At 33.8% G+C, this 72089-nt stretch overlaps 4 protein-coding genes across 4 annotated transcripts; 2 read left to right on the top strand and 2 right to left on the bottom strand.

Moving 5' to 3' along the window:
* Nucleotides 1-34957: 34957 nt before the first annotated feature.
* Nucleotides 34958-37102, top strand: LOC122305725 (protein SPEAR1-like). Its single transcript, XM_043118290.1, has 5 exons — nucleotides 34958-35408; nucleotides 35537-35644; nucleotides 36296-36366; nucleotides 36488-36578; nucleotides 36705-37102. Exons 1-5 carry the CDS (start codon nucleotides 35199-35201, stop codon nucleotides 36819-36821), a joined length of 597 nt encoding a protein of 198 aa, XP_042974224.1. The 5' UTR covers nucleotides 34958-35198; the 3' UTR covers nucleotides 36822-37102.
* A 3145-nt stretch (nucleotides 37103-40247) lies between these two features.
* On the top strand, nucleotides 40248-43363 carry LOC122305724 (aldehyde oxidase GLOX1-like). Its single transcript, XM_043118289.1, has 3 exons — nucleotides 40248-40820; nucleotides 40949-41109; nucleotides 41878-43363. Exons 1-3 carry the CDS (start codon nucleotides 40338-40340, stop codon nucleotides 43043-43045), a joined length of 1812 nt encoding a protein of 603 aa, XP_042974223.1. The 5' UTR covers nucleotides 40248-40337; the 3' UTR covers nucleotides 43046-43363.
* Nucleotides 43364-46855: 3492 nt separating this feature from the next.
* LOC122304800 (probable RNA methyltransferase At5g51130) lies at nucleotides 46856-52040 on the bottom strand. Its single transcript, XM_043117064.1, has 8 exons — nucleotides 51759-52040; nucleotides 51045-51159; nucleotides 50281-50328; nucleotides 49491-49761; nucleotides 48298-48385; nucleotides 48076-48141; nucleotides 47485-47553; nucleotides 46856-47280 (listed from the first exon to the last, which is right to left on the bottom strand). The coding sequence occupies exons 1-8, from the start codon at nucleotides 51897-51899 to the stop codon at nucleotides 47191-47193; spliced, it is 888 nt and encodes a 295-aa protein (XP_042972998.1). The 5' UTR covers nucleotides 51900-52040; the 3' UTR covers nucleotides 46856-47190.
* A 1502-nt stretch (nucleotides 52041-53542) lies between these two features.
* On the bottom strand, nucleotides 53543-60250 carry LOC122304799 (probable lactoylglutathione lyase, chloroplastic). The gene is made up of 9 exons (XM_043117063.1): nucleotides 59724-60250; nucleotides 58725-58929; nucleotides 58476-58600; nucleotides 58255-58319; nucleotides 57847-58059; nucleotides 57673-57720; nucleotides 56101-56208; nucleotides 55778-55918; nucleotides 53543-53828 (listed from the first exon to the last, which is right to left on the bottom strand). The coding sequence occupies exons 1-9, from the start codon at nucleotides 59854-59856 to the stop codon at nucleotides 53787-53789; spliced, it is 1080 nt and encodes a 359-aa protein (XP_042972997.1). The 5' UTR covers nucleotides 59857-60250; the 3' UTR covers nucleotides 53543-53786.
* Nucleotides 60251-72089: the final 11839 nt, after the last annotated feature.

The raw sequence follows: 72089 nt of genomic DNA, 5'->3' as shown, positions 1-72089 counted from the left end.
TCAGGTTAATCCATATAGACATTTTCTTCTAAATTCACATTCAAAAAATTAATTTTCACATCCATTTGGTGTAATTCCAAATCGAAATTGGCTACTAAAACCATAGTGATTCTAAGTGAGTCCTTCTTAGATACAAGAGAGAGGGTTTCTATATAATCAATGCATCCTTTCTCAGTAAAAAATTGTTGGCAACAAGTATGGTTTTATGTCGTTCAATGTTGCATTCAGGGTCATGCTTATCATATATACCTACTTACAGCCGATTGTTTCATATCATTCAAGCAACTCAACTAATTCTTAGACTTTTTTTTAGTCTAATGATCTCAACTCATCATTTATGACATCAATTTATTTATTAGAATTACTACTACCAATGACTTGTGAAAATAAAATTGAATATTTGCTCATCCTTATATCGTAATCAAATTCTTGTTAATAAACCACATAATCATCAGAAATAGCATATTTACCATCCCTTTGAGACTTCCTTAATGCTATTTCTTGTGGTTATTCCATAATCGGTTAATTGGTTATAACCTCATCATGGAGTGATTGATCATTAGTCTGTTGTTCAACATTGTCAGATGATTCTACAATTGTAGGAAAAACACCTTCTTTGGCAGTTATGGGTAGTGAGATTTGCACTTTAACTTATTGAACAAATATATTTCGTGATTGATCAATCCCACTAATTTCACCATTCTCAATGAATTTGCTATTGCTTGTTTTAACTATTTTCATACTATGAGTAGAACAATGAAACCTATATCCTTTGGATTTTTCTAGATAGCTAATAAAGTAAATGCTAACGGTTTTAAAATCAAGTTTCTTTTCATTTAGATTATAAATTATTGTCTTTGCTAGGCAACCGCAAACTTGAAGGGGACCTCAAACTTAGTTTTTCCTTTCTGTCCATAGTTCAAAAAGAGCCTTTGAAAGTGCTTTAGTATGAACCTGATTCAATAAATAAATAGAGGTTTTAAGGGCTTCCATCCACAATGAAATGGGTAGAAATGAGTTATTTAACATACTCCTAACCATATCCTTAATGTGCAATTACGCCTTTCAGCCACTCTGATCTGCTGAGGAATTTCTAGTATAGTGTATTCTGCACGTACGCCATGTTTTTCATGGAATTTAGCAAATGGATTAGGGTATTGGCCTAATCCATCATACATCCCATACTATACACCACTTCTATATGATCTGATTATTTTTACTTTTCTATCTAATTGTCTTTCAATTTCAACAATGTATACCTCTAGGGTTTCCACTGCTTAAGATGTAACAAATATATATAATAGTAATGTGGAAGATTATCAATGAAGGTGATAAAACACATTTTTCTTCCAAAAGATGGAGAATTGAAAGGTCTGCAAATGTTCATATGAACAATTTCTAGTAGTTCACCATTTATTGTAACACATTTCTTTGTGTTTTCTTCCTTTTTACTTAATAAATTCCATACACACATTAAGGTAAGTAAAATCTAGGTTTGGCAAAATCTCCATTATTTAGAGTTTTGGTAGTGAAATGGCTAAATTTCAGCTAAAATTTGACTAGAGCATTGGCATTGGATTAGTCAATTGCATTTTCATCTTCAAATTTCACAAATATTATCCACATTTGCTCCACATTGAATTAGCCATATTGTTTTCATCCAAAATATGAGCTACAATAAATTCATTCTTCTTCCCAAATATGATATACACTATAGTAAGTCTTTTTTTTTTTTTTCAGCACCTGATCTTCTTCTTCCCTCTTTCTCTCATAGTGTTTGAAAATAGCAAAAGGAGGGGGAGGTGAGACATTTGGCAAAACCACCAAACAACTAGAAACCAGAAAAATTAATAATAATGTCTATAAATATATATTATCTAAAATGTATTTTGAAAAATTTATGTTGTTTTCCAAATTCAGATTTTTCCAAAATTTTTACAAGCTTGCTCAACTTTTTTAGTTTGTGTCGACTTGTAGTTATTTGAAGTTATGTGCTTTGAAATAGTTTTGGGTGTTTTGCATTGATTTCAAACAACTAGTTTTGGATTCTCTCTCTCTCTCTCTCTCTCTCTCTCTCTCTCTCTCTCTCTCTCTCTCTCTCTCTCTCTCTCTCTCTCTCTCTCTCTCTCTCTCTCTCTCTCTCTCTCTCATAGCGGTTTGATATTGATTATGCTTTGATAATTTGAGCCCAAGTGCTCAGGGTGTGTTGGTTGGTTAAAACCTCCTTGGATGACGTTACATTGTTTGAGCCGAATCCTTCTCCCTTTGGGATTCAATATGTTCTTTCCAAGTCTGTATAGGATTGCCAAGGGTGAAAATGAGAATGAATATGATTGTTGAAGGTTGTTGAAGATTATGAAAATAAAATAAAATAAAGTAATTAATATTTAATTAAATAAATAAAAATAATAATATTTTATTATTATAGAGAATGTGAGGGTTTATTAATAAATCCAAGTACTTTGATTGTTACTATAGTATTCCTCTGCCACAAGTGAGGATTTATTAATAAATTCGGGTGGGGGTCACTAATGGACATGTGACTACCCTCTCTTTAATTTTTTTTTTTAAAAAAACATGAAATCTCTTATCACATAAATTTATCTCATATCATGCTCAAAATATTATTATTTCTATTGATTTGCATATATGCAAAATTTTTTTTTTTTGTATAGGTACAATGGGTCAAAAAAAAAGGCAAAGACTACCATACCACACTTGTGAAGACAATCTACAAGACTACAAGCTGCCCATAGTGAGACACAATCTGATAAGGCGGCCCATTCATTTCCCTCTGTCGATGGGCCACTCCTTTCCGTTAATAGGATGGTGGAGTCATCATGTGACGCCCCCAAATCTCCACGCACGGACACGGGAAAATCGAGACGTCCGGATGATGACCTCACGGGTCATCACCCTATCGACGTGTGCCAAGTGTGTGCAAAAGCAACAAAGTGCACGAGAAAAACGTAGCGAAAAGCAAGTCAATAACTAAGTACCAGAATTTTTGTTGTTTAATACAAAGCTATTCCAAAACGTGCATAAATAAAATATTACAAAACACGCATAGAATATAATATAATATCAAATACAAAGCATAACATCAGCAACCCAGCGGAGCCGCATCCTAGGGCTCAGCCTCCTCCTCCTCATCCTCGAACTCTGCATCAAAAGCTACGGAACCAAAAATAGTGCCGCGGGTAAGCAAAACCCAAACACCACCAGATAAAAACACATAGAACTCAAGCAACATGGATGCAAGAAAAGTCAATGCACATGTCCCGCAAAACCACATTTTTACCACACACGCCAAAAAACCCATTTGGCCCAATAAAAACATATCCTTAAAAACCACGCCTCGCCATTATCCCAGATAATGGCCCAAACCACCATTTTCCCAGAAAATGGATCAAAAGCCTCAAAACCAAAACTCGCCATTTTCCCAGAAAATGGCCCGTATCTGAAAACCATAAAAACATTCCGGTTATGCATGCACCATGATCTCCCCTAGGGATCATCCGCACACCCTGGCTCTGTGCCACACCACAGGTAACGACTACGCATGTGACACCTAAACGAGCGATGCCCAGACTCGCGCCGCGCACGTACCTGGCCAGGCCATCCTCTAGCCCTCGCTAGCGAAGGGCCACGGAGTCGGTGAGTAGAGCGATGCCCAGACTTGCGCCCCGCTCCCGTCGTCGCCCAGCGACAACTCAGGGGACGTCACTCAGTATTATCCACTCCCGAGTGACCAGAGGAGCTCCACCGAGATAATAACCCATCCCGGCTTGGGCTCGTGAGACACACGCACCCGAAAATCCATTCACGCCAGCAAAACAGGACTTCTCAAATAAAATAAAATACACGTGCATGCACCATGCAAATGCAATTATCAATGCACAAAACAAACAACCAACCATAAAACAATAAATCAAGCAACTCCGTCCTCCATCCATCTGACCCCCGAACTCCTCGGACTCAGTCCTGAATCAACCAACCAGCAGCAGTAAATAAATTGAATGAGCAATATATATTTAAATCTGAAAATAGGGTTTGGAAAATACTTACAGCGCTATACGGTAATTTTAGAAAACACCTGGCGTTGCAAACGGCAGAGAAAAAGCAACGTTACAGTGAAAAATCACTGTGGCCGTGGGTTGTGAAATACTCACTTTTGAACGGGGACAAACCAGGGCTTGGGATTGATAGGGAATGGTCTAGGGATGATTGTGAAGCTATTGGAAGTGGTGGTTGGCCGTGGGTGGCAACGAAAACGCCGGAGAGAGGCCGGATTTCCCAAAAAGGAAAGCTAGCTCGTGGGAGCTGTTCCGGTGGTTGTTGGAGGCCGGAAATAGGTGGGTTAGGACGGCAAGAGACCGGTGATGAAATGGTGAAGAAATGGTGACCGGAGGTGGAGCGACGGCGGCAAATCGGAGCAAAAACTGTGCAGGCTTTGAAGGGCTTTTCCGGCCAAAGGGCCGGCCGGATGGGGGTGGGTTTTGGTGGGGAGGTGCGCCGAAGGGAGGGGAGTCGACCGGTGGGCAGTGAGCCGCACGGTGGCCGGACGGCGGCGGGTCGAGGCTGAAAGGGGCTCCGGCGTGAGAGAGAGAGAGAGAGAGAGAGAGAGAGAGAGAGAGAGAGAGACGGGGGGGCGACGCGGGGAGGAGAGGAAAAAAGAAAAGAAAGAAAAAAGAGAAAAAGAAAGGAAAAAGAAAGAAGAAAAAAAAAAGAGAAAAAGGAAAAAAAGAAAAGGGAAAAAGAAAAGAGGTGCAGGGAAAGAAGATGAGGTCTAATCCTCATTCCGGGAAAACAACACTAAACCGCCGCAAAGATATTAAAAACTGTAAACAACTAAAAGAAATAAAACACAACATCAAATAAATTAAAAACTAATTTTAAAACGCAATAATTTAAAATAAATAAACTAATATATTAATTAAAATAAAAACAACCATTTCAGCGAAAAAAAAAACAAGCGAAAGCGGGTCATCACACATCACCTTCTATAGATTGTCCTTCACAGTCATCATTATCTTCACATCAAGAGACCCAACCTTCTACATCGAGTCAAATGGGAGGACAACTATCCACACATATAGAGATGAGGAGAGAGACTGAGCCATACACATCTGTAACAATAGCACCTAGTTCAGAAGCAGAACATGTCGACTCGTGTTCCAACATTGGAGATCGCTTTGTCGTCGTCGTAGGTATGTTTTTTTTTTCTTACTTATTATCTATTTAACTATGAATGAAGATTTACAAAATACTAACCATGTAACTAAATCTATTTTTGCAAATAATAATGGTAATCAAGTAAAGAGACTATTACACTCGATTCCTGACATTTGGCATCTTCCAAAAGGGAGCGAATTGAAATGGAGCTCAATCTTCTTGGTCAACCTATAAAAAAGCAAGACTCAAAGGTGGTAAGGTTTGGTGGTCTGATAGTGATAAGTAATAAGTTGGTTCTAATAATTTACAAAGATTGGAGGTCGGTGCCTAGAACCATGTAAGAGGAAGCGTGGGGTCTTATAAATGTATAATTTTTTTTTATAAAATCATATTAAAACATTATTTTGAAAAATTTTTTAGAAAGCTACTCACACACTTGTGTAAATTTATTTTGACTGTAGGGTAAGTTTAAAGTTCTTAATGACAAATTGGATGTATTCAAAAAATGGATACTAAAGGACTTGGGGAAGAAATGGAAAGAATACAAACATGAGTTGAAGAAAAAGTTACTTAATGAAAAAAACACATCTGCAGCACAAGTTATGGCAAGGGCAAGTCCCGATATGGTGGAGTTAGAGCAACTGGCAGAGTTGGCCAATCTTTGGTTCGATCCAGAATATATGGTAACAAAATGCACATTTTTGTTATAGATTTATAAAGTCAACCAATTAGTTATTTTCATAATTCTCATAATCTTTGTGATGTTAAAGTCAAAATGTAATAAAAACAATGAGTGTCATAAGAAGCAGGTGATTATTCATAGCGGAGGATCGAAAAGTTTAGCAAGATATGCCCATGATGTGATATTTATTTAATTAATATTTATTTATTGTTGAATATTTGTTAGTTCTTTGTTTTCGATGGATGTGTTTAATCTAAAATATTGGAAGCAAAAAAATTCAACTGGGGCATTGCAAAGTCAAGCCCAGTTGTTTGTCAAGACCCATAAGAAAAAGGATGACACACACTACAATGATGACACGAGAAAGAAAGTGGTATGTTTATTTTCAAATTTATTACTTTTTAATTTTAATGGATTTATAAGATGGAGAATAATGTGTATTTTTTATTGTCTATTACAGGTTGACATGGAGGAAATTTTAACACATGACACAAATCCTATAGAAATGGGGTCTAGAGGAACCATGACTTGGAAATCAAATGATATTTATTCGAAAATTATGAGCCTAAAACAGCCTGGATGTGACACCCCGTTTTTACGTGTATTTTTACTGAAGGAATATTTTAATTTAATTAATATAATAGTTCTTTTATTTTAAATTATCGAATTTTAATTGGATTTAAATTGCTGTTTAATTTATTTTAGTTTGTCTTTGGATTTAAAATTAAATAGTTTGTTTTTACTAGTTAATTATTATATTTTAGCTTTACGTTGTGTTTAAAATATTTTCTTAGTTTTATTACTTTTAAACTTATTTTCGTTGGATCAGTTATTAGACTCCAGAGGTGAGGATTGGACCTCATTTCATTTCTTTTCTTTTTTTTTCCCTTTTTCCTTTTCTTTTCTTCTTTTCTTTCTTTTCTTCTTTTTTTCTTCTTCTTTTTCTTCCCGTTTTCCCCCTCTCCCCGTGCGCAGCTCCTCTCTTTTCTCCTTCCCGTCGCCGCCACTTTGACCGCCCAGTTCTCTGCCGTCCGCCCACCGTTTAGTGTACCGCCACCACCATTCTCTTCCCCTTCTACTAGAGATCATCTCCACCAATTTTCAGAACCATCGGACCAGCCGTTAGCCTTCGAGAGCCGCCGGAAGTCGCTGCACCTGCTCTGTTTTTGCCCCTGTCGCCGGTTGCTTTCGCAGCCCAGAATCGCAGTTCTCTGGTGGTGTGGCCTACACCACCCACCCAGTTTTCTTCCCCTCTCACCGGTGAACATCCCCACCAAGTTTCACCTCCATCCGAGCCACCGTTAGCCGCCACGAGCTCCTCCAAGCCATAAGGTTTTTCATCGTTTTCGGCGCCGTCGCACCACCTCCGGCCACCATCTCTTCACAGCTTCTTCCCCTACCTCTTGCCGACCTAAACCACCCATTTCCGGCCTCGATCCGTTGCCGGAGCAGCTCCCACAAGCTCAACTCCGTTCAGCCCCTTTTTGGCCTTCGACCGCCATTTCCACCACCACCCACGGCCAAAACTCATTTCCCTTAGCTTCATAAATATCTCAATGTCATTCCCTATCAATCCCAAGCCTTGGTTTGTCCCCGTTCAAAAGTGGGTATTTTACAACCCACGGCCACAGTGTAAATTACACTATTACGTTGCTTTCCTTTCGCCGTTTGCAACGCCGCAAGCTTTCTAAAAATACCGTATAGCGCTGTAAGTATTTTCCAAACTCTACTTTTAGATTTAAATATATTTTGCTCTTACAATAAATTATTGCTGTTGGTTGGTTAATTCCGGACTAAGTCCAAGGAATTCGGGAGTCGGATGGATTGAGGACAGAGTGCTTGGTTTTGGTTGTTTGTGATTGCTTGATTTATTTGAGCCATGAGGCGTGAGTTGTATTTTGTATTTATATGCATATTGTTTTAATCGGGAAAATCCCGTTTTATAGGCGTAAATGGTTTTTGGGTGCGTGTGTCTAACGAGCCCAAGCCGGGATGGATTATTATCTCGGTGGAGCTGCTCTGGTCACTCGGGAGTGAATAAAATCATAAAACTGAGTGACATCCCCTGGGTTGTCGCAGGGCGACTACCGGATCGCACGATACGGTAACGCTGTTGTGTCGACTCCGTGGTCCCTAGAGTGGCGGGGACTAGAGGATGGCCTGGCCAGGTACGTGTGAGGCGCGAGTCTGGGCATCACTCGTTTAGGTGTCACATGCGTAGTCGTTACCTGCAGTGTGGCACAGAGCCAGGGTATGCGGGTGATCCCTAGGGGAGATCATGGTGCATGCATAACCAGATTGTTTATATGGTTTTCGAATGTGGGCCATTTTCTAGGAAAATGGCGATGCTTGGTTTCCGAGGTTTTTGATCCATTTTTTAGAAAAATGGTGGTTTGGACCATTATCTGGGATAATGGCGAGGCTCGGTTTTAAGGATATGTTTTTGTGGGCCAAATGGGTTTTTGGCGTGCGTGTAAAAAAATCATGTTTTATGGCGCATGTGCATTGGTTTTTATTTCATGCATATTGTTTGAGTTTTACATGTTTTTATCTAATGGTGTTTGGAGTTTACTTACCTGCGGCACCATTTTTGGTACCATAGATTTTGGTGCAGAGATCGAGGATGAGGAGGAGGAGGCTGAGCCCGAGGACGCGGCTCCGCCGGGGTGCTGATGTTATGCTTTGTATTTAGTTTAAAATTATATTTGTGTCTTGTAATATTTATTTATGTATGTTTTGAATAGCTTTGTATTAAACAAGAAAAATTCTGGTACTTAGTTATTGGCTGGCTTTTCGCTGCGTATTTTCTCGTGCACATTCGTCGCTTTTTCACACACTTGGCACTCGTTTTAGGGTGGTGACCCGGGTTGTCATCATCCGGACGTCTCGATTTCCCCGTGTCCGTGCGTGGGGATTTGGGGGCGTCACACTGGACGTGTGCACAGTTTGGGGTTTGGGCCAACCCCTACAAGACAAACTTGTCAACATTCACTACCAACTTCAAACCAGGAAGATGGTATATCAAAGGAAGAGTTTGATAAAATGCAGAACAAATTAACTGAATTGCAGAACTTGGTAAACACATCCGTGCATGCACAGGTGAGCACCCCACATATGTTTAGTTGATATCAGTCAACCTTATTTTGGAATTTGTGGACCCTCATTTGAATTTATATTGAGGTTTCAGGACAAAATAATAATGAGAATGAAGAGGAAGAGAAAGATGAAGAAAAGCAAAATGCTGAAGAGGAAGAAGATCAAGAGGAAGATCAAGAAGAGGAAGAGAACGATGAGGACGATGATTGAGGGTCAGGATTATAAGTTAGACTATAATTGAGACTATATTTATGGTATTTGTCATATATCGACGTTTGCTCTGTTTAATGGTATTTGCAACTTTTCTTAATTAAGATTATATTTATGGTTATGCCATATATTGACGTTTGCTCTATTTTGCTAAGTTGGAATTAGAATGGATTATAAAAGGATAAGTGTTAGATTATGCATTAGTTTTACTACTCTTTTTGGAAGTTGTAAATCTTAGTATAATGTTTAACATATTTTATTATAAAGTTCGCAAACACCATATTCTTTTTTAAAAAAGAATAAATATGAGATCCGTATTAAAATATTAAATTTTTAATAATAGACTCTTTTTTTCAAAATGAATATTGTATAACACTTGCACAATTTTTAAAAGGAATGCACAATACTTACGTTATTGTATTGTACATTACTTATTAAATATTAAAAGAAAGAAATTAAACGGCGTCACATTAAGATCTCAACGCACAAACTCTCTTCTTTAGTTCTATTGAACCTCCCTCCCTCCAAAACTGAAATGCAATATATGACATTTACAGGTAGGGCATCCTAAAAATTCAACTAAGATTTTGTGGGTATTTTCATATCACTTAAATAAGTTTTTTTATTATTTATTTTACTATCAATAAATTTATAATAGCCTTCACCACTGACGCTATGTATTATTATTGGCGTCACAACATATACTTCGGCGCATTTATCAATTACTGGCATTTCATTGATCAATTTTTAGCATTTGGTAAACGCTGCCAATGCTATATAATTATTATCTACATAACAATATAAACGCCGGAAAACTACTTATTTACCATCATAAAATTAATTAATGGCCAGCATTTGTTCAAACGATATAAATGCCGAAAAACTCAATATTTTATCGGCGTAAACTCTATCAATTGTGGGCGTTTTGTGAAACGCCGCTAATGCTATATATTATTACCGGCAGTATATTAAAAACTTCGACAAATACGGTTAATATAACGGCGTATAATTAATCAATTATTGGCATTTGTTTAAATGCCACCAAAAACATATATTATTACTGGCGTAACAATATAAATGCCGGGAAACTACTAGTTTCCCGGCGGATAATTGCTATCTTGTCGGTGTTTTTATAAATGCTGCCAAAGCTATATATTATTACCGGCGTAAAAATTTAAACGTCGGGAATCGCAATAATTTACCGGCGGAAACATTAAACGCCAGTAAATTTATATATCTACTGGCGCATAAACAAACGCCGCGTATATAAATGCCGCCAATTGTGACTTTTTTTGTAGTGAACATCAAATAAAATGAACGGTTCAAAATATCAAATAAAATTTACTTCACAAGAAAAACAAGCAAACAAACAATATGCATGATTCAAAATACATCATGACAATTAACCCAAAATATATTCCAAGATATACTAGTTTCTCTTAGTATAACTTGCAAGGATTTTCAATTGTTGTTGAAGATAGTATTCTTGTAACATTATAGACATGGCACTTGTATTAGTCGTCATAATTATTTATTTTTCGTTGTTTTCTTCACTCTACATTTTCTCCTACTTAACAAGCACATTATCTTATCAAGGAGCCAATTCGTCTTGCCTAAGATAAAGCATCCTCTTGTCATAATCATGTACTTCTTCAAAAAGTTTGATTTTATTCTTTATATCTTTCTTCATCTCATTTAGCATCATGAGGGAATAAAAATCAATTCTTTCTTCTCTCTTTCGTTTCTCTTTATCAGCTTTACAACCTATTGGTCAATCCAAATTTGTAGATGTTTCATGCAAATCCTCATCTTCACCTAAATTTACTAAATTAGAGTTGAAATATTTGAACTTGGTTGTGACTTTTTCTTTGACTTTACTATTTCCATATGTTCCACTCACTTTTAGTGGAATCTCACCACGCACCAAGAATGATCGAAGTGGAAAGCTTTATTCTCTAAATGTAGAAGCATGAACTTCGCTTTGTCAATATAAAAAATTCCAAATATAATTAGAACCTTATTTAGCATTGGAGAAAATAGTACAAAGAAATTAATGAAAATATATAATGAGAACATACATTGTCTTGATCATTAAAGCCACTTTGATGCATTCCTTCAACTTGTGCCAAGTGACGACAAAACTTATTTACTGCTTGTTGAATCGTTGACTATCGATTCATTAAAGATGTGTTGTTACATGTAGAATCAAATTTTCTTTTCCCTTAAAGTATTTATGAATTATTTTCCCTAAAATCGTGTGTTGTTGGTGTTTTCCTTACACAACATCTAAGGAAACTTCGAACCATCCCTCCACAAGCATCAAATCTTCCTCCACACTAAAATTTGTACATTGTTGTGATTTTTTTCCCAATAGGTTCAATGTCAATAATCTCAACTTGGGGGTGGAGACACTTGTTATTCATTTATCTCATTTGTAGATTCCATAAAAAGGTCATCATTATTTAGAAGATTTGTGAAGTAGACGTTTGGGTAAGTTCTTGAATCCATTCCTATTAGAAATGTGAAGTAGGCAAGTGGACATCAAACAAAACCTATATACATATACTAATTACTTTTACCCTTAACTACAACAATTATAAGGGACATCTAACTAAGTAAAATTCAATTCAACAAATTAACCAAAATTGCAAAAGCATAGAGTCTTCATGGTGCTGCTTTACCATCTCTATCTATTATGTTTAAAAGAAAAAGAATAGAAAATAAAATATATAATAAGATCATGTGTTCCATTGTAAGTTCTTTTATAAATTTATAGCTATCAATTTACACTACAAGAGATATGATTTTTTGAGACAAAAAATTTTGTCTCAAAAAATGAAAATTTCGTCCCTAAAAGTTTTGGGAGACAAAAAAATTTCGTCTCTATTTTGTCTCAAAAAGGCTGTCTCAGAAAGTTTTCGGAGATTTTCGTCTCCGAAAAGTATTTTTAGGGATGAAATTGGGCGGAACCGGTCGAAACCGTTCGAACGGGAAATTTTTTCTGAGACAAAAAAATGTCGTCTCAGAATCAAGTTCGAATGAAAATATTTTTGTTCGAACAACAGGAAATGTTAATTCGAATCAATAACCATATCTGACCAAGTCCGTTCGAACAAAAAAGTTCGTAAGCGACTTTAGTTCGAAGAAAAATATTAACTGTTCGAACAAATAATCTATTTACAGAAATCTTCTATTCGAACGGACTTTTAGAAATGAATTTATTCGAATGAGTATTTAGTTGTTCGAACGAACGCATGGATTGTATTTCCCGGTAAGTTCGAATGGGTATATTTTTGTTCGAATGAGAATTTTTTGGTTCGAATGGATATGTTTTTGTTCGAATGTATGCATAAATGGTAATTTACCATTCGAACGGCATTGATCAAACAAAATGAAATTGATACTAATACAAATTCTAATTTATATACATCAATTGTTCAAATGTTTACAAACATCATAAATATTAAAGGCAATTAAAAAAACCAAATGAATTATGATTGTGGTGGGATAGGGTTTTGGGACATCATTAATTGAAATTGTTCAAACATTTTTTGGTTATTTAATTGTAGCCTCTCTTCTAATCTTGCTTCTAAATCTGCTGCTTGATCTAATCGGGTCAGCAACTCTTTTTCCTTCGATCTCAATCGTTCTATCTCAAGTGCAGCTTCCTCTAATTTTTTAGTCTTGTCGTCATTCGATCTGACTTTAGAAGATGATGAAGATGTTGAGGATGGCTTCACGCAACGTCCTAAGCCCCTCAAATATCCAGAACGTGATCCAAGAACTTGAGAAAAGATTTGAGCATTATTGACAGATGATTCATCAGATGGATCCACAACAGTATTTTTAAGAGATATCATCTTGTCCTGGAAAAAGAAAAACATTAAAATTAGTATATGTAACAAAAATATATTTAGACAATGAAATTAAATAAACTTAAACTTACATAATTTGCCTCTGCCTCAGGATTGCTCCAAACACCGTCACTATTTTTATGTGCTTTAGCATACAATTGGGTCAGATCATAATCAGTAGGATTTTCTTCTTGCTGCAAAATGTAAAATTAATATCATAATTTATACAAAAAAAGTGTATATATTAAGATTTAATGGAGACAATAAGAACTAACCATTTTTTTTACAAGCGATGAGAAGATCGAGAACCCGCGTGATGGTATATCATTAAATTTGATCTATTTGTTTTGTTCACTATACTCCGTTTCTAAAAAAAAGTATTATAATTTTTATTTAATACATCTATTATATATTATTAAAAAAAAGATAGTAGCGAAATTACCTGATAAGCAGGATCTTCAAACAGATCACAAACTTTCTCCCATTCGTTTGGTGGCATTGCTTGGAATGGATTTTGACGCACCTCTATCGTAGTACTGAACTTCTGATAGTGTGCATGGCATCGACCTTTTGTACCTCCGGAATGCATTCGACATGAGTTCTTCAATCGTTAGTCGATCCTCCCGCCGACCAAAATTTAGTTCAAACTCGTCCTTCAAAGAATTATAAACAATTAGTATAATTTCAAACATTCGCATTTAAATAAAAATGTTATACAAAGTAACTTATTACCAGACAACAATTTTTTATGTGGTCTTTCACATCTTGGAGAACTTTAGCCCAGGATGATGTAGCCATCGGTGCATACGTGCGAGTAAGTGTACCAACATAAGAAACAAGTCAAGCTGCCGAATCCCCAGAGCCACCGGTGTGATCATCAGATATATCAACTTTAATTTTACCCACTTTCCTTACTTTTTCTATGCAGACACCCCTCGTAATGCCTCTAACTCGGCGCTGGTTTACAACAGCTATATATACAAAAAGTAAAGCATATATTTTAATTAAATTAATCTTATTTGAAAGATATACAGTGAAAAAATACCTTGTTCTGGTTCTGGTGACGATGGCCCACCATTGTTGGCAGGTGAAGTACACGGGAATTCGTTAAGTGGTGGGGATGGCTCATGTGTTCTTTTGTGTTTAGGAGGCATATCTGTTTGAAATTATAATAAATTATTATTCGAACAAAATACATGAAATATTTTTATAAGAATTTTACCTACACAAATATCTGTTTGAAAATCATTCGGTATCAGTATTGCTGGACCAATCGCTCTCATCCTCAGTAGACACTTCAGTTGATTCATGTTCTTCTGACATGTCACATTCAATTACTTCGGGTTGAACATCTTCTCTGCGCAATGGGACCATGTCATAATGGCTTAGATCAACAAATAGATTGATGCCTGATTCATCTTCTTGATATGCTTCTTCATGGTCTAGACTATCAACTTCTTCATGTGGTTTGTCTGCCTCTGGAATATAATCATACACATTTCTTGGCGCAAATTTCTCGACTATTCTCCATGGATTTCCGAACTCTGGATCATCTAAATAAAAAACTTGATTTGCTTGGCATGCGAGAACAAATGAGTCGTCCTCGTACCATTTGCGAGATGTATTGACACTTACAAAATATTCATCTTTACGCACTCCCAACCTAGGATTCGAGACATCCCACCAATTACATTTAAATAACCAGACCATATATCCTCCCACATACTTTAATGCTATGATATCCTCCACAATTCTGTAAAAATCAATATTTTCATCCCCATGGCTTCCTTCGACAACAACTCCACAATTTTGAGTTTTCCTATATCGTTCTCTATCTGCTGTGTGAAATCTATATCCACACACCAAACATCCTGAATATTGGATAGCCCGCTTAGACGGACCACATGCCAAAGCATATACTTCTGGTGAGATTTCAAATCCTAACCCTCGCTTCAATTTCTTCTCTTTATAAAAATTTTGAGGTACTACGTTATCCTCTGGCAGAGTCTCTTTAAATAATTCAAGCAGCATATCGATAGCCTTTGCAGAAATACGACAAATAGACTTTATATGGAGCAACCTGACAGTGAATGACAACTTGCTATGACGGGTGCGCCCTTCGTACAATTCTCGTTGTGCATCCTCCCACAATGATCCAAAGTCTTCATTTCCCTCAAATGACTGGGTAGATGTTCCTTCTCCAACCCTGGCACCAAATATGCCTACGCCAAGATCTCCTAACATTTCAGTCATATCTTCTCCATTATCATAACCATCATCAGAAATATCAACATTTATGTTCTCCGTGTCGATCTCGTTACATTCATCCATCTGGTTGAGATGACTGCCAAATCTAACTCCTTGGAAAATTGGTTCTCCATGTAAAACCCAATGTGAATATTTAGAATCAATTCCATTTACAAATAAATGATCCTCCACAGCTGTCATATTATAAGAACTAAGATTTTTGCACTTCTTACATGGGCATCTTATAAATCCTCGACTATCAACACTCCCACAAGCAAATTCTAAGAAAGACTTCACCCCTTGTGCATATTGCTTATAGTTTCGACTATATATACTCAGTCTAAAACTCGTATGTTAGTAAAAATTTCGGCAGCATTTCCCTACAATTCTCCAAGTATGCTAGTCACGATAAGCCGTCGACCCTATTCATGAGCCGAGAAATTTATGAACTACATACTCGAAGAATGTAGGAAAATGCTAAACCAGAATTTAAATTGACTAACACAGGAGTTATAACTAAGTATATATGCCATATAGATGATAGAATCCTAAACTGTCCACTTTAGACAATTCAAGAGTTATACCCAAATATTCTTTAAGAGAATATTTGGCCACAACTCTCGAACGGGTCTAAGGTTTAACTGCATGTAAAATAACTATAAAATCCAAACACTCAGTAGTAAACATAACAAGCATACATCACAAATACATGGGAAGATTACATTACAAGTATACATGATGGGCCATTAAAGATTTTGAAATATTTAATACTTGAGTACTTACTTATGTTCAAATATTTAATTATAATTTTTTAATTAAATATCTTATTATTCCTTTGGAGTATTAAGCTATTTAATTAGTGTGCTTAGATATAATTAATTATACATTATGTATTAATCATCTTATTACTTGAGTACTTAAATATCTTCAAATATTTAATTATAATTTTTTAATTAAATATCTTATTATTATATTTGGAGTATTAAGCTATTTAATTAGTGTGCTTAGATATAATTAATTATACATTATGTATTAATCATCTTATTACTTGAGTACTTAAATATCTTCAAATATTTAATTATAATTTTTTAATTAAATATCTTATTATTATATTTGGAGTATTAAGCTATTTAATTAGTGTGCTTAGATATAATTAATTATACATTATGTATTAATCATCTTATTACTTGAGTACTTAAATATCTTCACATATTTAATTATAATTTTTTAATTAAATATCTTATTATTATATTTGGAGTATTAAGCTATTTAATTAGTGTACTTAGATATAATTAATTATACATTATGTATTAATCATCTTATTACTTGAGTACTTAAATATCTTCACATATTTAATTATAATTTTTTAATTAAATATCTTATTATTATATTTGGAGTATTAAGATATTTAATTAAACTATATCATAGATATAATTAATTATACATTATGTATTAATCATCATAATTAATACTTGAGTACTTACTTATGTTCAAATATTTAATTATAATTTTTTAATTAACTATCTTATTATTATATTTGGAGTATTAACTGCTATTTAATTATCACTGCAAATAATAAGTATTTAGTTGATACTGTTCGAACAAACACTCTATAAGTTCGAATGGAACGCTGGTCGAGTTATATTCTGTTCGAACAAATAAAAATAAATTCGAACGGTATTCAGAGCATTCGAATTAAACCAACCCAGAAATCAGTCACGAAACAAAGCACAAAACTGAACCACAAAACACAATTTTCACATTCATGATGCCATATTTCAATACAACACATTGAAAACTATATGAATATCTCTAAATATGATTATTAAACAACTTAGAAAACTAATAAAACTTACCTCTTGTACTAGCAATTCAAATTTCAGTCAATCCACAATACCCATATATACATAAAACACATTAAACTGTTGTTCTATCCCAACAAATAAATGCAAAAACTCTATAGATATTTGTAAACGAAAATCGGAATGAAAAATACAAAAAAAAAAAACAACTTACCTCTTGTCCTTCTCCTTTCTCTCTCAAGAATCTCTTATCTCTCAATGCTTTCAAGCTCTCTCTCTCTCCACAACACTCTCTCACAGCCTCTGCCACGCTCTCTCTCATTTTCTCAATCTTCAATCCGAGTGAAAATGAAGTGAAAGGATCGGATTAATAATATGTGCATTTCAGTTCGAACTAAATTTTAATAAGTTCGAACGCGAAAATCCAAATACCGCTAATTTTTCCCACAATTTTTTCCCGTTCAAATTAATATTTTTCCAATTCGAACAGAAAAAATGAATATTCTCCAGCATATACCGATAACTTGGCGCGAATTTTCCCTCCAAACAAAAAAAATTCGTTCGAACATGAATTATCTCTATTCAAACTGACATTATATTAGTTCGAACAGATAATTAGAGAAATATATAACTATACACATAATACACCCAATATTATTATGTGTATATGTAAAAATTATATAGACTATATAATACTAAGTGTCACTAATATCATAATACTAAGTTTCTTATCAATCTATAATATTAAGTATTTAAAATAGTATAATATTTTATTTACAATCACTAATAGTGTTATACTTATAAGTTAGTATCACTATAAGTATAATACTAAGTATCACTAAGTATCATTCAAATGGAATTGAGCCAAACAGACATGGCTGAGTCGACTCAGTCCCGAATCTACAATTCTTGAATTCACCATAATCTAAGATTTTAATCAGTAGAAATGATTTAAGAGTGAAACCCCATCATTTATACCAATTACTTATGTGTCATTTGGCCCCAAAACAACAAAATTGGGTCGGATTGATTCAAAATCTAACCCCTTCAAAACCAATGGAAATTTTCAAAAAATAACAAACCCTTTAAGCAAGATGAGGACCCATACCTCTTGTGGCCGCAAACGGCAGAAGATTTGATTCGACTGTTCGAATGAAAGAGAGCATGAAATGAATGGAGAAGAAACTGTATTGTGACTTATGTAACATCATTTCGTTCGAATAGTAAGGGTATACGTTCAAACGAAAAGGGTATACGTTCGAATAGTAAGGGTTTTAGTTTGAATGAAATATATAATAATGAGAAAAAATATATATATAAGTACAACAGGTAAAAGAATACGTTTTATATTACTAATACTAGTATATAATACTAATATTATAACAATTTCTAGACTAGTATATATATAATATATATTAGATAACTATATTATATAGTATAGAGTATTTAATTAAAAACCTATATATATTATAAGTAACTAGTATATATATAATATACTATATATATTATGCATTAGATGAGTACAAAATAGTATTGTGTAAAACATTGCATTATAAAGTAATATACTTATATATAGTAAAACATTGCATTAAATATAAGTATAAAATACATATATTTAATATAATTAGTTGTATATTAGTAATAAACTAAGTACTTAGAATATATTATAAAGTATTATAGTACTATTAGTTTTCATGTATTTATGCTATTTGTACCATAATATCACTTAGTATTATACTATTAGTGATACTTAGTATTATACTATTAGTGATACTTAGTATTTTACTTATAGTGATACTAATTATAAGTATAACACTATTAGTGATACTAAATAAAATATTATACTATTAGTAATACTTAATATTATAGATTAATAAGAAACTTAGTATTGTACTATTAGTGACACTTAGTGTTATATAGTGTATATAGTTTTAACATATACTAATAATAATATTGGGTGTATTATGTGTATATTTATATATTGCTATAATTATCTGTTCGAACGAATATCAAAATAGTTCGAATAGAGATAAAGTCTATTCGAACTATTTTTTTTAAAGGGAAAATTCGCGCCAAATTATCGGTATGTGCTAGAGAATATTCTTTTTTTTGTTCGAACTCTAATATTATTAGTTCGAACGGAAAAATATTATGGAAAAAATTTGCTGTTTTTTTATTTTCGTGTTTGAACTTCTAAAAAATACGTTCGAACAAAAATTTACATATTATTTATCTAATCCTTTCACTTCATTTTCACTCAGATTGAAGTTTGTGAGAGAGAGAGAGAGAGAGAGAGAGAGAGAGAGAGAGAGAGAGAGCATGGCAGAAGACTTTGAGAGAGTGTTGTGGAGAGAGAGAGAGAGAGAGAGAGAGAGAGAGAGAGAGAGAGCTTGAAAGAAGTGAGAGAGAAAAGATTCTTGAGAGAGAAAAGAGGTACACAAGAGGTAATATGTTTTTCTTTATTTTTTTTATTCCAATTTTCATTTATACTTATCTTGATATTTGTTGCATTTATTCCTAAGATAGAACAGAGGCTTAATGTGTTTTATGCATATTTAGGTATTGTGGATTGATATTTTTATTGGATTGCAATAATTAGAGGTAAGTTTTTATAGTTTTCTAAATTATTTAATAATCATATTTATGGATAATCATATAATTTTCAATGTATTGTATTGAAATATGCCATTATGTATGTAAAAATTGGGTTTTGAGGTTCAGTTTTTTGCTCTGTTTCGAAACTAGTTTCTAGTTTGGTCCCATTCGAATACTCTGAATCCCATTCAAATTGAATTTACCCAGTTCAAACGGAATCTTACTCGAACAGAATTCGGTTCGAACATTTGGCTAATTTGTTCGAACAGAATCAAACCATTTAAGCACCCTAATTAAAGTGATTAAGACTTAAAATATACTTATAAAATATTTAATTAGATAATTATAATGTATAATTAAAAATATTTAAGTACTCTAATTAAATGATTACTACAAATATACTTATAAAATATTTAATTAAAAAATTATAATGTATAATTAAAAATATTTAAGCATTAATACTTAAATTAAACCTTATAAAATATTTATTTAAAAATTATAATGTATGATTAAGAAAATTTAAGTAATCTAATTAAAATGATTAATACTTAAAATATACTTATAAAATATTTATTTAAAGAATTATAATGTATAATTAAAAGTATTTAAGCATTAATACTTAAAATATACTTATAAAATATTTATTTAAAAATTTATAATATATAATTAAAAATATTTAAGTACTCTAATTAAAATGATTAACACTTAAAATATACTTGTAAAATATTTATTGAAAAAATTATAATGTATAATTAAAAATATTTAAGTATTATAAGAATGATTGTGTTCTCTTCTGTTCTCTTCTAGAAGCAATATGCAAAATTTGATTCATGTCCAGTGTGTCATGGGTCAAAATGGACATCAGATAAGCGTAATGTACCCCATAAAGTGTTAAGACATTTTATGTTGATTCCTCAACTTCAAAGATTATTTACTTCCCGAATGACTGCGACAGATATGACTTGGCATCACACAAAAAGAGTTCAAAATGATTAATTCCTCACGCATCCTGCAGATTTCTTACAATGGAAGAAATTTAAAGACAAGTATCCATGGTTTACCAGAGAACCTCGCAATGTACGTCTTGGTTTAGTAACCGATAGTTTTAATCTATTTGGCAACATGAGCACTTCTCATAGCACCTGGCCTGTCATATTAATGTCTTATAATTTGCCACCATGGAAGTGTATGAATGATCCTTATTTTATGATGACTTTATTGATCCCAGGGCCAAGGTCACTAAGAAATGAAATAGACGTATATTTGCAACCAATAATGATAGAGTTGAAAGAGTTGTAGGAACAGGGTGTCAATACATATGATGCGGCCTTGTCGTGTGAATTCAAAATCATTCTGCAGTACTTTGGACAATAAATGATTTTCCAGCATACTGGAACTTGTCTGGGTGGAGCACAAAAGGAAAAATGGCTTGTCCTGTTTGTAACAAAGATACACAATCTCAGTGGTTAACGAATGGCAAAAAATTATATTTCATGGGACACCATCGATATCTACCTCATGATCATAGATGGCGTTCAAATATAACAATATTTGATGGAAGGGTTGAGCGCAGGTCATCACCGCCAAAGTATTCTGCTGGTGATATTCTCACGTAATTGGAAGATGTTCCAGACAAACAAATTTGGGAAGGATACAAGATGTCGAAAGAGGAAATGACAAGCAGTGGAATTGAATTGGACAAAAAAAGTACTTTTGTTTTGAGTTGGCATACTGGTTTACCTTGACACTGCATCACAATCTAGACGTTATGCACATTGAAAAAATATATGTGAGAATATTTTGAGTACCCTGATACAGTCAACTTTCATAAAGATTTGAAAGAGTTGGAAATAAGATTGGAATTACATTTGCAAGATACTTGGTTGTCAGCTTATATGCCACTTGGATGGTATACACTTTCAAGTGATGAGAGAAAGAAATTATGTGACTGGTTCATGACAATCAAATTACCTGATGGTTATGCTTCAAACATGTCAAGATGTGTCCGAACTCATGATTGGAAGATAACTGGTCTCATAAGTCATGATTGCCATATATTTCTGCAGCGATTGTTGCCAATTGATGTGCGCTGAAAGCTTACTTGAGATGTTCATACAACTCTCACAGAATTAAGGTGATTTTTCAGGAGTATTTGCATTAGAACATTGAAAGTTGATGCCTTATTAAAAATGAAAGCTGACATTGCATTGATATTGTACAAGTTGGAGAGTTTGTACCCGCCTTCATTCTTTGATGTAATAGTTCATTTGGCTGTGCATCAATCTCATGAGGCTTTATTGCTAGCCCTGTTCAGTTTAGATGGATGTATCCTATTGAACAGTTTTTGAGAAAACTTAAGCAATCTATGGGGAATAAGGCTCATCCGGAATGATCGATCGCAGAGTCATACATTCATAATGAGTGGCATACATTTTGTTCAATGAATTTTTGTGGGGTTGATACTAGATTTACGAGACCGGATCGAAATTATGAAGGTGGAAAAATGAGAGTTTCGTCAGCATTTACCGTGTTTTTCCAGAAAATACGTCCCATAGGTGCACAAAGAGGCTATGACCTACGTGGGCGAGAGTTTGAAAGAGCTTGATGATATGTCTTGAATAACTGTGAAGAGATTGAACACTATTTGAGGTTAGTGATGATCATCTAATTTAATAGTATTTTTAAGTGTATTTATAATAATATAGTATATATTGATACAAAGTACGTAATAGTTCACATTAATATACGCAGCGAACATATATAACTACTTCGCACGAATGGTGTGACTGACGTAGAAAAGACGCATGAAGAAAAATTTGCCTCGTGGTTTGAACATACGGTATTACTAAAAAAATATGCACAATTATTTTGAACTTTATACCTTGAATGTTACTATATTTATATATCATATTGATATAAGTAGAATAATATTTATTTATGTAGGTTGCATCGAAATATAGTGAACATTCAAGTAAAATCTTACCAAAAGTGTATGCTTTGGCATGTGATCCATCTAGCGGGCCATCCAATATTCAGGATGTTTGGTGCGTGGATATAGATTTCACACAACAAACAAAGAACGATATAAGAAAACTCAAAATTATGGGGTCGTAGTCGAAGAAAGCCATGGAGATGATAATATCAATTTTTACGAAATTGTGGAAGATATCATAGCGTTAAAGTATGTGGGGGAATATATGGTCTGATTATTTAAATGTAATTGGTGAGATGTCTCAATCGTAAGTTGGGAGTGCGTAAGGATGAATAGTTTGTAAGTGTCAATACATCTCGAAAATGGTATGAGGACGATCCTTTCGTTCTCGCATGCCAAGCAAATCAAGTTTTTTATTTAGATGATCCGGAGTACGGAAATCCATGGTGGGTAGTCAAAAATTTTGCACCAAGAAATGTATATGATTATATTCCAGAGGCAGACAAACCACATGAAAAAGTTGATAGTCCTAACCATGAAGAAGCATATCAAGAAAATAAATTAAGCATCAATCCATTTGTTAATCTAAGCCAATATGACATGGTCCCATTGTGCTGTTCAACCCAAAGTAATTGAAGGTGACATGTCGGAAGAACATGAATCAACTGAAGTGTCTATTGAGGATAAGAGCGACTGGTCCAACAAAACTGATACTGAATGATTTTCAAACATATATTTGTGTAGGTATAATTCTTATAAAAATATGAAATGTATCTTGTTCAAATAATAATTTATTATAATTTCAAACAGACATGCCTCCTAAATGCAAAAGAACACGTAAGCCATCCCCACCACTTACTAACTCTCTGTGTGGTTCACTTACCAACAATGGTGGGCCAACATTACCAGAACTAGAGTAAGGTATTGTATCACTGTATATCTTTCAAATAAAATAATTTAATTAAAATATATGCTTTAATTATTGTATATAAAACTGTTATAAACCAGCGTCGAGTTAGAAGCATTACAAAGGGTGTCTGCATAGAGAAAGTAAGGAAAGTGAGTAAAATTAAAGTTGATATACCTGATTATCACATCGGCGGTTCCGAGGATTCGGCAGCTTGGCTTGCTTCTTACATTACTACACTTACTCACACGTATGCACCGATGGCTGTATCCTCCTAGGCTAAAGTTCCCTAAGATGTGAAAGACCACATCAAAAATCGTTGCCTGGTAATAAGTTATTTTGTGTAACATTTTTATTTAAATAACTTTTAAAATTATACTAATTGTTTATAATTTTTTGAAGGACGAGTTTGAACTAAATTTTGGCCTGCAAGAGGATCAACTAACGATTGAGAAACTAATGTCAAATGCATTTCAGAGATACAAAGGTCGATACCATACACACTATCAGAAGTTCAGTACTACGACAGAGGCGCGTCAAAATTCATTCCAAGCAATGCCACCAAACGAATGGGAGAAAGTTTGTAATCTGTTTGAAAATCCTGCTTATCAGGTAATTTCGCTGCTATCTTTTTTTTAATAATATATGATAGATGTATTAAACATAAAATTATAATACTTTTTTTAGTAATGGAGTATGGTGAATAAAGCAAATAATTCAAATTTAACGATACACCATCATGTAGGTTCTCGATCTTTTCATCGCTTGTAAAAAAAATGGTTAGTTATTTTAGTCCCTATTAAATATTAATATTTATACTTTTCTGGTTTAAATTCTGATATTGATTTTCATTTTGCAGCAAGAAGAAAATCCTACTGACTATGATCTGACCCAATTGTATGCTAAAGCACATAAAAATTATAAGTGTTTGGAGTAATCCTAAAGCAGAAGCAAATTATGTAAGTTTAAGTTTATTTAATTCCATTGTCTAAAGATATTTTTGTTACCTATACTAATTTTAATGTTTTTTTTTTGTAGGACAAGATGATATTTCTTAAAGAAACTTCTGCAGATCCATCTGATGAATCATCTGTTAACGATGCTCAAATCTTTTCTCAAGTTTTTGGATCACATTCTGGATATTTGAGGGGCTTAGGACATTGCGTGAAGCCATCCTCAACATCATCATCCTCTTCTAAAGTTAGATCGAATAACGACAAGACTAAGGAATTAGAGGAAGTTGCACTTGAGATAAAACGATTGAGGTCGAAAGAAAAAGAGTTGCTGATCCGATTAGATCAAGCTGCAAAATTAGAGGTAAGATTAGAAGAGAGACTATAATTAAATAACCAAAAAATGTTTAAACAATTCCAGTCAATGATGTCCCAAAACTCTATGCCACCACTACCACCACAATCATAATTCATTTAATTTTTTTTAATTACCTTTATTTATGATGTTCGTAAACATTTAAACAATTGATATATATGTATGATTACAATTTGTGTAATATTAGTATGTTCTTTTTAATTAAATTTTATTTTGTTTGACCAATACCATTCGAACCTTAAATAACCCATTCGAATGGTAAATTACCATTTATGCATACATTCGAACAAAAATAGATCCATTCAAACAAAAAAAAAAAAAAAATTCATTTGAACGTATCAGGAAATACATTTCGTACGTTCATTCGAACAATTAAATTTTTATTCAAATAACGTTATTTTTCAAAACTCTATTTGAACATAAGATTTTCAAAAATAGATTGTCTATTCGAACGGTTAATATTTTTCTTCGAACAAAAGTCACTTAAAAATGTGTTAGTTCGAACAAGCTTGGTCAGATATGGTTATTGGTTCGAATTAACATTTCATGTTGTTCGAATAGAAATTTTTTCATTCGAATTTGATTCTAAGACGACATTTTTTTGTTTCAAAAAAAATTCCGTTCGAACGGTTTCGACTAGTTCCGCCCAATTTCATCGTTAAAAGTACTTTTTGGAGATGTCTCCAAAAAGTTTTTGAGACAATCTTTCTGAGACAAAAAATTTTCGTCTCCAAAAACTTCTAGAGACGAAATTTGGATTTTTTGAGACAAAATTTTTTGTTTCAAAAAACTAATTCTCTTGTAGTGAAGTAAGATTACTTTTAATAAGAAATCACTTCTCTTGTTAACTATTATTCTAACAGAGTTAGGATTAGCTAATAACCTTAACCTGTTAGAGAAACTTAAGACATTAGAAGTCTTAACAGTGTTAGATAACCTTAAGTGAGTAGAAAATATCTCATAGTGGCATGTGTTATGTCATGTCATGTGGGACATTAAATTCCAACACGAATAATTTCTCTCTAGGCTATTTTATAGATCTATTGCTAGATTGCATGAGTCTTCTTTTTATTCGTTCTTTTTTCCCCACTTTTATGTTTTTCCTTTTGATTAGTAGTTCCCCCCAATTAATAAAACTTACTCGACAATAATTGTTAAACAAGATCCAGTAAATCAGGTGGAAGTTGCAGTTTTCTACCGTCATTTTTCAAGCACCAAATGACAAAAGGTCCATTTTGTCTAAAGTAAAAGAAATCCAGTAAGTCCCAAAACAACTATAATGGGGAACAACCTAAGTGTGAACTTGTGTAAAAGTACAAGTACTGCAGTATGACCACATGCATGCATGTAGACTAATCCTTTTCTTGTAATCCAAAACATTAATATCATGCGTGCATGTTTATAATACTTTTTGGGCAGGAAAAGCAAATCTCCAAGATTCATGAACCTTGAGGAAATTCCAAAAGATTCACAGTAACGCGCGCATGAGTGGAACTACAAATACTTTTTTCATCATGGAGGAAGATGACATCATCACTACTAATTGTAATTTAGTTTAAATCAGTACTCCCATAATGATGTTCAATGTATGTCAGGTAAACGTGTACTTTAGAGTAATTAGATACTTCTTAATTTATTCCCAGTGCTGCCATACATAAACTAATTTTACACTAAAGAACTATATGCATATAACTCACATGGGAGGGTGATCCCGTTGCTGTATCAGCAGCCTTTTACTGCAGCTTTTTAGCAGGATGGGTGAGGTACTACCTTGAAGGCTGCATGACAACCATACTTCTGTTGAGTGTTCAGTCGTTTCTAGCTTCACTTTGCCTAACCGATCAAGATTACTTTCACGTCGGTAGGTAATGATATTCATGTTTATCATGAGAGTACTGATCATTATCGTTATTAAAAAACCAAACACAACATAAATTTTTTGTTTCAATTCATGATCCACAGACTTTCATATTAATAAATATGTTTGATGTGTTAATATCGAGTTTGCAATTACATTTTTAAAGTTTTTTTGTGTTTGATTTTTGGGGGATAAGTACATGATCATGACTTGCCGGCCAGAGTTTAATTTGACATGGTACCATATATATAATGTATTAGTTGACGTTCTAGCTGCTTAGCGCCTCTAAGCAACTTATACTTCAGTGAGTAAAAGCAAAATAAATCTATAAGCTGTTTAATTGAGATTATATTGGAACCCACCGACTGATCTCTCTCTCGCTAATAACCTGCATGCATAAATGTAAGGTTTCTTTTTCTCCTTTCGGGTGGGTGCTGAGACCTATAATTGTGTACATGATAAATTTAATACAGCTGATTATGTTAATATACTATATGATTGTCAGACAACAGTATAAATAATGATGATTCAATACATATGATTAAGAGTTTTAAAACCGGGGATTAAGGTAATCATAATGGATTAAAAAAATCAACAATATCAGAAACCATATCCAAGATAGATCGTAGGAGCACTGGGGATGTTGGTTTTGTGAGTGGTAATCTCAAAGGAGCAGGAGACATTGAGGACCATATGCATTGATTGTGTTACGTATTTCCAAGTCATGTGTGGGGTCCTCTATACATAAAAATAAAAAAATAAAAAATAACAAAGGTTTATTAATTTTCAGAGACTTAATTCATATATATATATATATAAATTTAAAGAGGGCAGCCCCCAAGTGTTGAATTCTATCGTATCTCCACACGTGGTTCAGGAGCTCCAATTTGTACTTTCCCGAGGTCCCCATTTCCAGTTGTAATATGAACATAGATAATCCTAATTAATCAATTATATGCATATAATATATGGGCCAATTATAGGTAGTTATATATATATATATATATATATATTATGCAATAAAAAAATGGAAGAAAATCTCGCTAGCTGCTCATAAGCTTAACAGGGAATCATTGATATTAATATAATTATTTTGAGGTCGTGTAACGCTAGCCAAAGAGATCTAGAAATCTATATATATATGCGCTTCTAATAATTTAATAACTTAATCATGGAGTTTATAATTTCAAGATCAATGGGGTCTTAGTCATCGCCTAAAGAGCTAGCTAGCATTTCTCGTACATAGCCACATGATATCATCCAACCACCAAAACCTTATATAATATATATATATATATATATATATATATATATATAGCTCGTATAAATTACCATTAATTAATCATGCTTAGTTAAACTAGTGTGTAGTACCAAAACTGCAGATTCCGCAAGCTGGTTAATGTTTTAAAAAGGGATAAATTTCCACCCAATTAATATATATATGGTACTATATATAATCACAATTAGTGGCGAATATAACCCCAACTATCATATACTTTTATATATATATATATATAAACACCACCATCTAGTTCTAATGATTAAGATGGATGAAAAATATGTAGATGCATGACACAATCATAACACTTAGATCGATATTATAACGTACGGGAGGGTCATGAAATTTGAGGGCGAAAGGTATTCTCTTCAAAAAATATATAAATTTGTGTTCTATATGTCATAAAAGGGTTACATTATTTCTTCATTTTATGTTATGTATTCTCTTTTGAACAACCTTCCTGCAGTTTATCAATATTAATTGCTCTCACTAGTATAAGTAGTACTCTCTAGTAAGAGCCAGGGAGTCTTGTACGTACTGTTAACCTATATATAGAGGTTCTTTGTTTTAACGTACGTATATATATATATGTATTGAGTATCAACTATATAAGTTACTAAGTTATTAAAAAGGTTGTGATCAGTAGTCCGCGGCCCCCACAATCACCTAAGAACCAAACATAAAAAAAAAAAAAAAAAAAAAAAAAAAAAAAAAAGGAAAAAAGAAAGAAAGAAAGAAGTGCAATCTAACCAAAAAAGGGAAGAAAAAATGAAAATGAGGGAGGGAGGTGATCAGAGTACCACATCATGATCAGTAGTCCTAGCTAGTCCTATGATTTCTTGGCTTTGACAATTTTCACTACCAAACAAAAATTCGCTTGTATATAATGTAGAGAATGTCATAAAATTATACGTGATTTAGTGTACATTATTGCAAAATTCTAATTTGGGCATATATCTGGCAAAGTTCAACTTGCTGTAGCAGGAGTAGTGCACTACTGATCTTTATTAAACTGGAGGAACCGAAGAAGATGACTTTAATTTTGCAATATCTAGATCTGAAGAAATTAGATTTCGACTAAAATGTTTGAATATAGAGGATCAAACCTTGATCATACTGTTGGGAAACCATGTAAATAACAGATCTAGATCATTTATAAAATAGTACTGGTACAAGGTGGCAGGTTGATAGTGTAGAAGACAGAGAAAAAGAAGAAAGGTATAGATGATCAATAGTTAAAGTGAAATGGTGCATGGTAGGTGGACAAGGTGAATAAAATATTGAGTAAAAAGAAACTCACTTAACTATCCTGGGAGCTAGATCAAGAGGAATCAGATCTAGAAGAATGGGTCCTCACCAAAAGTTTTTTATATGGTAAAGATCCATTAAAAAAAATGTCACTCCAACTAATTGAGGCCCATGCATTAATATGCTAGCTTTGTTCTTAGCAAACTAAGACACCGGCCAATTGCATCCTACTTAATCACAAAAGCCTGTTATTATTCTCATCATTTCAATCTTTTTATTAGTTGTAGAAGATCATAGATATCAGAAGATAAATTCTACCGAGCAGATGTATTGATCTTAAAAGCGAAGTGTTACATTTATAAAAATAAACTCACGTACAAATTAATATAATTTTATGTAATTTGTTAGATTTATTTTACAATAAAAATAACTTTAAAATTTGACACATACTACATTAAGCTACGTAAGTTTGAGGTTTAGTTTTATGTAATTTCTTTGTGATTAAAGAATTTGATTATCTCATCCTAAAAACCATTATCTTTACCAATAATGAAATGATAGATTACCAGCAATTAAATCATAGATCATTGCTTTTAAAGATGGAGGAGCACTATTCTTGAAATGTAACTATATATATAGTTTTTTATTTTTATTTTTTTGGTATGATGAGATCATCAGAAGCTTGCGTTAACTCGTTTTACATATGCAAACTCAGAATGGTTCATGAATTGCCCAAACTTAAACATTACATGGATTAGGGATTGCCAACTTTCTAAAACTATATTGAGGAAGTTATGTATTTGGTTTTACATCACTTTTCACCTAACATGACCCATAATGTTCCATCTAAGGTGTTAAGTTTGAATTACAATTGATCACCAGTTTAAATATGCTTGCATAATTAGTTAACCTTTTGTACCAAATTTATGGCTTAGGGTGAGGAAAAAAAAAACAACGGGTTAAGCGGGGATCGAGAAAAGGAGGGGAGCTTGGAAAGGCATGCACTAATGAAAGGAAATATACTGTTATTTTGCTTAGAAAATTGAAAATTGAAAGAAATAAATTTTTTTACCCTTTTACTCTTTTAAATAAGAGTTTTTATACACATTATCCCCACGTACCACACAAAATAATTTTTTTTATTATTATTTCTAAACTAAATGAGTTATGTAGAAGAGAAAAAAAATATTATGTATGATGTGTGGTGTGGGGATGATGACATTGACGAGTAGAATTTTTCTTTAAATAATTTAGTTTTTAACCTATCATACACTTTATACATTCAAATTATAAACCTCCAATTCTATTTATTAAGATGCACGAAAAATATTAAAAAAATATATATGTAATATAATATAACTTTAATTAATGGTCAAATAAGCATAATAAATTTTCAGAAAATGAGGAGGTACTGCAATATTTCGGTATGTGTAACATATAAAATCTTATGAAAAGTACGGTGAATTTAAAGATCGGATCATATTGGAACAGGTGTGATATCGGATCAATCTTTTTCCAGAATCTTGGAGGATTCTGCATGCCATTTATAATTATTATACTTCAATTTTTTACTCTTTTTTTTTTTTTAATTTTTGGGTTTAAACTCCAAAAAGTTGGAGACAAAGTTCATACACACACAAACAGTGTTAACCTTAACCAAAGCAGGGTTTGGTACAAGTCCCCGTGTGCTGTATAAGATCAATATATAGTTTAAGTTTTTGTGGGGGGGGGGGGGGGGGGGGGGGGGGGGGGAATCTTACACAATGTGGGGGATATTTGAGGCTGATGATTTGGATTGGATTTGGGAATGGTGAGAGGCTGAGGTTGCTTTGCTGTGGCTCCTCATGAACACGTAGAAGACAGCTTATTCCAAGGGATTTTAAATATATATCTGGGCTTTGCAAATCGTGTGGAGTAATGCATCCTGTAAGTTTCCATGTGCATTCAAATCTACAGTGGATATTATCATATATTCTCTACATGATCTCTCTCCACTTTCTTTTGTCTTTTGATTTCTACTTATTATAATACTATTTGTTAACAACTCCATCACTCATCAAATCACATCAAACCAACATAATCCCTTGTTTTCTTCTTCCTTTATTCTTATTATAATTATAATTAACCCTCCCCACTCCCTCTTTTTTTCCTAGTAAAAAGTTGTTTATTCCTTTTCTTGGATGGTATATATATAAAAAAGCAAGGGTTCTTTGTCGATCGATGTTTCTTAGCTCGATCAGAGAATTCATGGCGCCGCACGTTTACTTCACGTAATGGAAATCTCTAAATTCTAACGTCATTGTTTGCTTAAAAAGTAAAATATATGTGGCTATGTACATATATACGTGTGCGTATGTGTGTGTATATATATATTATATAGGACTTTGCTACATATAGTTGGAAAATACAGTCGGCGTGCAGTCGGCTGTACGGAATGAATAAAAAAAAATTATAAAAAAATTATTTTATATTCAAGGGACCTACATGAATAAAAAAAAGTTATAAAAATAAATTTTTTTTTCATGTAGGTCTCGTATTAATTCATTTTTTTCTCCACGACTGCATTTCCCGACTGCAAAAAGTATTTCTCTATTATATATGCATGTATGTGCACGCTTATATGAAAAAGTACACTCTTAACGTATAAAAAACTCAGCATTTCAAATTATCAAAATTAGCATTAATTTTACGCTCTAGATTCAAATTATGATCGTTAAGATCATAAATTAAAAATAAATGATATGATATAATCTTAACAGTTAAATCTTAATTAATAGATCAGACAGCATCAAAATAATTTATCAAGAAGTAAGAATAATATTCATATATATATATATATATATATATATATATATGTGCGTGTGTGGGTCATGCCATCACAATGTACCTGAGTATAAACATCAGGAATGGCACGAGAAGCCCATAATGGCAAATAAATTATATATATATAGTCACTGTATTAAAAAGGCACTGATCAGAATCATCTGATTCACGACATTGAATTTAATAACTAATTGCATGTCGACGTTGTTGAAAGAAAATTATGATATATATATATATATATATATAATATAGTGTATGTGCCGCATTCCTAAGTAGCTAGAGGCCGACTATATATATCTATATATATAGCTATCGTTTTCAAAAGAGTTTGCAACAAGCTAGCATCGGTAATTGATCATCAAGAAAAATTTATATGGACCATCTTGTTGCCGCATGCATCATGTAGACCACAAGAAAAAAATAAAAATAAACACCAAATGTTGACGAAGCAAAGTGTTCCATTAATCGACGGACGCAACGTGTTTTTGTGTGAATATTTTAGGGTGTTTATTGCTGTTATACTACTTGTTTGAAAACACCTAACATTGAAAAAGAGTGCATACATGGAGCACAAAAAATATTATTTAATCAAGATATATACCTATTTAAGGATCGATATTTGACGAGAGAGAGAGAACCCATACTTCATTGACTTTATTAGCTAGCTGCTTGTACATGATGTGTTTGTAAAACAAGAAAAGATTTTCCCTTTTCCCTTTTGCAATATTCTTACATTAGGAATATTAATTAGATATATATTAAAATATTTGAGCTTTATATGTGCAAGTAGTTTGCATATATATATATATATGGTGCTAGCTTTCCAATTTAACTATTGCAGTCCAAAATCGATCAATATACACATATATGTACAATAAATAAAACAAAGTGATGGTAATATTTAAATGCAGCTTAGGAACCAATGGCTATATATCAGACACACCAACATGATATATATATATATATATAAGAAAACACTACTTAGCCCCCTTAATGTTACCGTTCAAAGTTATCGTTTGAGTATTTTAATTAATTAATATATTTATTTAATTAGTGGTTAAATAAGTGATTATTAGTAAAGTTGTATATTTTTAAATTTTTTCTTAGTAGCTAATTAGGATGTTAAAAAAATATTTAAAAGAAAATTATAAAAAAAAAAAAAAAGAACTACAAATTTGCACTAGCAGTACGCCCAACAGTAAAAGTTAGGTGGCCCACTAGCTCCGTCCATATATATATATATATATATATGGTAGAGTTCAAAAGCAGCAAAATTTTTTGAGAAATGTTTTAGCCAACCAAAGTAAATTCACAAATTGACTTAACTAAATATGATATGTTATATATAGTAAAGTAGATTTAATGTACCATAAGAATTATGTCAATTTGTAAATTTATTTTTATGGAATCTTTTTGTGAGTGTAACATTTATCTTTTTTTAACTCTTTGCCTCACACACTTCTCTTTTAATTACTCGGAGGTATTGATCATGGGGTCCTTTGGTAATTGCATGAGTTCACATGTCTGTTTAAGAAATTGGAGGATTCTGAACACTTTCCACCACATAACTACTCATATAATATGACCCACAAATCATGCATGAAACAGCTCAATTAGATTTGGTTTCTTGCAATTTATAACACGAAATCTACCTCAATTTATCCCCCGGCCTTCCCACCTTTTGGTCAAATTCACCATAAATATTTAGCATTATCTTCTTCATATTTCTAGAAACTATATAAATTCGAGGATTGACCTCTTTGAAAATTTTATATTTCACATTAATGACAATTAATAAATATAATTTAAGATAAGGTTCAAATTTACAATGAAAATTATTCATGATTGATACAGCTTTTGAAACATGATTAATATTTAGAAATTTCTGATCTTCTGAATTCTCGCTCATCATCATCACCAGACATGCAATCCCAATGAAGTTAATACAATTTTAAAAAGATTTCTAAAATCAATGATTTTAAATGTGATTTGGGTCTTAACTTTATATTGCTTGATGATTATCATATTCTTATTAGCTTTTCTTTTTTTAATAACTTTCCTCATAGATTACAGCTGGGGCTTTGTGGGGGTTTATTTAATAAGTTCAAATCAAATTGAATATCATGGGACTGGGGCATCACATGCAAAGTGAAACCCATCTCAGAGTACTACTCCACAAAACTAGCATGCATACATACATACACATACATACATACATACATATATATGATCCATCAATGGCAATCTAATTTATGAAAATCAAAAGATTATAGCATCTCTATATGAAGCATCAACATCAACAAGCACCTTAAACATCTTTCCTAGGGGCTAGGAGCTAGAATATTTATAATGTCTTTAAAAAAATATATAGGACAAAAAAACTCTCCAAAATCATCAGAAAGCCACCCCTCACCCAAATATGAAATGGGTGACATGCACTCTTCAACTTTGACCAAAACTTTGGCATCAATGCGCAGGCTAGAATTGGGGTGTGCATCCGAACCGAAAGAAACTTTTTTCAGTCCTATCCAAAATTCAAAAATCCGAATGAATTTGGACGGTTATTTGCAATGAGCAGTGCCACATAGATCAATTAAAACACGTATATATATAAGAGTATTTGCAAATGTTATGGAAATGGTGACTTTGACGCGCCTATGTGGCACGTGGAATAGTTGTTCATGAACTTTTGATGGGAATAGTTGTTATACACTAAAATAGTTTTTTTAAATTTAAAAAAATTAAAGCATTTTAATAACCAGAGACAATCGCTATCAAGTGGAAGTCTCGAAAGTCCATATCTAATGGAAAAAACTAATAAATAATGGTCATTATTGTTAATATTATTATAATCAATTTATGGAAGTTCTAAAAATGAGGCAAGAGAAAGTGTAGAGAGAGAGAGAGAGAGAGAGAGAGAGAGAGAGAGAGAGAAAAGAAGCATAAAATCTAAGTATATAAAACATTAAAATCTAAACACAATCTGATCCAGCGATGCAATAATTAGTAGGGTGCAAACAGCTTTAAAAGGGCACTGGAGATCTCTGATTTCTCAACAGCTTCTTGGCAGAAAGTTTTTCAGCAGAAGAGAGTTTGGGATTTGCAACCTGTGATTCTCTCTCTCTCTCTCTCTCTCTCTCTCTCTCATAGCAAGAAAAGAGATGGGCAGTGGTTATTTTGGAGAGCCAAACTTGGGAAATGAAAGAGGTGGATCTTCTTCAAGGAAAGGTAAGAAGAATAATTCAGACAAGCCAAAGCAGCCACAGAGAGGTCTTGGAGTTGCTCAATTAGAGAAGATCAGATTACAAGGTCAAATGGGTTGTGCATACCATCCAACCCTTCATGGGCCATATCCCACTAATTTCAACAATGTAATCTTTTAACTTTCTTTCTACGTCTCGCTACTTTGACTGCTGTGGTTCGTTCTGTGATCGAAGTTTGTTGGGTTTTACAATATTCTTATGGAGTTTTTGTGTGTCAATAACCATATAATATGCAGGAGGATATGAGAGCGCAATATTCATCAATACCATCATCGTCTTTTTCTTACTCATCGTCTTCGTCTTCTTCGTCAGCGTCTTATGGTTTCCAATACCCCAACATCATGGTATGTTGGTTAGTTCTAGCTTTTGATCACTCCGGCAGATCATGTTGTCTTACGTTTAATTTACAACTTCAGTTTTGTTTTTAATTTGTTGATGGATGATCATCTTGTGTGCTGTGAGCGGAAAATATTTATATCTTTGACCTGATTCCTCTTTCACCACCTAGTACATGTGCTCGTGGGTTCTGCATTGATGTTTATCATGGATTTTCATCATACATACAGAATCATCACCATCACATCATGCTTTTTGATTGACATATTTTCTGATCAACAAATATTCCAACGAATCTTCTATTTCAATTTGACATAAATTCCTTCTGCATATGGAAAAGTCTATATAAATCTTCCGTTTTGTTGCATTAATGTTTTTTACTTGCTTCTTGTCACAAACCCTAAATATATATTCTCTACCGAGTATAACCATGTTGTCCTACATTATAATCACCACCATCATCATCTGCAAGAATGTAATAATTTTTTTAAAACTATAATAATTTGGGAGAGATTGACTCGAACCCATGTCTAATTTATGGGTTTAAATCGTGCAAGAAGTATTGCAAGGAGAAGGAAATTTATTAGATTTTATAATATTCTGTGTATCCAATGTATTTTGGGGTTTCTAATTAATCTGCTAAATTCTTGTCATTACAGATGGGGCCAGGAGAATATGAAAGAACAAATGTCAGATATGGTGATTCCCATAATCCTACTACTACAGCAAGGTAATCCGACAATTGAATTTTCGTAATTAATACTTAAGCAAATTCAGCCATGACATACTTTCAACTAGATTAATTGAGTTGCTTATTCTTGGAATTTATCTATACGTGAAATCCCTTGCAGATGGGACCCCAGTAATGCCAGTAGTACCTTAGAGGCTCAACATTTTGCACAGCCAAGCATGACTAGACACCTTCTAAATCTACATCTAGAGGTTGTTAATTATCTAGTTTTTTCCATTGAATTCTGCATGAATATTTTAATCAAATCTATGGTACTCGATTGCTCCTATATTATTGATATACCTCTTATAAATGCTCATGATTGGATTATCTTACAGGACGCCCAGGATAAAAACAGCAAGAAACCTAGGAGCAATTCTGTAGGTTCAAGCAGTCAGAATTCTGAATCAAGTGACAATCAGGAAGTAGATTTGGAGCTCAGACTGTCACTTTAATCTATCAGCAATTATTGTTTGCCTCTCAATCGCAAGGGTTGTAAATGCTAATCAAATGGCAAATTGTTCACAAAGTTGGGAAGGCAATGAACTTGTTAATGGAACTACATGATTTGGTACAAGACAATGAAAATTTTCTTCTTGTTCATCAACTGTCACAAAATGAGAATTCCATTATTATTTATATTCTCTCTACTTCTTTATTTTTTGTTCCCTGATGAGCATCTGATCTCTGTATATATCTTGTTTATAGCAGACTGCATATAACTGTAGTAATGTTAAGGATTTCTGACCTTTAACGTACATTTTACTTTTACCAGATTCAATGGTCTGTTTACTTGCTCCTACAGTTCAATAGTAAAAACTTTATTAAAGAAGAACATAAAAGGGGTCAAGACAAGAACAAACGTCGTGACAAGAGGAAACTGATAAATCTTCAAAGTTTCTCATCTATGGTAAAAGCGAGGGGCGGCAGCTTTGGATGGATCCAAATTTGTCATATATGAATGGATTTTAGAGCCTTTATGTGAAATTCTCCTCATATATAAGATAACTTTCGCTATATTATATGAAGATGCAACTAATTAATTGCGTTAGGAAATGGAAAATTTACATATGCTCCATCCCCAACTCGAGCTATATTGGAAAAAGAATAGGTTAATACAAATGTGCAGTTAAGTAGTTCTGCAACTAGAGCTAGTATTAGAAACCCTAACTGTTTCAAAAATATTGAAAATCAGTACTACTCCAATGAACAGATGGGCTAATCTTAGCGAGCGGCAGTATCTTACTTCCACCTACATATAAGTTGCCTAAATGGTCCAAGAGATTTTAATATACATGATATCATGAATTCTTTTAAGCATGATCAACTTAATTAAGATTCTTTGAAACTGAGTTTTCCTTTCTACTTTACATGAATATACATATATCAAGGCCTAGCACAGGCTTTCATAAAAGGCATCCTGCCCGCAGATTTCAATTTGGCAGTACTCTGAGATATATCTTTCTTCTTGATTCCTAATAATTAGTGGTTTGGAACGTCATCGAGTTATATTGGACTACCAAATTTAGGGTCAACCGCTGGTGATTATATGTGTGAATCTTGGACATCATGTGACCAAGATTACAAGTCTAGCTTGTTGCTCAAAAGTGAGTCAACAAAAGATGCTTGACAATTCAAATTATACTTATTCCTTTTACATAGATATATACACATGATAGCGCTAGCCAGGCACCAAAATCGACTGTAGATGCAACAGTAATTTGACCGATGCCTTGCCCTGAAGAAATACCGATCGAACACGTGCATGCATGCCTCGGAATGGTGTGGCTCATAATTAACATTTTTCCCGGAAGCATGTCTAAAGATCAAATCATGTAATATACATATATACGTTACGTTTTATGCAATATTTGGAGCATGCAGACATATATTGATAATAGCATTTATCACATGTTTCTATGACCCAGATCGAAACTGTACTACTGATCTCCTTGTCTCTCTTCTTTAACCAGTGCAAAAATGATATGAAAACATGGCCCCAGTCAAACCCTTTAGGAATTTTCTTTTTAGGGTTTTCTTTTCAAAATTAGTGGCCCCAGAGGGATCAGTGAGAAAGAGTCGAAAATTTCATCAATTAGCTAGTTAGGCCAGCGTATAATATGTTATATATGGTATCTTAATTTCAGGCAAATTAAAGTTCCTAAGCCCTTTAGTTGGTTTTTCAATTGCGTAGGAATGAGGGAAACTGAGTAGTACTACTGATCATATGATCCTAATCAATTTACTGGACCCGGTCTCAACCTCATTTGTCTTTACCATCAGAAGAGTTGGTACGTGGGGGTGTGATCTTGATGTTTTTGCCTGCTTTCCTGCTTTGGTAAACTAATAAAAAATTGCTTAAAGTTTGTTACTTTAGTAGGCTTTAAGCTATGAATGGCTCGACCAAGCAATGTTTGCAAATATTGATGGTAACGCAGCTGTATCCATTAGTGTCAATCAATGAAAAGTTTAGTGCAGTAGACAAAAAATAGCTTATCACCATTATTCCTTGGGAATAAAGTAAAGATTTTTTGGTTATTACCAGCTAGTATTTTTATTCATTTACTCTCTTAGAACCACAGAATACTATTAATATTTCCTTCTCGGTTGCAATGTTTTGATGATTGACAAAACAAATTTAAGTCATTTGCTACAAATTTCATGCATTTACACGCGCATGCGCGCACATGCACAGATCGATCTGAAAATTCTACTAGATATATGGGAAAGCAAGTAAATATGATCGCCTGTGAATATTTTTTTCCTTGGTCAAAAAGCAATAAAATGTCATATTAGTTTTCTTAAACAAGAAGGCATATATAGGATTCTGTACTGTACCATATCTCATGAAGAGCAATTAGGAGCTAGCTGGGGAAAACCAGTCAAAAGCTTTCAGCTGCTTTTAATGGATAGCTAGCGTAATTAATAATGCAATTTCAGCACTAGAAAACAAACTTTAGTCTACGCCAAAATCGTTTGAAACCAAATTGAGAGGACTCGTGGTAGGTGGCGATAAGTACTCCATGCATACATATTTACCAAACAAATCTAGAAGGCCAGGAGAGATGGATCATAATATTAATGTTTCTGGAAGGACAACATGCATGACATAGAAAGGCAAAAGCAAAAACGTGTGTCGAGCAGTAGTACTCCTCCTAAATTAACGTGCTGTGCCCGCGTCCCAACAGCCTGGATGTTTACCGACAAATCTCCATTTCTGCAACCACGAGCTAGCATGCAAATTAAGGTCACAGCATCAGCACATGAGCTATCAAACATGAAACAACAATCTATATTATTAATTCTCCTTTCCTAAAAAATAAAAATCAGGAAATATTTTTCCAAAGCTCCATTTATATGAAAATAAAGCAGCTAATATGTAGCTTAATTTACGCTGCATTTAGTGATTAATGTCTCCTTAATATTTACTCGATCACGTACAACTTGGACATGCAGAAATTATAGGTCTGTTTCATTGCAACCACCAATAAGTAAATATTAATCTATATATGCCACTGAATATTGGAAATTATTGAAACAATTTTGGTTAATGCATGCAGGATTTATATATATATATAGTATGATCACCTCAATATATAAAAGCTGATATCAAATTTAGTACTTTTTTATAAGAATATTTTTATAGTACCTGAGAAATAATCGGGTCACGCATATTGTCTGTGCTAGACACCAGAATTTATTGGTGCAACAGGTTTTCTTTAATTTGCCTATGTAATACTGTAGGTTTCTCATGATCTCTGCCTGTAATTAGCAAATTCCTCTCTGAACGAGGAACAACCGAACACTAAATTTGGGGGGATTTAACCGACAAATTGCAATCTTAAATTCCGAAGGCAAATAGAGATGGAGAGAGAAATAAGGTCAAGCAAAGAAAACAAAAATTAGATGCAGCCCCAGGCCCTGCGGTATTAAAAACCAAGAGGCCGCCATTGAAGACATTTTGATCCTCAATGGAGGCAGCCTCAAATTCAATCCTCTTTATGCTATCTCTCTTGCTTGTTACAGCCCAGTATAACTCGCAATTTCTCCTCCCACAACAGGTGTTTACAGGAGGATTTCATCATTTTAAAGAAAAGGAAAACGAGGAAAAGCATGATGGCATCACAATCCCAAATCCTTTAACTGGAGAATCCGCTCACTTTGGTCTTCCTCGGTTTGATTCTCCGGTGGAAGACCATGCCTACAAGACAGACTACCAAGGTTTGTGGGAACTGGTTTCTAAGGACTCCGGCGCCAACGCCATGCACATAAACCTACTTCCCAACAATAAGATTATAATGTTCGATGCTACTGCATTTCACATGTCAACAATGAAGTTGCCAAACGGACAATGCTTTCCCTATAAGGATGAAAAAACAGGAATGCTGAATCAGGATTGTTGGTGTCATGCAGTGGAATTTGATATTGATACAGCAAAACTAAGACCACTCAAGGTTCATTTCCTGGTTCCACATGTTTCATTTTTACCAAACTTATAATACTTTTTTTTTTTTTTGGGGGGTGCGTTCTTTCGTTTTGGTATGGTCTGAGCTAGGTGATTAAATTAATCGTAAAACTGCAGATTCAGTGGGATCCGTGGTGCTCATCAGGAGGCCTGGCAGCCGATGGGACCTTGGTTAGCACTGGAGGGTGGTTGCAGGGAACAAGAGCTGTGAGATATATGCGCACATGTGATAACTGCGATTGGAAAGAATACCCAACTGCATTGGCAGATGCAAGATGGTAAGTCTATATATGCGTGTGTGTGTGTGTATATATATATAAGCTTTAGGTTAAAAGTATTCAAGAAAATGTAATATTATACATGCTAGAGACACAAAAGAATCTCATTCTACATGTTGATGTAGTACACTATCAATGTGGTACCTCTCATTTCTTTTTCTTTTTCTTTTTTTTTTTCTTTTTTTTTCTTGGTGTGTTTTCCCTCCCCTCTCCCTCTCCCTTCCCCGTGCCAGCGGTTCCCAACCACCTTGGCCACTGAACCGTTAACCGCCCTGGACAACAGACGACTCCTGTCGACCATGCATGCTGTGATAGCCCCAGCCACACCGTGACCACCCCATGCCTCTCCACTCCACGACCCTTGCTGCAATCACCCTAGCCACACTACGACCACCTTGGCCACCAGACGATGTTGCTTGGACCGCTGGTGGCTTCTGTCCTCCCTGAGGTGGTCCCTGACCACCATGGTTAGTGCGGGGAGGAGAAAGAGAGAGGCACAGGGGAGGAGAGGAGTGGAAAGGCACGAGGAGATGGGAAGGGAAAAGGACACGTGCATAAGCATGACACATTATTAATATGTCACATCAGTGTGTGAATCCCTTTATACCTATAGTGTTTTCCTTTTATAAAAGTAAATTTATAACATTTTTACAATATTACCAAAAATAGCGACAATTTGTAGATTTATTATTATTGCTTTTATAAAATTCTCTAGAATCAGTATTTACAGTAGTCGTCGCCTAAACTTTGTTATGCTTGCGTCTTAAGGTATGCGACACAAGCAACGCTAGCCAATGGCGACTTCATTCTGGTTGGAGGCCGGAGGTCTTACAGCTATGAGTACGTTCCACAGGAAGGAGCTTCCAACCAAAAATCCATCAAGTTTCCCTTTCTGGACGAAACCTCTGATTTGGACGAGAATAATCTTTACCCTTTCGTCCACCTCTCCACGGACGGCAACGTCTTCATCTTCGCCAACAATCGCTCTGTTCTCCTAAACCCTAAGACCAATGCCATCATTAAAGAGTTCCCAGTCTTGGAAGGCGGCGCCCGCAACTATCCGTCGTCGGGAATGTCGGCTCTTCTCCCTATAAAACTCGAAGCTAACAATGATGAGGTCATTCCGGTGGAGGTTATTGTTTGTGGCGGCGCCAAGCCCGCTGCCTACGGTTTAGCCCAGAAGGGAACTTTCTTGCCTGCTCTTGAAGACTGTAACAGGCTTGAAATCACAAACCCTGGAGCTACGTGGGAGAAAGAAAACATGCCTTCGGCACGTGTCATGGGCGACATGTTGAATCTCCCCAACGGAGACCTCCTGATCCTCAACGGTGCAAAGAAAGGTACGGCGGCTTGGTACTCCGCTGACGATCCGAATCTTACTCCGGTGCTTTACAGTCCCGATGAGCCGGCAGACCAAAGGTTTAAGGAGCTTGAACCCAGCACGATTCCCCGAATGTACCATTCTGCGTCGGCGGTACTTCCCGATGGCAGAATTCTAGTAGGAGGTAGCAATCCCAATGCAGGGTATAACTTCAAGGCCAAGTACCCCACCGAGATGAGGATAGAGAAGTTCTCGCCGCCTTATTTGGACCCCGCGTTGGCTGAACACCGGCCGGAGCTCTTGGTCCAGGCGTCGGAGAACTCTCTAACGTACGGACAGACCTTCTCGGTGCAATTCAGTGTTAATAAAATGCTTGTGGCGAAGAAAGATATCAAGGTGACCATGTACGCACCGCCATTTACAACGCACGGATACTCAATGAGTCAAAGACTGCTTGAGCTGGCCGAGCTTGATGTGGACAGGACTTTACAGGGCGCCTATAAAATCGACGTCATGGCGCCGCCGACGAGTGCGGTTGCTCCTCCTGGATACTACTTGCTGTACGTGGTTTATCGGGGAGTGCCAAGCCTGGGGATGTGGGTGCAAATCAAGTAATTAAAGCCGTGATTTTCAAGGCTTTTTTCCCTTTATATTAACTTCCTTGTCTCTGTGATCCTAATTCCCGTGAGCCCTCCTCGATGGATATGTCTTCGATCTCAACGTGCATGCATGGTTAGAACATGGTGATCAGAAATGTGGGTCCTTATGAACAAGCATGATCGGTTGGATGTTCTTTTAAGTTTTTGAAAGTGGGAACTGTCAATGTCAATACAACTGGTGAATTTTTTTTAGAAACTTATATACTATTCATTGATTTTTTTATTTTTTTAATGTTTTAGTAATATACAAGCTCTATATATATTGACATGTCAATCAACACGGCCTGTTTGTTTTTAGACTTAGTCGAAATAAACTTCATGTTTTTTTTTTACTAGTTCACGAAATAAGACAATGACGCCGGAAAAAATAATGATTACTTAATTCTTTATTAATAGAGAAATTGGGACATTAATATCAATCTTTAAAAAAAAAAAAAAATTAGGGGTCCCGTTGGTGGATTCCACTTGGAGTTCCCCTCCAATTTTTTTTTTTAGTTTTTTTTTTATATAGTGATTAAAAAATTTTTTTTTAATAATATTGAAAATTTTTTTCTTTTTTTTAAATATTTAAAATTTTTAAAAAAACAGAAAGAAAAAATACACTAACACGCGAGACTCCGTTGCCTAAAAAAGAAAGAATAATTCTACATACAGTCACTTTTGCGTACTCTCTGTGCACTCCACTGATATGATTGACTGGATTAATTTTTTTTTTAATACACAACCAATCATATTACTGGAGTGCACAAAGAAATGCGCAAAAATGACTCTACATAAAATTTTTGAAAAAGAAAAGAATTAGGAGATCTAGGCCGAAGAAGAATAGAAGACATCATGAATAGGCTAGCCTACATGATTACAAAGAAGAATAGAAGCTAGACATGATGAATAGGCTAGCCTAAATTAGATGCTAGTTTTTGTATTTGTGGCTTTCCTCCAGTACCTTAACGAGGTTTTTAATTAAAAAGGGCTTTTGCCTCTTCAAAAAAAAAAAAAAAGGATTAGCCTGCATGTGAACTATATATACATATATATATATATATATATAGTATTAGAAATGATACTCCCACCTAGGGATCCATCCCGAGCTCATGATAATAATAAAAAAATAATAATAATAATTTTTTTACTTAATAATTAAGGAAATATTTTTTAATGAAGTAGTAATTTTATGTCTAAAAAAATATTTAAAGATATTAAAAAAATAAATCAAAATAAATAAATAAATAATAGCATTTGCTCTCCTAGGGAGCCATTCTCGTGCTACACTCTCGGTGGATGTAGCATGGCTCTATACATCTATTCTATTATAATAAGTGGCTATTTAACCGGTACAATAACTTTTCTTATTTTTCTATTAACTTTTTTTATTTTTTCGTTAAATTCATTACTTTCTTGTTTTAGGGATACAATTGTCTTTTTCTATCTCTCTCTTATTCCCGATTCCCTCTCTCCTCTCATCTCAAACATATCTCTTACTCTCCTATGTATGTCTCTCTAACTACCCCTCAAACCCACCCTCTAATATGTTGAGTATAAATGATCAAATCTGGAGGAAAAAAATGCAATAAAGAACAACAAGTATAAAACGAAAAAAAAAAAAAAACACACAAAGAGAAACACTCAAATCTAAACAAGATCTATTCAAATATATCGAGATTAAAAAAAATTATATCAAAACACATTATTTGTATTTATCTTCCAACATTCCAAAAAAATATCAAATCTTATGCGTTCTTTGAGTGTGATAATAGTATTTATTGTGGTGGCAACTATGTTATTTTTATTTTTATATGTTATTCCATCTTGACTTTAATTTTGAACTAATTTTTTTGTTTTCTGTTGTATATAAATATGTAATTATTATGCTTACCGACTTATCATTATTTAAAGATATTTACTAAAATTTACTTTTTTGTCTCTATGCATTAAATTATTCATTAATCAAGTTTTTTTTAAAGTATATTATTTTTAAAAAAAATCTATTTAATCCAAATAGGTTAAATATGTTTTGCACAAGCTCCTGACCTAGTGTGTGTGTATATGTATATAAGTCCAAGCAATGAGAAAGATCAAGTATCTTAAAATTAAACACCACCTTCATCAGTGCAAACTTATACATGAGCAAATCAAGAAGAAGGCCAAAACCTAATTCATCACAATATATAGATGTTGATAACCCTTTCTCTACTCTAAATCCTGGCCTTTAGAACTCTCACAACTTCATCCAAAACCACCCAAGCTATAGGTTCTATACTAGTCATGTCAACTCCTACCATCGTAGCCAACAACTCTAGCATTATTAGATCCTTGTTAGTTGTTCCCTCTGCACCCACCAATTCATCCATCCACACTCGTAGCCGGCATCGGACTTCAGTTCAAGATCATCTTCATCATCGTCATTAAGTGTGACAAACTGCTTAACTCCATAAATACTAATCATTGGCTCTAATACCATAGAGTTAGCTCTCTCATCCATGAAATTGATAGGCTTGAATTCGCTCAAATGGCGGTTGGAGGCTTTGAGTAGAAAGTTGTGATGGTACTTTGTTGGGATTAACTGGTTATCAGCGTTTAATTTGATATATAAAGGTAGAAGCAAACAAAAGAAAATAATGACAATCACACACAAAGAACACCAAGATTTGATCTTATTGTGGAGATTGACTCATTATTAAGTGTCAATGCCATAGTAGCAAAAGAGGAGTCCATGTCTCCCTCAGGCAACCTAATTTCCTCTATCCATAAACTATCAAAATAGATGCCGAGGGTGCAGTTTCAACATGCTTGTAGAGGGCACAATGTAGCAGTTGATGGTCTGGCAAAATTAGCACGTTTTGTAGAGAGTTTAACAGTTTGGTGGGATTATATTCTCGAGCTTATTTCCCAAATTATTTGGCATGATGCCAGTTTGTAACTCTTATGATTGACTCTTATGAAATGAAGATGAGTATGTTGTTATCAAAAAAAAAAAAAAAACACCAAGATTTAAGTGGTTCAATTTAAATTAAGTTTACATCCACAAGAGCTCAATCACAAAATCTCCCTAGTATTTGAATCTCCCAAGGTTCTTAACCAAACTTAAGAAGAAAAAATGATACATAAGTTGATCCTCGTGACATTATTCTTATCGAAATCAAAGAACTTTAGGAACCTTATTCAAGAATATCTAATCAAGGCAGGATTTGATCTCATGTCTTTGTTACACCAATAAACTTCGTGACAGCTCACTTACCTAACTACACTGACCGAAACAAAATTAGAGTTTAAACAGGTGAAGATCGGAACAAGAGGACATTGACTGGTGAACTGGCCACCGTCAACCAGGGGAGGTGGCACCCGTGCTGCCTCACCCAATTTGGATCGGTTAAACAAGACCATGGGCAGTTCGATCTGAAAGTGAGCTGAGCCCAAGCATTCACCCTGGTACAGACACAGAAGGAACCAGAAGCATGTAAGGTCCTAAATCATTGACCAAACTAACCCAAACCCCATCAATTACAAAGGCAGATACTAAAGATTTAGGCTGGTAAGTTTATTGATCTGATCGTATGATTCAAACAACCGAAAGCTCCATTTTGATGGAAAATAAAGCTTGTTAGAGTGAAATACTTTGACATTGCCGTAACACAACCTCATGTCCTCATTTCAGTTAGAGATAATAGAGTGGCATCAGATATTGACCATTTACAAAAAAAAAAAATGAAAAAAAAAATGAAAAAGAAAAAAAAAAAAAAAAAAAAAAAAAAAAAAAAAAGATAGCTCATAACAAACAAAAAGGGTATGATTTCATTTGATCAGTGAGAATCTACAGCATAACATGTATGTTTGTACGTGCAATTACAGACTCGGGTCAAACCACATTCTGTTACTTTGCCTGTCATGATTTCACCTAACTGGGACAAAAAAAAAAATCGTTAAAAGGTATATATCTATGCACGAAACAAAATGGATCTCATATATCTTCATTTCTGATTGTTGCTTTCTGAAGCCTAAGATCAAAAGCGAGGCTAATCCCATCCCATAAAGAGTGCACAGTTGAGGGTAACTTTCTGAAGCAAGCCACACGAACACGCATCGTCAAACCAAATATCTGATGAGTCATTTGTAGAACAACCAGATCGGTCTGTTAAATCCAGTTTTGCTGCCTGATAAGCTGGAAGTTATGTCTTCTACCTTTCTAAATCCAATCTGCAGTTATGTTAAATTTGTTTTTTAAGCAATTATGTTGAATATCAGACATTACTTATAAAAAAAGCCAGAGCAAAATAAGATAGTTACAACATCAAATTATCAGAGGATATAAACAACAAATAAAGCAAGTGCCTATAACCATCTTCCATTTATTGGACTTTGAGCTTCTGTACCAGTGCTAGAATAGATCAACTAACATACCTTATCCAGAAGTATTTCCTGAAAATGTTCTGGACGTAAAATAATATTCTTAAAATTGATTGCCGTTGTCTGCAAAATGAGAAGAAAACAATGTCTTAGACTGTCAGCTGATTTAATTGAGCAACAATTTAAGGTATAAGATTTAATGGGAAACTTAAACAGTTATGGTTATACACCAATTTTGTTTTCAATACAGTAGAACCAAGGTCAAAGTCCAGCAAAAAATATTCTTTTTCTTTAACAGAAGGACATGGCAAAAAGAATCTGTAAATAACCAGAGCCCTCTCCCCGTATTGTGGATAAACAGGCTTGGGTATGCTCATTTTCACTACAACCGGGACTGGTATTGCTTCCAATGTTCAACAGCATCCTAAAGAGACCTAACACTTCATGAGAGGTGCAAGGATCCAGTGATATACAGCTCCCACCACACTTCCTCATCATAAATATTGTATAGGACTTAATGCAAAAGAAGCGTTTGCATCATCCTTTTCTGATTAAACTACTCAGAAAATGATAGTTAATTAGTTGTCATGTACACCGTGTAGAGTAAGCTATCAGCAATTAGCATTAGTGCAAAATAACTGTTACCTCAGAAACTTGACAGTTGCTTACATACGACTTCCAAGGTTGAGGTTCCAATACAAGAATGCCACCCTGCTTAAGAAAAGAACATTTTCTGAATAGATGGTTCAATAGACCTTACATGACAAGGTGGAAGTACCATAAAATCAGAAATACCCTCAGATAAAGCCCCATCAATAATTGAAAGAAATAAAATGAGCATAATAAGACAATATAAATAACAATTACCGGATGAAGCAATCTCCAAATCTTTGAAAATAATGTAATCAATCCTTCATCACCCCAATTAAGATGAATCCATTTTGTCACACTCAAACTGCAATGCAGGGCAAAAGCATTTCACCAAACAAGTAGACATTAAGGTTAAAAAAAAACATGAACAAAAAATGAGAGCTTGTAATAGCACTAAAAAGTTTTACCGTGTTTCCCATCCCCCACCAGCCCACCCCCTTCTTTTTCTTGAATAAAAGACAGCTTGAACTACTAACGAGATAATTATTCCTCTCTTGTGTTCAGTTTTCAGTCTTTAGGATAGGTTTATGGATTAAAATAGGCCCAAAGAGTTTAGAAAAAAAATAATATGAAATAAAAAAATTTTAAAAACAAAAAAAAAAAAAAATGTAGCTACACTCGAAAAACTCAAGAATATGTTTAGCCAAAACAGGAACTTTTCAAAATGTTGCATGGAATATTGAGGCAGATACATCACTGCCAAATGATTGGGAGAGAAGCAAATAGAAGGAAGAGGGGTGTGTAAAAGTAACACAAATCATATTACCAAAAGTTTTTAGTCAGAGCTGCATCAATTTTTTTTCCAGTGACTTTTTCTCTATGTTTCTTCTATATTGAAAATTTTAAGCAGTAAGTTTGTGTGCCATTGAAGCTTTTGTAAGAAATTGCCTGCATGGTATCCCATATGATAAGGATAAAGGTAGGTGGTGTATAGGATCCCACATTACTTGAGAATAAGAAGTTCTTGCTCTTCATAATGTTTGAATGGGGTTCCAATTATATCATTGACTAGTGCTTTTGGAGTATAGGCCATATGATTTGGGCCTTCCATTGAAGCGTTATAAATGCTATCAGAGCCTTCCCAACCAAAACTGTGGGACTTGAACCGTGCCACCTACAACGAATAGACCTAACGAGGACGTTGGGAATTTAAGAAGGTAGATTGTGATACCCCATATAATACGGATAAGGGTAGGTGTATAGAATCTCATATTGCTTGATAAGGAGAAGTTCTTGCTCTTTATAATGTTCCAATAGGACTCCAATTATATCATTGACTAGTCCTTTTGGAACATAGGCCATGTGATTTAGGCCCTCCATTGGGGCGTTACAGCCTAGTCATGAAAGTAAGATTACCACATTGTATTCCTTTTTTTCCATCTACATAATATAGCCGAGAAAAAGCTTACCAAAGGATTGTATCATAGTGCTTTTCTGGTGGACACCGACTCTGAACAAAATTTTCTTTTTGGAAAGAGACTATTTCAAACAGATCTCTTCCCATGGAAGGTGTATCCCTTGAAATTTCTTCTGTCACTTCATTGGGGGATGCTGTAACACTCTGCTCTGAACCATTTGCACTCCCCAAAACCTCCAATTTTGAAGCCTTTGCATTTGTCTTCTGAGTATGTTTCATTTTCACAAATTTTTTGAGATTCCAGCATGCATCCTCTATTCGATCTGTGATGCATTGAGTTTACATTAAACACAATCCGTGATGTCAGTCAATTTCAACACTGAAAACTTTCAGCTTGAGTACACCATTTGTCGCATGCTGGTAAAGCCATGTATGTATATGTGTATGCCAAAGGTTTTTTATAACTCAACAATAAAATGTTAAATGACATCATTAGTTGAATGTTGAACAGTTCATGTAAATTTTTTTGAGCAAATAACGTTAAGATGCACTATCTAAAAATGCTAAAACACAGATAATGCTAAAATGCTTTTATTTTTATAAGTAAATAATGCTAAAAATGCTAAAACGCATTACTAGATATTAAAATGGATCACCGCCTTTTTAATTTCAAACATATAAATTTTTTTTATAAGCAACTTCAAGCATATAAATAATATTTCCTCTTCAATTTTTCCCAACAGGCTGAAAATGTAAAGAAACAGAAGCACAGAACAAAGTAAATCAATTCAATTCATTAAAAGCTTTTGTGCAACAGGAGATTAAGGTATATAGAATCTTACTAGAATCAATGTCAAGTCCAAGAATGCTCCGGCAACAAAACTTTTTAGCTGTATGAAACATATTATAATTAATATCAGTGTAATTAAAGACATGGTAAAACCTGCAATTACACACCTCACATGTGCTGTGCGCAAACAGTACCACAAAAACACACAAAGCAAACCCGCAAACCCCCCTCGAAAAAATATACAAACCAACCATTAAAGGAGTAGGAGTAACTCCACTGATACCATAATCTAGAGTGACAGTTACTCCTGAAATGCAATAAATGTTGTGTTTGTCTGAAGTTTTGCCTTCTTTTTGCTTTGTTTTGTATTTGATTGCCATGTGATGTCTCAATACCCACCAAGACAGAAGCATGGTAAGAAAGAAGCTCAGAAGACATTTAGGGCTTACAAAATATTTTTAAGTTGCAAGAAATATCATTAAGTTACAGGTTGTATTATATGCCTTTAAACTCATCATTTATCAAATGCTAATTTCAGAGTATCGTTAGAGTATGCCAAAGAAGTCAGGACAACACCATTCTCCTAATTTCTATTACTATTTTTTTATTTCCATAACATTAGCAGCGCAGCACCATACTCGTGTCTTTATTAGCACATACATACTTCTCCACTTAGAACCCTTGAAAACCAGTTTGAAAAATGTTATAGATAAACACCGAACTATAACCAAACAATTTAATTCGAGGACAAAAGCAACCAACAAAGAATTGCAGCCAATTAGAATACATGTGTGCAATAATTATAAATAGATTTACCAATTAGAATGGTAATTATCCCACTATTGCAGCCAATATCAAGACAATCCTTGTCTTCAAACCATTCCTTCTTCAAAACCTTTAATCGAGGATCTTCCTCCAAGTCCCTACCTATCTGGAAAATCGCAATAAAGTTTAGCCTTAGAAAATGGGATTGATAATACCGCTCTCAACTATTCCAGAGAAAGGGCAAAAGTTAAACTAATACCCAAAATTCCAAAATGTTGATAAACCAATCGATTCCAAGTATTTCAAACAGGGCCATCATACATCATGCGCACAATATTGACAAATCAAGCCATATGCTCAAAATCTACATTAATATAGCAGCAAAAAGAGGACAATGTTTGAGCTATCAATACGATTGCTCCTAAACTCAAAAGAATTATAGAACTTCATCAGGTTTCCTATGCAAAATGGCAATAATTGCACACCCAAATACTAACACCAGTTGGCCACTCTTGTTATTTATACCAGTCCCTCAAGAACCGAATACAAACATTAACCCCACGTCTGAATAGCGAGAAATTTAAGGGTAAAAAACGAAACAAAAGGTCGATTACCGTTTCATAAGTTTTTAGAGATTCCAGAAACCGAAAGTCTCCCTTTTTAAAAAATAAAAAAGAAAAAATATATCTTCGCAAGTACAGGGAGCAATTATTTATTTATCTATCATGTTGAGAAGGAAAAACGAATAAAGAGGAAGAAAAATACGCGGTATCCGTAGTAGCTTCTGTAATTTCCGAAAGGAAAAACCTCGTTGCGTTTTCTCTTCCTAGGCTGCTTCATTTCCTCTTCTGCAGCTGCTGCTTTCCCTTTGAGCTTCCCCTCCTCCTTCTCTTTCCTCTCCTGCATTTTCCTTACCGTTTTTGTTCTTTGAAAGTACTTGACAACTCAACCAAGCAATCAGAGAGAGAGAGAGGAAACTGCGCTGCCCGCTGGTTTCTTCAAGGGAAGGAGCGGTAGGGTTTAAGCCTTCAATTGTTGTATTGGTGGATTTGTATATGTAGCCAGCAGCTCTCTTTTTTATTTCTTATTTTCTCTAATTTCCACTCTCCTATTTTGTTATTTCTTATTGGTTGAGTTATTTAATAACCAAATTACTTAAAATATATTAGTTTTGCTACAAAGAAGTTTGGTGTGAAACACATCAAAAACCCATTATAATTTTAAAAAATTAAAAAGACTAATCATTTTTTAATATAGTTATTAAATGGGATTTTGCTACACAACCTCCCAACATCCTAACACCCTACCTTTTTTTTAATTTTTATTATTTTATTTTTATTAAATATTTAATATATAAATAATAAATAAAATAATTAAATTAATTTAAAAAGAATAAATTCAAAAAAAAATATTAAAAAAATATTAAAAATTTGAAAAATGGTGGGATGTTGGGAGGTTGTGTAGATTTTTTCTAATGTGTAATGCTTCCACATTAACAGTGTGTGTTGGGTGTGTTAAAAAAAATGTGTATTAAATAAATCTTCTCAAAATATATATATATAATTAGAGATAATAAACGTAAAATTAATATAAAAAAAAAAACTGTTAAAAATATATATGTATTTTTTGAATTTTTTTTCATGAAGAAAATGAGAATGAATTAAACAAAAAAAACAAAAATAAAGTATGATTTTAGTTGTGTGATGGTATATTTTCTTCTTTGAAGTATGGTAATTAGTGTTTAAATTTACAATGACACAGATAATCTTAATTTCTTATTGTTTTTAACAGAAAAAAAAAATTGATTTAAATTTGTTGTATTGTATAAATTGTATTTAGAGGAAGGAAATTGGATTCTGCATCGCAATTATTTCATTTTAAATTGCACCTTAAACTATTAAAATTGATAATTAAAATCATGATCTACCCAACTTTGATAACATAAATATCGATTAAGATTCGACAATTAAATTCAATGTAAAATAGATTGGGTCTACAACCACCTCTGAAAGCTCCCGCTGGGGGCTCTGGCTATTTGTTTGTGTTTTTTCTTTCTTTCTTTTTTGGCTTTTTTTTTTTTTTTACATTTACTTTTTTAACACTTTTTAATATTTTTTTTTAAATACAATATTACTAAAAAATACTTACTTTATCATTAAGTAAATAATAATAATAATAATAAAAGAGTCTCAAGTCTCAACTGTAACTCTCAGCGGGAAGAGTAGCGAATTGCTTGAAAAATAATTCTTTCACTTTTCCAGAAAACAAAACAAAACATAACAAAGCAAAACAAAGAACTTGGTCACATTGTTTGTTTGGATTTTAATGCTCCAATAAAACCTGACTACTTAGCGAATGCGACTTTATGTGAACCCTGAGGGCAGTGCAGAGAGAGTTGTGCAGTTCTCAGCTTCATAAAAACCACAAATGGTGGAACATCTTCACTAAAAACTTTTGTCGAGACTGAATACATTTCAAGTATCGAATAAAACTTCCTTGGTGAAAGTACTACAAAACCGACTGAAATGGTAGCCAAATCAAACCTCATGTACTTTGCAAGGAAACTTTTTTCATTTGAAATTAATGTAGAAAAATAATTAAACAGGTAAACTCTCGTCTCAAACTACAAAGCTATGAACTGATAAGATCCCTGTTACAATCATCATCATGGAAATTATTGTAATCTTATCTACAAAATGCGATTTGATACATTCTCTCACCACTTCAACGAGTCGTTCTGACCAGAGATTCCGATTTCATTATCACAAGCTTGGTATGATACGTTACTAAAACTCACTCCAACTCCTTTAGAAAGTCGACATTATCTACAAAAACCTGCAAAATAAACTAAATGAATCATAAAAGTACGATCACTGAAAAATAAAAACAACAGGAGCTGCACATACCAGATAAATCCCAAGTACCAAATTAATCAAGAAAAAGAGTATACATTTCAAAAATCTACTCTGCAATTATGGGTACGTGTCATTGTGGTTTGCATTGTTCATGACCTGGAGCAAGTTTTTTAACTTTTCTATTGTCACCAAATACATGCTTGAAGGGATATTTCTAAAATAACCTTAAAAGAAGTCAATATTCAATTCTTCACTAAAATCAGCCCTTAGGCTTCTCTCGAAATTATACCTCACCCCAAAGGCTAAAGGTTTAAATTCTCCTGCTTGTGGTTCAGTATTGAGTCTTACAAAGCATACATAAGAAAGGTTATAGAATAATTCAGAGCTTCATATTCTTTCTACGAATAGACATGTCAGATCCAGTGGATACCAATTTCATCATAGACAACTAATAATTGAACAGGAATAATAAGCAAATGTTAAAAAATATAGAAATAAGAAAGGAAAACAACAATTGACACTAGCCAAACAACTAAATACTGGTACCACAAAGCACTGAAACTAGCATGTGAAGTAACATACTTTTAAGTAGATACTTTAAAGTACTTATACCCATTTTTACATATTTTGTTCTGCACTGTTCTTGACAGTTCTATCAGAGGTAAGACATGCAGTGAACGCAGCAAAAAGCCAATTGAATTATATATAGGAAAATGCTTTTTGCAAGCACGGGGGGAGTTGCCGTGCAGTCAATGCCAACATGGCATGAATGAAACGGTTTCGTTTCAATTCAAATTTGCGTTTGCATTTTACACTTCAATTTCTTTCTTTCTTCCCTTGCATTTTACACTTCGATTTCTTTCATTCTTCCCTCTCCCGTCTTCGCGCTCGTGACTCACTCCATTAACTCGTTCAACCCGGACCACTTCGCACTCAAATCGTATCTACTCAACCAACAAGAAATCTAGGGCGAACTCTTCCAGGTACCATAGCACCTCCCGATGACCCGGAAACTCACTTGGGTCCCCACCCCGTTTTTCCAGAAATGGGTAATCCAAGAAACCCATGAGCCAGCTTCGAGCTCGCACCAGTACTACTATTGTCGGATTTGCCACCGACACCACCACCTAATTGCTCATTATCCTGTCCACTTTTGGCGTACGTTAGCGACGACGGGGCAGACAGGCAGTCCTCCTCCGAGCACGAAGCTCCTGCTACAAGGCTATTAAGGTTGGCGCCTGGCTCAGAGTCGAAGAGGCAGGCCACATTCTCGTAGTGTATGTCTTTGTCTTCAACGAGGCTTTCTGACTGTAAAGGGAACAGGTTCAGTTGGTGTTGGTGTTGGTGATCATCCCAGTGGTTGCGGGCCATTGGGTGTTGGTGTCGGAAACTCCCTTGGGTCCCCACCCTGTTTTTCTAGAAATGGGTAATCCAATAAACCCATGAGCCACCTAGGAAGGTTGACCCAGAGCGAGCTGTAAATACTGCTATGCGGGATGGGTCAAGACCCAATGGGTCGGTTTCTACACGTGGGTCATAGACCCAGGTGCCACTAAGCCTACTGCTTTTCTCGAAGACCAACAACCCGGTGGCCTTCTCTTTTAAGCTCGCGAGCGGCGAGTAAGCCGGCCATGCCAACTCCAATCACTGCCACTTTTGCAATATACAAGAAGAGAAAACGTCACATTTTTCTTCCCTTGTTAATAACGAAGACCCACAAGAGAGCATAAAGAAGAAGAACTCTCGCGTTTCTTTTATTTTTGTTTTTTTTTTTAATTTATAAAAATTCAGCATATTTTATTGGACGACTCCCTGGCGACTGCAACTCCCGACTGTCCCTAGTAGGATTGTTATATATATCTAAAACATTGTTTAAAAACAAAGTCGTTGGACAAAAGCATAACAACATAATTTCATTAAAAGCCATACCGTCTTCCAACCATCAGGATCCAAGCATGCAGTAATCTTAGTGCTGATACCCGGTAATGGTCCAGGTTCCCGTGTAATCTTTCCCCCTACGAGTTTAACAGCTTCTGCAGTTCTATAAACATCATCTGTGCCTATTGCAATCTGTGACGATATAAGAAATCAGTCTCCAAGGTCCCACAAAATAAACATGGTACTGCAATATTAATTTATCTTCTCTTTCCACAACCAATAACAAGCATAACATTAATCAATATTATAAACACCACAGCAAAACCATTTTCCACCAGCAAGAGGGAGCAGCAGAGACAAAGATTTGCTTTTACCTGAGCATAAGCGTTCCCCTTTTCATATTCGGTGACTCCATAGTTGTATGTCAATTCCAGAACAGCATTTTTATCTTCGGGCCCATAACCCAACATTGCGATTGTATACTAAATAGAAAATCACAAGATTAGGTTAGTCAAGCAGCACTGCATACAAAAACCAACTTCCAAACAAGGCTTTGCAACTCCAAGTGCAAACATTAAATTAAAGGGCCAAGACCAGGAAAGTGTGCCTGCAGAAAGTAGAGAAATGATTGGATAATCCCATAATATGGGCACGTGGTATTCTCATCCTATCACAGAATGTCCTATTAAAAATCAGTTCATATGTAAGAAAGTTTAATGATATGGAATTTAATGTTAGGTTAGGAGTACCATATCATCGATATTATGGAATACCTAAATTTTTTTTATAGCTTTTTTTTCTCTAATAATTAACACTAAACCATGGCTTAAATACACATCAACACAGCTGATCATAATAAGCACATTTTGATAGTCTAAAGATAAGTGGTAAAGGCGTTGGGCTTGGGGGTATACTCCCTCTAGGGGCTATCGAACTGGGAGATTTTCCTCTTGAATTACCCGATATGCACTTAGAGGAAACTCTTTGCCGAGGGCCTTGCACCCCCGGGATTAATCGGGACACTATTCCGGACACCCGGTGCCAATCAAAAAAAAAAAAAAAAGATAAGAGCACCTTACCTAAACAGATCTTACTACATCTATATATATAAACGCTGGTTTAGCAAGAATGCGAAAGAAAATCACTTCGAATTGTTGATTTATCACCAAATATGGCTTAGAACTAGTAGTTCATTATCTAATGGATTTTTCATTTCGAATACTCCATCTGAGAGCTATCTTTATCAAATCTGTTCCTATCTTAGGGAACACTATTGGATCAAATGACAAAGACACTGTTAAAAAAAAGATGGCTTTTCCCAGATAAAACAAAAATTGAATTCATGTAACAGGATGAAGGTTTCCCATTCCTTAGCCGGAAAGATATGTGGCCATGAAATAAGGATTAAGCAGAACAGAATCAACTGGGTGGTAGAGTCGTGGGAACACCTCTTTCTTCCAGATATCCCAAAGTATCATTCATAGTTATTAAATATGCAATCTCTTTGGACAGCACTAAATCCGGCAATGAATGACAGCTAGCTTTGAAAGCAGGTACATGTAACTATTTGTATGTCCAGATGTGTCAAATCATATAACTGTGTTGACATTAAAACACAAGTTTTGGTGTCCTTGCTACATAGGTTAATTAGGAAAGTAGGATGCCCAGCAATGAGCTCCTTCTTTCTTTGGCAAACTCTTTCTTATTTTACACTGCTAGAAAACATGTCTTTTAGGTTCTCCATAAAGATTATGGTTAATATACTTGTTCTTCTCTCCTCCTTCTTGTATCCTTCTTTGGGTGTAAAGAGCATCAGGTTGGAGACATAAAAAAACTCCCCAACCAATATAGTCAGATTCTGATTTTAACAATCTATATGTTAATAAATAGACCAATAAACAAAGATATAGGTCGATCCATTGATCTAGTCAAAGATGCCAGAATACCTTATACTCTGGATTATCACGTGTGCGAAGAAGTTCCATGCCAAAGGCCTACATTATAAAAGGAGATATGGATCAAGAACTACGTATATGACTTGACATAGAAAAGCCAAAAGCAGAGAGCAAAACATAGCAAATGAGACTGCAAATTGCCCAATCTCATGCAGAAAAACTCACCTTCTCATAAAAATTTATCGAACGATCAAGATCACCTACACGAAGCATTACTTGACACAAGGGCTCAGGAGTAGGTCCTCTCTCCAAAAGTTCAAATTTGTACCCATCAAAGTCCTCAATAAATGCAATCACTGTACTGCCACCTTTGACAGGACCAGGTTCTCGGGTTACTTTTCCACCCTTAGCCTTTATGAGTTCCACAGTCTTGGCAACCTAAGTAGAGACGACAAAGATAAAACTTCAGTATAGGTCTTTAAGAAACAAGATCTAGAGGATGGTCTAGCATAGGTGATCAAAGCAAGATAGTAAGGAGCTCACAAACAACAGGGTAGAAAGAATATTCAAAAGCAACTATACCATATGATTAAACAAAGAAGATATGAAATTTGTTCATGAATGGGAACTTACATCTTCAACAGCAATGCCAAAGTGGCCAAATCCAGCTCCAATATCATACTTGTCAACTCCATAATCTGGAAAATGTGTCAGTAAATCAATTATAATTGACTTCATCAAAGGACAAAGTAAAGTGCTTATGTCACTAGTTTAGTATTTTATAGAAGGTTCATGAGTTTTTTTTTTTTTTTTTTTTTAAGGAAAGATCAACAAGTGCTAGCTAGACAGCCTACTGTAAGTGAGTTCGATAACAAAGTGAGAATCTTCAGGCCCATATCCAAGAAAGGCATTTGTGTATCTCTCCTCTGGAATGTCCCGTTTCCGCAGCAGTTTCATCCCCAGGCACTCTGTGTAGAATCTGCAATCACCATTCACCAGCCACTTTTACTTGATCCTAAGTTGTCCCTCATTATATTTATTTAAACGACTAGATCATATATAAGATGAACAGAGCATTTCACATTATACTGAAAAAGACATACTTTATGGTTTTGTCCAGGTCTCCAACCCGGTAAACAACATGGAGCATCCTTCGCTTGTCTTTCTTAACCCACTCTAGGACATTTTCTTGGGTAGCAGCAGTACTTGCTTGGGCAGCATTTCCAGCTGTGGCCATCCCCATGCCATTACCCTCTCCTCTCAACAGCTTAGCAGCTTTCAGACCAAAGAACTGTGACTGTGGAACAGCTGGATAACACTCAAAATCATTAACTTAGATAAATTTCTGAAACTGTCTAAAAACATCAATACACTAGAGTGAAAAAAAAAATTAGAAAAGTACCACACCCACAAAGAGATTTCACATAAGTAAACAAACAAACTGACTTGGCTTCATGTAAAACATTATATTTTCTTTACAATAAAAATAACTTTATAATATGACATACCACGTCAATTTATGAGTTTATTTTTATAGAATTTCTTTGTGGCTAAAGTATTTTTCAAAAATTTATTGTGAATAAGAAAGCTCATAAAATGTAAAGGATATACAAATGCTTCAACCACCCTAAAGAGTACAAATGTGGGTGCATTTAATAAAAACCATCAAGAGTAAAAATGTGGGTGCATTTAATAAAAACCATCAGAATCCCCAATATCTACAAGCGACACAACTGACAACCACCTTTTCCGAACCAGCACCACTCGTAAGAAAGACTTGGCATAGGGGCGGTGCATACACACACACACACGCATCTAGGTGTGTGTCTATAGATATGTTATATGTTTTTATGCAAATTTTCCGTTTATTTACAATGGGATGAATCAAGCTACATAATAAAATCAGCAGGCATAGTATCTAAAATCCCTCTACCTTCTACTTCGATATATGTGACCCTAAGAAACCACGAAATTACAAACTGGGAGGCCCCCAGTCCAATTGCAAGCAGTCAATAGAAATGCACTACGAAAAGCAGAGAAATTTTTCAGGGCTCAAAACAAAGCAAAAAAAAAAACAAAAAAGGAGCAGAGCGGGATTTTACCGCTACCAAGATGCAAGAGAGCGAGACGGCGAGAGGGGTTGTGGTAAGAGAGAGAAGAGCAGCGCAGGAGAGGCAGTCTAAGCGAGGAGAGAGAAGGGCGAATCGTAGAAGCCATGGGAATTATCCTCACCATCTCAGTCACTCCGTCGGAGTCTTGATGGGCGGGGAAAGGAATTGGGTGTGGGAAGAGAATGATAGAATAAACAGAGAAAAAGGATGTTGTACGCGTACTACTGATTTCCTCTGCAAAGTTTCCTCCTTTTAGGTACGACCACGGAAGGAAGGAAGGAAGGAAGCGAGTGTGGGTCAAGACTCAAAGAAGTGGGAGTGAAGTGGAGTGAGAAGGGAGGGTTTTTTTGATTCGATCGCCGTACCGATGGACGTGGTTCACGAGATTCTTCCACGCTAGCCTCTTTGTCTTGCCTTGTTTACCCTTCTCCTCTCCTTGCCTTCCCTCGGCGTCGGCTTGCTTTTCTTATCCACAGAACGCAGGCCTTTCAAATTTTCAATCTAATCTCTCTCTCTCTCTCTCTCCCGAATTTTCTAGTGTTTTTTCTTTACATCTATCATGAAATTAAAGAATGGTTAGTCTTAATTAAATCATTTAAATGTGATTATATCAATAGTTGTTTTTTTGGCATTTTCTTTTACCAAATAATTAGGGAGGAGTCATATCAAAAGATTAAAAAAATAAAAAAACTCAACTGTTTATTTCCAAAGAATTCTTAAAATTACAAGCAGGCTATAAAATATGATCCTATTTTACTAGCTAAGAATGTTTGGTATTAACATTTGGGTCAGTGTTGTGGTACTATTTTTATTCACAAAAGCCCATTTCACATGGGCCACCTCCCTCCCTATCCGAGAGCCCATCAGGCCCAAGATTACAACTACATAAGGCCCATCACTGGCTATCATCAATTCATGTCTTATGTAGGAGTATACAAGAAACCATGGAACCGGCCGTAACCCACTCAAACCGGCTGCCAGAGGTCGGAACCAACCAAAACTGCCAAGGAACCGGTCGGTGGGCGGCAAAGTTTTAACAAAACCAACTATCGTCGGTTCAATCGCGGTTTGAGGTCGGCTCAAACTGCTGAACCGGCCGATGTAATAATAGTCTTTTTTTTTTAATTTTATCAATATGAAACGACGTCGTTCCACTTAAGTTTAAATGGAGCAGCGTCGTTTTACTCCTACATTTGTTTTACACACAGATTAAACGACGTCGTTTGTTATTAAACCAAACGGCGTCGTTTTGTCTATAAGGTGAAAAAAATAAAATAGAATGGTGTCTGTTGAATTTAAGGTTTCAAGATTTGTATAATTATATATCTACGCATAAATTTTGATAATAACAAATGAATTTAAAGAATAAAAGAGTCTCAAATTCAAGTTGTCTACACAATGGAGTCAAACACATAAAGGAAACAAGCATGAGGAAGAATGGAACAAGTTCACATTGACATCATAGAATAATGTTATAAATTTTTTAAAAATTCGAAATTATGATTAAGACTCAAAATTAATACTTTATCATAAAGTATTAAAATACATTTTCCACATGTGCATGAATATTTTGAAAATTAAATTTGAAAATTTTGAAAGATGATTGATTGTCATCTTTTATATGTGCATGCCTTAATTAAAGGGTTGAATTTTGAAAATATTAAAAATGATTGATTGTCATCTCTCACATGTACATGTTTTATTTGAATATTTTTAAAAATGATTGATTTTTTTTTTTTACTTATGTAAAAAGTAGATGATTTTATTTGAAAATTTTGAAAAGTAAAGTGTACTCATTTTGTCATATACAAAAAGTAAAAGATTAGATTTGAATTTTTTGAAAAGTAAAGTGTGCTCATTTTGTCATATGCCAAAAGTAAAAAATTAGGTTTGAAATATTTGAAAAATGAATGATGTTTTCTTTGACAATTGAAAAAGAAGAACCTTTTATTTGAATTTTTTTAAAAAGTAAATGATATTGTCTTTGACATATGAATCTTTTTAAATTTGAATATGAAATCTTATATGCCTATAAATAGATCATTTGAGAGCTTCACATTTACAATATCTAGAGCATACAACATTCATTCAAAGCTTTCATTCTCTCTTCTCTAAGTATTGAGCCTTAATCATTGTTCATTTTGAGAGAAATATAGTTTGCACTGTATTCTTTTTATTTCACTCATTAAGGAGTGTTTTCTGATAACCTACCCACTATCAGCTCTTGTATCAGTAAAATGGTGTATATAATCATTGTGCGTGTAGAAAGTGTTCTACACAGGAAATAGATAAATCACCACGTGTAAAGTGATTACAAATGTAGAGGGTGTTCTACACGGATCCTTTGTAGCCGTGTTGTTCAAAGGTGTAATAGGTTTCTATCTCCACTTGAAAGAGGTTGAATAGTGAATTTGAGAATCTTCAAGGGGTAGCTTGAGGCGAGGACGTAAGCAGTGGGGCTGAATCTCGTTAACATACTGAGCTTGCTTCTCTCTTACCCTTACTCTTTATATTTATTGTTATTTCGTATTTTATTTATATTTTATATTATATATTTGATTTATAATTGTTACTTTTTTTAATATAACTCAATTCATCATTCATCTTGTGTTAGTCATCGAGGCAACAATTGGTATCAGAACTAAGAGTTCTGTTATAAGATTAACTATATTTTGAGTTAAGATCTTATGACTAATATTGCAGTTTCATCTGGTGAAAGTCAATCTAGCAGTCGGCCTCCACTCTTTTGTGGAGATAATTACTCATTCTGAAAAGTTAAAATGAGAATATTCATTCAGACTCAAGGTCGAGAAATCTTGACATGTATTGTAAATGGACCTTACATTCCAATAAAAGTGGTTGATGGAGTAAAGGTCAAAAAGGAATAAGAAGAGTTTGATCGTGAAAACGATAAACTTTATATTTTGAATTTAACTGTTATGAATTTATTATTTAATGCTCTCAATAGAAATGAGTTTAATAGAATAATGACTTGAGTTACGGCAAAAGAAATTTGGGATAATTTGAAAGTTACTTGTGAAAGAATTTCGCAAGTTAAGAAATCAAAAATTTATATTCTTACACATGAATAAGAAATGTTTAAGATGAATGATAATAAATCTATTTCTAAAATGCACACTCATTTTACTAACATCATAAACAGTTTAACAACTCTTGGCAAAGTTTATTCCAATGTGAAGATAGTAAGAAAAATTTCCAACTCTCTACCAAAACGTTAGGAATCAAAAGTGACAGCGATTCTTGAAGTTAGAGATTTGAAGAAGTTCGAAGTGAATGAATTCATCGGCTCACTTATCATCCATGAGTACACATTGAAAAGAGGACAAGAAGAAGGATAACCAAAGAAGAGCTTGACACTTAAAGTCGTTCCTCATGAAAATGAAAGTGATGAAGATGAGGAAAATAAAGACAAAGATGAAAAAGTTGCGATGATAACAAGAAGAATTAGAGGTTCTTAAAAAAAAATAAAACTCTTCTGAGGAAATCTTTCAAAAATTTTTTCAAAAATGATTAAGGTAAAAATGACACTTTAATTTGTTATAAATGAAATAAGCCTGATTATATCAAGTTAGATTGTCCTCTGCTAAATAAAGATTGAAACAATGGCAAGAAAGCAATGAAAGCTACATGGGATGATGATTCAAGTAGCTCAGATAGTGAAATAAGCAATGGAAAATCAGCAAATCTTTTTCTTATGCCTAAATATGACATTGAGGTAACAAATCTTGATAATATTGAAGATCCTTCATATGAAAAATTGAAAAATGTTTTAGAAGAGGTATATGAGGAACTTAAAAACTTGGGTATCAAGTATACTGTTTTGAAAAAGAAAAATTCTTCTTTAACAAATGAAAAGATATTTTAAGAAAATAAAATATCGTTTTGAAAGATGAAAATCTTGAGTTGAATAAAAAGAAAACTGATTTAAAAAATATTGTTGAAAACTTTACGAATGGAAAAAAAATTTGAAAAACTTTTTGATAGTCAAATATATGTTTTTGACAAGGCAAGCTTGGGATATATGCCAAAACAAAAATACAAACCTTATAAAAATTTCTTTGATAATCATTCTATATCAAAAACCAATATTCAAAATTTTTTTCATAAAAATAATTTTGTCAAAAAAAGATATTATTATAATCATTCAAATTCTTCATATATATCACATGCTATTTGCAATTTCTATAATAGAAATGGTCATAATTATCATGCTTGTCCTATTAGAAGAAATCATACAATGACTATTAGGGCCATATGGGTACCTAAAAATCTTATTTTTTCTAATACTAATAAATAAATGATCGAAAGAACTTGGGTACTAAGAAAAATCATTTTAATTGTTTTTATAAGTATGCATGAGATCATCCACAAGCAAAAACAAATGGTTTTTAGATACTGGATATTCAAAACACATGACGGGAGACAATACTAAGTTCTTTGACCTTAGATCTAAAGAAGAATGACACGTGACATTTAGAGATAACTCGAAATGGAAGATCATGGGAATAGGTAAAATTGGTAATGAATCTTCTCTCATAATTGAATATGTTCTACTTGTTGAAAGTCTAAAACATAATCTTTTGAGCATAAGTCAATTATGTGATAAAGGATTTACAGTTACTTTCCAAATGGATAAGTGCATTATTTTGAATGATCATAATTTTAATATTTATTTTATTGTTTTTAGAAGCAACAATGTTTATACAATCGATTTTGATGAAATTACCTCACAAGATACTATTTGCTTTTTAGCTCAAAATGAAATTAGTTGGCTATGGCATAGAAGATTAGATCATGCCAATATGGAACTTATTTCCAAATTTTCAAAAAATAACCTTGTGAGAGGTTTACTAAAAACAAACTTTCTTAAAGATAAAATTTGTGATGCATGCCAATTTGGTAAACAAACAAAAATTTCTTTTAAAACCAAAAAATATATTTCTACTACTAGACCATTGCAACTGATACACATGGATCTTTTTGGAGCAAATAGAGTTTTAAGTTTAGGAGGAAAATATTATGCATTTATTATTGTGAATGATTTCTCTAGATATAATTGGGTCATCTTTCTTGCTTATAAAGATGAGGCACATAATACTTTTACCAAGTTATGCAAGAGAATTCAAAATGAAAAGGGATATACTATTTCAAGTATCCGAAATGATAGAGGAAAACAGTTTGTTAATAAAAATATTAAAAGTTTTTGTGATGAAAATAGTTTTGTGCATATTTTTTCTGCTCCTCGAACTTCTCAACAAAATGGGGTAGTAGAGAGGAAAAATTGATCTCTTCACAAGATTGTAAAAACAATGCTCAATGAGAACAACTTACATAATTATTTTTGGGCCGAAGCGGTAAGTACTGCATGTTATGTTATAAATAGAGTTGTGTCAAGGTCTAAGTTAAATAAAACCCCTTATGAGTTTTGGAATGAGAAAAAATCCAACATTAGTTACTTTCATGTATTTGGATGCAAATGTTTTATTTTGAATAACGGGGATAATTTAGGCAAGTTTGATGCAAAATCTGATAAATGTATTTTTCTCGAGTATTCTACTAATAGTAAAGCTTATAGAGTATTGAATAAAAAGACTTTGACTGTATAAGAATCTATGCATATATTATTTGATGAATCTAATTTTCTACCCTCCAATAAATCTATTGATGAAGAAATAGGAGATATAAATAATACGAAAAGTCTCAATCTCAACAAAGAGAATACAATAGAGGAAGTTCAATATGGAAACATTAAGAAAGATCATCAAAATTTAATACAAAATGCAACTAAATAGTAAAAATTTGTGAAAGATCATCCAGTGGAACAAATTTTATGAGAACCTTCACGAGGTGTAAGTACTCGATCATCTTTTAGAAATATTTGCAATCATACTGCTTTTCTATCTTAGATTAAACCCAAAAATATTAATGAAATACTTCTTGATGAATTTTAGATTCTAGTTATGCAAGAAGAGTTGAATCAATTTGAAAAAAATGATGTTTGGATATTTGTTCTTAAACCCAAAAATCATATTGTTATTGGAACAAAATGAGTTTTTAGAAATAAGAAAGATGAGTCAGGAATCATTAGTAGAAATAAGGCTCAACTTGTAGCTCAAGATTTCAATCAAGAAGAAGGAATCGATTATGATGAGACATATGCACCAGTCGCAAAATTAGAAGCTATTCAAATACTACTTGCATATGCTTGCTATAAAGATTTCAAAATTTTTCAAATGGATGTTAAAAGTGTTTTCTTAAATGGTTTTATAAATGAAGAGGTATATGTTGAGCAACTTCCAGGTTTTGAAAATCATATTTCTCCAAATCATGTTTTCAAATTCACAAAAGCACTATATGGACTCAAACAACCTCCTAAAACTTGGTACGAGAGACTCAGTTGTTTCTTGATTGAAAAAGGTTTTTCAAGAGGAAAAATCGACACAACTCTTTTCATTAAATATGAAAATGATAATATTTTTTTGATTCAGATTTATGTTGATGATATAATATTCGGTGCTACTAATGAAAATCTGTGTCAAGTTTTTGCTAAGACTATACATGAAGAATTTGAGATGAGCATGATGGGAGAACTTACATTCTTTTTTGGATTACAAATTAAGCAAGTAAAAAGTGGGACATTCATCAATCAATCAAAATATATTAAAGAATTATTAAACAAGTTTAGGATGGAAGGTGCTAAGGAAATTGGAACACCAATGAGCCCATCAACTAAACTTGATAAAAATGAATCCGATAAGCCAGTTGACTCGAAAATATATCGAGGTATGATTGGTAACTTATTATATTTAACAGCCAGTAGACCAGATATTATGTTTGGTGTGTGCTTATGTGCACGCTTTCAATCATCTCCAAAATAATCACATTTAATTGCAGTTAAGCTCATTTTTAGATATCTTAGTGGTACAATTAATCTAGGGTTCTGGTACCCTAAGCACACGTCTTTCGATCTAATCAGCTACACAGATGCAGATTATGCTGGCTGTAAAATAGATTGAAAAAGTACTAGTGGAACATGTCATTTCTTAGGTCATGCACTAGTTTCCTGGTTTAGTAAAAAATAAAATTCTATTGCACTATCTAATGTTGAGGCAGAATATGTTGCTGTGAGTAGCTGTTGTGCTCAAGTTCTCTACATGAAGCAACAACTTGAAGATTTTAAACTCATGTATAATCACATTCCAATCAGATGTGATAATATAAGTACTATAAATATTTCAAAGAACCCAATACAACATTCTAGAACTAAGCATATTGAAATAAGATATCATTTTCTTCGATATCATATGCAGAAAGGCGATGTAGTACTAGAGTTCACAAACACACACGATCAGTTAGCAGATATTTTCACAAAACCTTTACTAGAAGATAGATTATGTATGATCAGAAGAGAAATAGGTATGATACATGCTATGAATATCTCTTAAAAGATATATCAGAGTCAATAAAAAGAAAGAGAGATTTTTTAAATATTTTTACATAAACTTGAGATTCTTAGCCTCATGTTTGAGACGCTCATTTTCTTCATACAATATCATATCATTCTTATCCATGAGAACTAGCAAGTGGAATGAACAATCTAATAAAGATTTCAACTGTTTATTCTTCTTCCGAATAATTCATTCCCTTGTGTGAGACTCTTGAACAATTTGTTGAAGTTCAACAATTTATTCTTTAAACTTTTCAATTTCATGATTTCTAACTTGTAGCCGCTGAGAAAAAGTAACAATAAATGAGGAGTAGCGAATCCCAAGACTCACCAAGTCGTAGATAGCATCGGAATCTGACTTATTAGCCAAATTATTATTTTCTTGCTGCAACATGGCACCAATGACAGCTGCAGAAAGGACAGGAGCTTGAGGTGTAGAATACCTCATGGATGAATACAGAGGAATGTTAGAAAAATGAGCTATTGAGAAAAGAATTGAAAGCTTAAAACGAGAATGTTGAAGGAATGCAAATGAGTTATAGAGATGAGAAGAAAATTTGATGCATATTGGATGAACTTTAAGACTGATTTTATAGATATAGCATAAAGAACAAGACAAACTATCATCCAAGGCAAGGAGAAATGTGATTTTTTTTACCGATCAGTGAAAATGACATTTGTTTAGAAACTCGGAACCTTCAATCTCATTTGTTAACAACATCATGCGATTTTTTCAAATCTCCAGCCACACTTGTTGAGTCACGGACGGATCCATTTTTTCAACTATCTACAGTTTCTACTAACGCACCGTTTTCTTCCGTCCATTTACTTGTTGCGGATCCTTTTTAATGATGCCAAAAGGGGGAGAAGTGTTAGACTAGAACATTAACATTGTTTGAATTGCTAAATTTGTTATATATGCTTAGAATTATATTTATACTTTTACTTGAAAAACTAACGCACATTCTCAGGGGAGCTTAAGTATTAATACAGATTTCAGGTTCTATCAAGTATTTGTCATCATCAAAAAGGAGGAGATTTTTGAATTTAAGGTTTCAAGATTTGTGTAATTATATATCCACATATGGATTTTGATGATAACAAATGAATTCAAAGAATAAAGGAGTCTCAAGTTCAAGTTGTCTACACAATGGAGTCAAGTACATAAAAAAAACAAGCATGAGTAAGAAGGAAACAAGTTTACATTAAAGTCATAGAGTAATGTTGTAAATCTCTTAAAAATTTAAAATTAAAATTAAGACTCAAAATTAATATTTTATTATAAAGCATTAAAATACATTTTCCACATGTGCATAAATATTTTAAAAATTAAATTTTAAAATTTTGAAAAATGATTGATTGTCATCTTTCACATGTGCATGTCTTGATTAAATGGTTGAACTTTGAAAATATTAAAGATGATTGATTGTCAACTTTCACATGTGCATGCTTTGTTTGAATATTTTCAAAAGTGATTGATGTTTTTTTGACTTATGCAAAAGGTAAATGATTTTGTTTGAAAAATTTGAAAAGTAAAGTGTACTCTTTTTGTTATATGTAAAAAGTAAAAGATTAGTTTTGAATTTTTTAAAAAGTAAAGTGTGCTCATTTTGTCATATGCCAAAAGTAAAAGATTAGGTTTGAAGTATTTGAAAAATGAATGATGTTGTATTTAACAATTGAAAAAGAAGAACATTTTATTTGAATTTTTTGAAAAAGTGAATGATATTGTCTTTGACATGTGAATCTTTTTAAATTTAAATATGAAGTCGCTATAAATAGATCATTTGAGAGTTTCACATTCACAACATCTAGAGCATACAACATTCATTCAAAACTTTCATTTCCTCTTCTCTAAGTATTGAGCCTTAATTCTTATTCATTTTGAGAGAGATATAGTTTGCGATGTATTGTTCTTATTTCACTCATTGAGGAGTGTTTTCTGAGAACCTACCCACTATCAGCTCTTGTATCAGTAAAATGGTGTATATAACCCTTGTGCGTATAGAAAGTGTTCTACACAGGGAATAGTTGAATCACCACGTGTAAGGTGATTGCAAGTGTAGAGGGTGTTCTACACGGATCCTTTGTAGCGATATTGTTCAAATATGTAATAGGTTTCTATCTCTACCTGAAGGAGGTTGAATAGTGAATTTGGGAATCCTCAAGGGGTAGCTTATTGCATCGACATATCTTATGACGAATATATAGCTGCAATAGATCACATATTGTCATGGCTTTCTAGGTGATGTTGAAAATGCACCCAGTTCAACTATTTGCGTCGAAAACAAGATTTTCGATAAATAATTGGTAGCAAATAGTGGTTTCTGTTGTAGTGACCATCACCGAAGGTAATGGATTTCACCCACAAATGATTCGTAGTAGATTTTTATGTCGAATCACGTAATTCTCTATATTTATCTCCTTATTCATTTTGTATATTTTATCTATTATTTACTTCATAGATGAACAGCCGCACATCGAATCAACGTCTAAGCCATCATCGTAGACTATTCGATTTATTGGATTCTGGCCATGTTGAAAATTTGCATCAACATACATACTAAATCTATCTCTCTATAAGTTATAAGTTATAAACAAGTTATAAGTTGTTTATAATAGGTAAGAATGGTAACCTAACTATTTATATATATATATATATATATATGCTATGAAATATGAGAGAGAGAGTGTGTGTGTGTGTGTGTGGGGTGGGGGGATTTCATGCAATGCCATGTGAGTAAGACTAAGAAATCATAAGTGTAATAGCTCATTTAGACAATCATACATTCCTATGAATTTCATGATATCTCTATTACGCAATGTGTGGGGTTCATCTAAAAGAACCACATTATTTCATGTCATCATCAAATGAGTGGACTAGACTATGATGTGAAAATGAGAGCGATGGGCGGTTATCAAGACTTTATGACATTGATTGTATATAAATTTGAGGTAAATTTTTGGTATGCGTAGTGAGTCAAAATAAATGTCAATCAAAGAAATAAGGTCATTCATATTTCTTTAGACTTTATTATTATTATTATTAATGGCCTTAATCATGTGCATTAAATGTCTAGTAGTGACAATTTAACATGTTAGTCTAACAAAATTAGGCACGAATATATATATATATATGTGTGTGTGTGCGTGCGTGCGCGTGTGGTGTGACACACCTAATGTTATTTATTTCAGCAAGACGGTCTAAATTAAGCATCTTGATTGGTGACAACTAATTTAATTAGAGTAATACTATATACAGTTATCGTATTCTTATTAAAAAAAAGTGAGACTTATCATTAAAAAATAATTTTTTTTTCATATGGACCTTAAATCTATCTATTTTTTTCAAAAGAAATACATATATATATATATATATACATATACACTTCAACCTTATCTATAGAGTATGGATGCAATGTCTCCATGGTGACGACCATTACTTCAATTCAATCGGTCCCTTTAACATCACTCTAATTTTACATAAAGATTAAAATTTATTTTTATTTTAAAATAAGAGTGCTTCCTAAAATACAAATAGCAATCTAGAAATGTACAAATGCCTATATTATCCTAATAACTTAGGGTTTTCTAAAAGGAAAGTAAAAGTCGATTACAGATAATTATAGCATGAATCATGGTGATATAAACCTGGGGTAGTTGTCCACCGAAAGTGGAGACCATTTATAATGACAATTTTGGTTGTGCAACTCATGTCAATGTGGCATTTCGATTGTCATTGATGTTGTGCATCAATAAAGATGAAAGAAGATAGCTTGAAAGACCTATATGCAAGGGGGAGGAGCTGTCATTTGTGAATGCATGTGATGGACAAGCGCATTCGAACTAGCTCATAGCCCTCACATGTCGAGCAAGAGTAGTGCAAATATTGATAGAGCAACAAATTAAGAAGACAACAATGATCATAGATTGAAATGACGTAAATCTACAAAAACTTAAAAAGGGGAAGGCCCCGAAGGAAGAGGGGTTAAACATTAGGGATGGTAGCATAAAAAACCCTTGCAAGAAAGAGCAAAAGGAAATGAACAGGAATAAGCAAACTTCAACTAGATATCAAAAAGGAAAGATGGAACCGTCCCATATCGGTTGTGGAAGTGGCTGGTTGTTAGTTTATAATTATGAGAAAAAATCTTACCTCTTAAGCTAGATTTTGAGATTGAGAGAGAGGCCTAAGACCACCAAATAAATTATAGGCACAAAGATTCTAACTCCTTAGAAGAACAAAAATGAAAGAGAAGTGAGTTTTGGATGAATAGGAGAACCTCTCTTTCTTAATGAGGTTAGAGAATATCAATCTAATTTTACAACTACTTAGAATATGATACTCTTAGTTTAAATAAAATGAAATAATTCCAATGCCACTATGTAAGCGGCATGTAAATGGCGCGGATGTGGCAAAGCTTTTATCAGAAAAATAAAATAAAAATATAAAAAGTAGAATTTCGAAAATTCATATTTCAAACCCATTTCTTCGTCTTCCCCACAGCACACTCCATCTTCCCCATAGCACACTCCATCTTCATCTTCTTCACCCAACCATGCTCGATTTCCTTCTTTCACTGTCCTCAAATCCCTTTCTTCCCTCCATTCTCTCTCCTTCCTCAATTGTCCTATCTCTCCCATTTGTTTTCTTTCAAAACTCAAATATCCCATTTCACAACTCACAAAAAAAAAAAAAAAAGTATGTGCCTTCCTCTGTAAAATTAGAATATTGATCTGCTGCACAAAATTGTTGCACTGAAAACAACCCCACGAAATCACATACCCATGAACCATTTCCCAACCCCATGAAAACAGAGCCAAAAAAAATATTGATCTGTGAAATGGCTAGCGTTTATGACTGTGGGAAGGAGAGAGAGAGGGGGTGG

This window comes from Carya illinoinensis, chromosome 3, assembly GCF_018687715.1.
Source record: "Carya illinoinensis cultivar Pawnee chromosome 3, C.illinoinensisPawnee_v1, whole genome shotgun sequence".
NCBI classification, from domain to species: Eukaryota; Viridiplantae; Streptophyta; class Magnoliopsida; order Fagales; family Juglandaceae; genus Carya; species Carya illinoinensis.
This window is presented reverse-complemented; position numbering and strand designations above follow the sequence as displayed.

Coding starts and splice junctions, on each gene's coding strand:
- LOC122304800 (XM_043117064.1), bottom strand. CDS start 51,899: ATGCAGGAGAGGAAAGAGAAGGAGGAGGGGAAGCTCAAAGGGAAAGCA. Junction 49,762..50,280: donor TGGACTTGACATTGATTCTA/GTAAGATTCTAT, acceptor AATGCATCACAG/ATCGAATAGAGGATGCATGC. Junction 47,554..48,075: donor GCAACTGTCAAGTTTCTGAG/GTAACAGTTATT, acceptor CTCATTTTGCAG/ACAACGGCAATCAATTTTAA.
- LOC122304799 (XM_043117063.1), bottom strand. CDS start 59,856: ATGGTGAGGATAATTCCCATGGCTTCTACGATTCGCCCTTCTCTCTCC. Junction 58,930..59,723: donor TCTCTTGCATCTTGGTAGCG/GTAAAATCCCGC, acceptor AGTGTTATCCAG/CTGTTCCACAGTCACAGTTC. Junction 55,919..56,100: donor AGGGGAACGCTTATGCTCAG/GTAAAAGCAAAT, acceptor ATATCGTCACAG/ATTGCAATAGGCACAGATGA.
- LOC122305724 (XM_043118289.1), top strand. CDS start 40,338: ATGGAGGCAGCCTCAAATTCAATCCTCTTTATGCTATCTCTCTTGCTT. Junction 40,821..40,948: donor CAAAACTAAGACCACTCAAG/GTTCATTTCCTG, acceptor GTAAAACTGCAG/ATTCAGTGGGATCCGTGGTG. Junction 41,110..41,877: donor GCATTGGCAGATGCAAGATG/GTAAGTCTATAT, acceptor TTGCGTCTTAAG/GTATGCGACACAAGCAACGC.
- LOC122305725 (XM_043118290.1), top strand. CDS start 35,199: ATGGGCAGTGGTTATTTTGGAGAGCCAAACTTGGGAAATGAAAGAGGT. Junction 35,645..36,295: donor TCCAATACCCCAACATCATG/GTATGTTGGTTA, acceptor TTGTCATTACAG/ATGGGGCCAGGAGAATATGA. Junction 36,367..36,487: donor AATCCTACTACTACAGCAAG/GTAATCCGACAA, acceptor AATCCCTTGCAG/ATGGGACCCCAGTAATGCCA.